This window comes from Lissotriton vulgaris, chromosome 8 (assembly GCF_964263255.1).
Source record: "Lissotriton vulgaris chromosome 8, aLisVul1.2, whole genome shotgun sequence".
NCBI classification, from domain to species: domain Eukaryota; kingdom Metazoa; phylum Chordata; class Amphibia; order Caudata; family Salamandridae; genus Lissotriton; species Lissotriton vulgaris.
Genome location: NC_141696.1, coordinates 1,102,729,331 through 1,102,801,419, shown reverse-complemented (window position 1 = coordinate 1,102,801,419; position 72,089 = coordinate 1,102,729,331).

The following is a 72,089-nucleotide window of genomic DNA, read 5'->3' as shown; positions in this document are numbered from 1 at the left end:
ATTCATTCCCTTTCGCATCTCCACCGGTATCAATAGTTGCTAGTAAATCTGAACGCAATTTACTCACAAATAGCAACTCATGTCCAGTTTATCATTTAACCCTAAGGACATCATGGTGTCAAGTTTTTCAATCCATTGCATTTCTTTTTGTAGAAGCGTTTTGCATGGGTCTATGCCCTACTTTGGTTTCAAGACTTCTAAAATCAAAAAACGTAATTGTGCAATATTGTGGCACTGCTCCAACCAGTGTTACACTAAACTGAAGTTTGTGTTCTTATTCCTTATCATGCTCTTGTGTTCTCCCATCCAGATTGTTACCTTCCTCTCAGTTTTCCCGATATATAGGAGTCCGCAGGAAAACTTAATACCATGAATCACATTCATGGCGTTGCAGTCCGATGAGGGCCTCAACATAATTCTTTCACCAGTACGGGGCTGAGTAATGTAATTGCTCTCCATTACAATATTAAAATCTACGCATATTATACATTCCTTCATTCCTGGATGATTCATTGTAGACTTCTCATTGTTTGCCGTCAACAGTTCTTTCAAGTTCCTCATTCTTGTGTAAGCAAACAATGGTATATGAAGGAATATTTAAAGTCAGGCTCTGTTTGTAATAGTTCCCAAAGTGTACAAATTATTTTTTTAATGCTTCTAGATTTGGTGGACAATTTAGATACCAATACCATCCGTTTCTCAGCCTTCTCAATTATGGTATGTGGGTAGCCTCTCCGTAAATATTTCTGTTTTGTTCTGAAGCTAGCTATAACGCATGTATCTTTCTGGGAGGAGATACGCTTCACTCTAATCATTTGTGAATAAGGTATATTCTCCAATAGATGCGGAGGATGGAAACTCTGGTAAATATATTTATTATCTTCTTCAACCTACAGTGTGTTCTTGGAAAGCCCTGGCGGGTTCGATTACAAATATCAGTTTTGGACACATAACTTGTCTCACTAACACCTCCATTTCTCAGATGTGGGATCAGAGTACCTCTAATACATAATGTTTGTGAGGGTTTACATACATGAGATATAGCCAAGGGACTAACATATTTTGATAGACCCAAAAGAGTTTGTTTAAAAAATGATCACCTTTTGTAATTTTAAGTTAGGAAGTAGTGGTGTATGCTTTGTTTGTAGTTCTGACTTCATCAACTCTCTTCAGGTTGTGACAAGTGGTTCTATCAGTCAGGAGGCAAGATTTCCCCCAGTTCCTTTTTATTTTAGGAGTTGAAATTATTTGCAGGAACATTTGTTTCATTGGACTTTTAAGGATCTTACGGCCACATGCATCATTGTTGGCGTTTGTGATTTCTTAATTGCGAAAATTAAGGAATCACAATTAGGAAATCGCAAACGGCTATGCACCAAGAAATCACAATTTGTTTTGCGATGTCTTAAATTTCCTTAATTGCGATTCACAATTTGCGAATCGCAATTAAGGAATCCCTTCCCATTGATTCCTATGGGCCTAGAGGCCCATAGGAATGAATAGGAAGTCATTTTCAATTTGCGATTCGCAATTTGCGAATCGCAAATTCAAAATGCAATTTCAAGGGTGCAGGGGGGGTCCAAAGGACCCCCCCGCACCCCTGAAATATAAGTTTAAGTGCATTTCACACACACACACATGCCCCAAGGGCATGTTTGTGTGTAAAATTAAACTTTCAAAAATGCACTTTTGTGCATTTTTGAAAGTTTTCGCAAATTACCATGAAGGTCAACTTCATGGTAATTTACCTCTCCCTATTTGCGAATTCGCAAATTTAATATGTTCATGCATTGCATTTAAGAAATCTCAAATTGCGATTTCTTAAATGCAATCGCAATTTTAGAAATCGCAACATAATTGCGATTTCTAAAATTGCGAAAAACATGATGCATCCCAATTTTGTCAATTGCATTCGCAAACGGCTGAAAATTGCGATTTGCACCGTTTTCAAATGCAATTGACAATGATGCATGTGCCCGTTAGTTTCTTTTTGGGATGGGGTAACCTTATCCAGCATGGCACTGGTGATTTGGCAACAGTGATCGAGGATGTCAGATGCATCTGTGGATGGATACCTCTGATGGAGTAAATCACTCACCGCACAAAATGTGATAGGAGGAATGTTTGCAATATTTCTAACCACTGGCAATCGCTCAGGGTATCATTCCAATCCAGTTTTATGTTATCCTACCTCAGTTTGGACCCAGCAATATGAAAATCAGTATTGACCCAGCTCTAATAGGAACAGTCCAGCCCAAACTGTCAGGCCAGGGCTTCTCTGAAAAGGACCACAAGTAACATAAGCCCAGGTTTTCCCTGATTTGTCATCTGGTCTATAAATGGTTGCCTAATTCAGATCTGCATTTGTTTCTAGGCAGAATATCAAGTGATTCCAGGGTGCTTCGTCTTAAAATGGCTGTTGTACTGTAGTGATTTTATAGCCCTAAAATAACGATTCCCATGAGATGAATATATTGCTGTAGTGCATTATTTGTTACTATCTGCATGTCGAGTCCTGTTCTGACCCTTCATTGGCCATCTGATAAAGAACTGGTGACAGTCTCTCTAAAGGAATGGAAAAGGCATATGCCCAATGTAAACACTGCTACTCTTTTGATACAACAGCTGGATGGTGGAATCACTGGTCTGAACCCACTTTTGTGATTGTCAAATTTGAGGCCACTGGACGCCCATTGTTGAGGCGCTAGGAAGGCTGTAGAAGCCTCTTACCTTTGAAACTGAGACCTGTTTTGGTATGGGGGAAGAGTCAGAATGAGCAGTGTTGGGTCTGCAATTGGTTGGATGACAGTAGGTTCGCCATCTGTGAGCTCTGTGATCAGGGGCCATTCTAACTAGAAGAGTATTGTCTCCAAGAAGAGAATGACTCTACAGGAATCTCAGTCACTGATGATGTCTAACCACTTAGCCCAATTGTATGTAGGTTAGTTCTCCGTGAAAGGGCTGAATTCATGATGAGGCATGGGGTGAACCCTATCAAAAGATGCCTATTTACTACTATGTATCCCTATACCTTTTCAATTCTTTACATTTAAACATCCATTTATTCACTCTCAAATGGGGCTGTCAGGCTTAGGTGCTAGAAACAGGGGTGCAATGGGTGCAGTAGCACCCCCAAAATAAACCAGCTGGACTTCAGAAGGTGAATGAGAAATGAACATGTCTTGAAATTTTGATTTTAATCTTGTCACATTTGCTGTGAGTTCACACACGGGATTCAAATTGCAGAAAAATTGCTGATTATTCTTTTAACATGGAGATTGGTGTTTACTTTCCTTTCACTCTAACTGCAAAATTAGAGGATTCAAAGGTAGACGATTGTGACAATCTTTCTTGTGTATATGGAGTGTGAAAGGAAAGCTTGTAGGATGCCAGTGTCATCTCACACACAAAATTTAAAAACCTGTAAATGAACTATACAAATATTTCCAAATATGTAAACAGTTATAAAAGTGCAAATGAAACAAATTTTTTGTAATTTAGAAATGTCATTGAAACAAAGAATGTAATAGTATTAAAACAAATCAGGCTACTTTTTTTGGTGATGTGCAAATGATAAATGTTTCCTGCAACCATATTTCCACAAATTGTGCGCTACATAGTTTTATCAGTATAGCTGCATGTCAATGCATGAGTTTGTGAACATTTCACTTCCACGCCCTACTTTAGTAATATATGTGCAAAAGTGTGCTCCAAAATGCACCACCGGCTACATAACACAGCTTATCACTCTTCTGCTGAATAGACTTATCTCATATGCTACTTGTTCTTTGGGTGCTGCTTAGATTTTTTACAATCCCTATGATGTCAGTGATGTAACATTGATGGCAGCATCCCCACTCTGAAAATTGTTCCAGCACCATTGCTGTCAGGTTCTTCCCCCTTCTCCCATCAATGAAATCTCAAGCCCCCTGTACTCTGGGAAAAGCTCCCCTGTGTCTTCGCCACAAAAATACAAAAGCACATTCACTAAAATGGTACGGTGAAATGTTTGTACAACGTTGTAGCCCCAGTAGTCTAACAGCTAGACATGAACAAAGTCAGGACCATGTGCCACAAACATCCTTGGAGGTGGCCCAATGGGTGACCTCGACTGCCCATATACCCAACCATTCTGACATGGCAAACTTACTATCTCAATGTCTCATCATTAGCTAAGTAAGTAAGTAAGCTTTCTTCGATTTTTCAGGTAAAATCATAAAAGCACTACAAAAACATTTATACATACAACGATTAAAAGTATCGTATACATAATCGATATGAAATAGACGCTTAGTTAATCATTGAAAATATTTCATGGAGAACAGAATAAAAAACCGTAAGATACAAACATTTCATTAGTGATAAGCGACGATGAACCACAAGAAGAAAATTTAACACAAAGATTTTCTATACATTATTACCATTTTTAAAAAACATGAGACGGCGTAAATTATATGATCTCCTTCTAGCTGTAACATTTTTTGGTATGCTGGTCTACATTTTCGTAACCCCCATTGTTTTAATAACGGCATCAAGAATTGTTTTCTGAGGTTCGTATATAGTTTGCAAAAAAACATGATATGAATGTTAGATTGCACCGAGATGTTATCACAAGAGCATATTAATTTGTTAGAGGACCAGTCATTAACATTAGGTAGGGTAACCATGCGGAAAAAAATGCCCAGACGCAAGCGGGTCAACAACATTCGAAGATATGGGCTCTGTACCAGAACGAGGTAAGTTTGCAAACCCTCAGTTGGTGTGATTTCCTGGTATTTTAATACTGTGCGCCTTGATTTTTCGCTGTTCCATCTAACAGTTTCTAGGTGGGTGGTTATAATTTTTTTCAAAGCTGTTCTTGATAGTCCATACAGAGTTCTAGGGTTGTCAAAGTACTCTGGGTGGCCCAGATCAGTAAGCGTGGATCTCCATTTAACATTAGCTGCCCCATCTAAGGCTAGACAGTCCTCGATAAGGTCTCTATTGAAACTGGCTTCGTGTGTAACCCACACTTTATGCCAAAGCAAAAAGGAGACATCTTAATGATGTCATTGAGATATGTAACTCCTACCTCGATATGTGACATGTACGTGGAGGTGCTTTTGGCCACTCCCAGAAGGTAGCAAATAAATTGATTTTCGAAGCTCTGTAGGGAGTGGTCTTTCTCAATACCCCATATGCCCGCGCCATAGGTAGCCGTAGAGACGCATTTAGCCCGATAAATCTGTATCAGCTCCTTAATAGGCTTGCCGCCAGTTCTATCGGAATAAACACGCAAGGCGCCTATTGTGCGGCTATAGGCCAGCTTCCTCGCGGCTATCGCTGCCTGCCAACGGGACCGTCTATCAAACAAAACGCCTAGATAACAGAATTTATCTGCAGTTGCAATTTTTTGGTTATCTAGGAATATGGTACAAGGAACTCTATTAATCTTCCGGGTACAGGGCATCGTGAATGTTTTCGAGATGTTAACTCTGAGGCCTCTATCCCTCATATAACAACCGAAATTAGTTACCGCCCTTTGTAAACCAACTTTGGTCTGAGACATTATAGCCGCATCGACGGCATATAATAAAATTGGAACCGGTGAGCCTTTAACAGTAGGATAATCATTAGGTAGGGTTGAAAGGTGCTGTCCGATTGAATTGATATAGTATGTGATAAGCAGCGGGGCCAGAATACAGCCTTGTCTCACCCCTCTAGTAATCGGGAATTTCTCTGTACATTCCCCCTGTTTACCATACCTAACTCTTGCCCCTGCATCTTTATAGAGCTCTTTAATAAAAGTAATGATGCGGATATCAATACCCAGTTCACCCAGTGTTGCCCACAGCAATACATGATCAACACAGTCAAACGCGAAGCTGAGATCGATAAAGGTTATAAAAAGAGCTCCGCGTTTGATGTGAGTATACTTGGAGACAAGGAGGGACAAATTTAGGCACTGTTCAATTGTCCCTATTCCTTTTCTGAACCCGTACTGTAAGTGAGAAACTACATTATGGTCTTCCTCCCAAAGTTGTATTCTCTTTAAGATAATTCTTCCAGCCACCTTCATTAGTCCATCCAAAAGGGATATCGGCCTATAGCAGGTGGGATCATCCCTGTTGCCTTTTTTAAATATAGGGACCACAATAGCATCAGTCCAGGTATCAATGAACCCACTCTGATTTCCCTTATTTAAAACATTTGAGAGCAAGGGGGCCCAGAAGTCCGGCACACATCCACCGGCATACAGTCTGGTCCTGCGGCTTTGCCTGATGCACTTTCCCTAATGGCATCATGAACTTCCTCAATGGTGAATAATAAATCTATAGGGAATGGATGGACTGGGGGATATTCTATGCCACTATTATGTACTCCCTTTTCTGAGGATTGGCATACCCCTGATGGTGTTGTACTGTATCCGTAGATTGTGTGGTTATACAATTGTCTAAAATGGCTTAACCACCTCTCACCCGTTATGGCTAAATCTATAGTGTTGACACTATCCCTTGGCTGATATAAAGATTTTACCGCCCTCCAGAAAAGAGAACTGTCCTTCTGCCTTGATGCCTCCATCAATGATTCCCATGCTTCCTTTTTCAAAGTCAGCTTTCTTTCTTTAATAGATGATTTGTATACTCTCCTGGTCTCATGTATTAGGGCTGGATTTTTCGGTTTTAAGGACAGGGCTCTTTTTAGATCTTTCAGTGCCTTAGTGCACTTTCCGTTAAACAACCCTTCGGGCCTTTTGGTGTTTCCTTTTGCACTCGCACCAGCAGATTTATAATGTGATGCTGTATTTTTGAGAAAGCAGTCATTACGTTCTTTGGGTCATTGTGTTCCTCCAGACAAGCAACAACATCAGCAGCACATGATGTGAGCACATTCTGGAGGAACTCTCGAATTCCCATTTAACAACATATCCGTTGGTTTTAGTTAGGTTGATCTTATATGGGTAGGTGCATACAGTCCCTTTCTTACGATGAAGCCCTGTGACATTTATACCAATAATCAGTGGGTAATGATCGCTTAATGGATCTTTCCCAACTTCCCAGGAGGTTATAAATCCTGAGTTGACGGGGGTGATTAAGGCGAAATCAATTGTCGAATTACAGCCTCTGCCATTAAAAGTTGGCTCAAATGGGACAGGTGGTGAACAAATCTGGTTGACAAATGAAAAATCAAAATTAAAAACAATGCCATTAAGAAGGGACCCCATCTTGGTGTGGGAAAAATGTATGGGACCATCCTCCCCATAATCTGTCAGGCCACACAAGTCTCTTTCGATAAGCGAACAGATGGTACAATTGAAATCCCCCACCCACACAATCCTTTTTTCCCCTGCAAGGTCTTCAGCAAGTCGGGTAATACAGCTCATCATTTTTGCCATAGTGGGTTCCACCTCACTGCTTGACATGTTATTATAAAAGTTCACTAATACAATATTCTGAGTAAGACCCCACTTAAATGATAATATTTGAAAGTGCTGGCTAGAGAAAAATTTGTATACTTTAACATCCACAGTAGTTGAGACATAAATACAGAGTCCTCCCTTGTTGTGTCTCTGTGCTGATGGGATAGCTGGTGAATGAAAGGTCTGATATCCTAACAGGTGTGCTTCCTCAAGAAGCCATGTCTCTTGGAGGCAGAGTATGCCATGATTTTGAATGAAGTCTAACCAGGGCTTGTGGGTAATTTTGCTTCCAAGACCCGCCACATTCCACGAAATCAACGAGTGAAAAACCTTGTTAGGGTCGACTTGGTTGCATCCGAGTTTCTCCTTTGAATTAAGGGCATGCGGGGAGGGTGCATGTGGTGTAGCCGCTGTTATCATGGAGGTAGCATAATTACAATCATTTAGGGATGACTGGGATTGGTAAGAAACAGGGTTAGGATCCAAGGTAGGGCTCTTTATATTTTCCCCAGCTAATAACAACGCTGAGCCTTCCTTCAAGATTAAGGCAGTTGGAAGTGGCCTTAGGCTATCCTTTACATTTTCTTTATCAGTTTCATGATATTTCTCGTTTGTCCATTGCTCCTCAAGTGTGCTGGCTGAGTCAGCTTGACCTGTAGCACATCCACGTGTCAGGTACCTATCAGGCGATTTTTCCCTTGTACGTGTTACATGAAGTCATTCATTCTCATACAGTCTGGAGAAAGGGTGGAATAAATTAGACAAAGGTATGTCCCAATTATCCCTAGGATTAAAGGTTTGGGAGTGATCCCTGTAATTATTGGCATAGGAGTTGTTATTGTTAGACAACGGTTGGTTTGGGTACATTTGTGGAAAACAGAGAGTATTATTCCTACTGTGAAAGTTATGAACAACCGGGTTCATAAATGAATCCGATCTATATGGTGCATGTGGTCTACACGTCTTAGGAGGATAGGGGGTAGGCATGGGTTGGAAAAAAGGAAAGTCATTTCCATTATAAAATCTTTGAGCTGGGTTCAAAGTTGGGTTTGGTCTATATGGACCTTCGAATCTCCATTTATTTAGGGGAAGATGATTTCTATTCATCGTTGGTGGGTTATTGGTATTTGGGGGCTTTATAAGAGCTTCCGGATAGAAGTAGCTCAAGTTATGCGTAGAGATTCCTCCCTCACATCTCCCTGGGAACCAGTCGCTGTTGTATGTGACCAGTCTATGGTCTTTAAAATTGACGATGATCACATCCCCTTCGATATCCTTTGGTCTAGATCCCACCCAATTGCATCGCCTAACTGAAACTATATCTCCATTTAGGTGCGTTGGGAGTGGTCTATTTTTTCGTAGCCAGTAAATAACTTTATTTTTAAGACTGGAATGGTGTTCTGGGTTACCATCTGGCGTGGTCGGGACTCCTGTAAGAACGATGACATAATTTAGGGATTCCGGGGGGAGATCAGCAACATTTCTAGTTCTTGTTCTGGTATTTTGGGTAGGCCTGCTTGGGGGTTCTTTTATGGTATGGCCTCTTTTTTGTGTACCTGTATGAGGATGGGGATTTTCCTTATTTGTATTATCAGTAACTGTGGAGGATTTAGTACCCGCCAGTGCTTTAGGTCTCACTACGGCAGGCTTTTTATTTAATGTAGGAGTAGCAGTTTGTTGCTTGGGTAAGTCATTAGGAGGTTGTTTGACTAGCGGGTACGTATTACTTTGGCCACCAGGTTTGTGACAAGGTACTGCCTTTTGCTCTTGGAGGATCTGGTCCATCTTCTCTCCTAGCCTTATGACCCTTTCAGTAAGTGGGAGTATCAAAGCCTTGATAAGGCAGTCAATATCATTTAATAGACCTTCATAACTTGGGGCAAATATCGATTTGGCAGTCAAATGCCCTGTTGAGTCCGCATTCCCTGCTTCTTTAGTAATCTTGGGCGAGGAGTACATATTACTAATATGAAGTCTATTCCCCTTTTTGATTCCACCCTTCCTTCTTCTCTTTCTCGGTGGTGAGCAAGAGGCACTATTAGATCCCTTAATGGGAGATTTTTTAGACTTTTTGTTAGGTGTGGCAATCGGATGACAATCAGACCCTAGGGGTGTAAATATAGGGGAAGGTACATTTATATCGTGGAGAGGTGCTACATCATTAGGTAAGGGGGTGCTTAAGTCAGTTAACTGATTTTGGGTTGACTCAGAAGAATTAAAGTCAGGAATGACTATAATGTCATTTTGGGCGGGGTAATTGTTCTGGAATATAAGCGGGATACCATCTGTACTAAGTAGCTCAGCTTCAGGTTCTTTGTAATTAGTTAGGTCTATTGCAGTACCTGTATCCACCTTCTGGGCGGAGAGTGGTCTTTGTTTTAACAACTCAATAGATAGACGACGCCCAGCTCGCTTCTCTGCGAGCGTAATCTCCCTATCGACTTCACTTTTCATTTTAGAAAAGAATTTGTCCAATGGGCCTAAGATGGGAACCCCTGCCGTGCCCGATAGGGGATTCATTTCAAGTAAAGACATTTTAGGCGTATACAAGGAGTTCAAAAAGAACGATATATAAGGGGCCTAAAGGTGAAGTCAATAACAAACCCGGCTAAGCAAAAAGAGTCATAAAGGACATAGCAATCATTGATACAAATGTAATACTAGCAGTATGCAGCTATATTCAATGTCAAAGAGTAGTGACTATACCGCGGGTCCACTTCGCAATGTAAGGGGGGTGGCCCAGCCCGGCCTCCTTTGGCCCCTGAAGGCCACAGACGGTCCCGCCCTTGTCCCCGGCTTCTCCCGGCGCTTTCCCGCGCAGCGGGGTCAGTCTGTTCAGTTTATAGGAAAGGGGAGGAGCCTGCAGGGAGAGCGTCTCAGGTGCTGGAAATCGAGACGGGCGGGCGCTCCTGGGACTTGTAGTCCTGCGCCAACCCTCGCTCGCAGCCCTGCTCCAACAAGCGCCCCAAGTTGGTGGTTAGGCGCTCGGTAGGTCCCTCTTGGTAGCGATGTTTAAATTAGGGCAGTGGCACAGTCCCAAACGAAGCGGGACCCGCGAAGCGGGTTCCGCGAGAGGTGGCGGGAAGAGCAATATGAATCCAGGCAGCTCGCAGTCCCAGCCTAAGCAGCCCAACGAAAAGAAATTCAGCGATGCCCCAGGTCCAGGCAGTTTTTGCAGCAGAGATGATGGGGAGGAGCCTGCAGGGAGAGCGTCTCAGGTGCTGGAAATCGAGACGGGCGGGCGCTCCTGGGACTTGTAGTCCCGCGCCCACCCTCGCTCGCAGCCCTGCTCCAACAAGCGCCCCAAGTTGGTGGTTGGGCGCTCGGTAGGTCCCTCTTGGCAGCGATGTTTAAATTAGGGCAGTGGCACAGTCCCAAACGAAGCGGGACCCGCGAAGCGGGTTCTGCGAGAGGTGGCGGGAAGAGCAATATGAATCCAGGCAGCTCGCAGTCCCAGCCTAACCAGCCCAACGAAAAGAAATTCAGCGATGCCCCAGGTCCAGGCAGTTTTTGCAGCAGAGATGATGGGGAGGAGCCTGCAGAGAGAGCGTCTCAGGTGCTGGAAATCGAGACGGGCGGGCGCTCCTGGGACTTGTAGTCCTGCGCCCACCCCCGCTTGCAGCCCTGCTCCAACAAGCGCCCCAAGTTGGTGGTTGGGCGCTCGGTAGGTCCCTCTTGGCAGCGATGTTTAAATTAGGGCAGTGTGCACAGTCCCAAACGAAGCGGGACCCGCGAAGCGGGTTCCGCGAGAGGTGGCGGGAAGAGCAATACGAATCCAGGCAGCTCGCAGTCCCAGCCTAAGCAGCCCAACGAAAAGAAATTCAGCGATGCCCCAGGTCCAGGCAGTTTTTGCAGCAGAGATGATGGGGAGGAGCCTGCAGGGAGAGCGTCTCAGGTGCTGGAAATCGAGACGGGCGGGCGCTCCTGGGACTTGTAGTCCTGCGCCCACCCTCGCTCGCAGCCCTGCTCCAACAAGCGCCCCAAGTTGGTCGTTGGGCGCTCGGTAGGTCCCTCTTGGCAGCGATGTTTAAATTAGGGCAGTGGCACAGTCCCAAGCGAAGCGGGACCCGTGAAGCGGGACCCGCGAAGCGGGTTCCGCGAGAGGTGGCGGGAAGAGCAATACGAATCCAGGCAGCTCGCAGTTCCAGCCTAAGCAGCCCAACGAAAAGAAATTCATCATTAGCTATTTCCCTAAACATTATACTTTACTTTGTTTTCTGTCAAACTCCTGTCAAGCCCCTCTTCATGTGCCATGTGCCACCCAGTTTAACCTAGGAACCGCACATTTCGGTGGCTTTGTATTAAAAAAATGAGTACATGTTCTCTGTGTCTGCCATAGTGTGCAGATCCAGTCCTGTAAAACCTTCTCCTTCATACTTCCTCAGGATGTTGCATGACCCATGAATGAAATGGAACTGGCTATACAACCAACAATCTATACAGCCAACCATGGTGAAAGGTCAGTTTGGTGCTGTCACTTGACAGCACTCATACTCCCTCCCTGTTTCATTTCCTCCTTTCACACTCACTCCCCTTACATCTATCTCTGTCCATGGGTCTGTCAACCCCAATTCCCCTGGTGCTCTCTGCAACCACATGGAACCTTTGTACTTTGCATGCTAGCCTCTCACCACCACTGATGTCAGTAGATGGAATTATTGCATATCTTTCTTTGCAACTCCAGTCTCGCAACACCTTGTGCTACTTGTCTCTAGTAATTACACAGGAGCCACAGAGTCACTGAGACTGGCCATAGAACTGACTGGCCAGCCTGACCTGTTATTCCTCACGGAAACATGGTTCAGGGACGACTCGCTTCCCAGCCTGCTGTCCATTTTGCCCCCTACTTACGCGGCCATTAGGAAGGATCGCCCAGGAGGGAAGATTGGGGGGGGTGTGGCCCTGATCACCCGCGCGGACTTCCTCTTCCAAACCCTACCGTCTCCCGTGATCCCTGCGGTAGACTGCTTAGTAGTCCGTTCCACTTCTTTTGGGATCCCATTAACCTGTGTTCTTATATATCGCCCGCCCCAGTCTACCCCCAGTTTTCTACCCGCTCTAGAGGACCTTCTGGCCACCCTTGTGGTAAACAACTCCGCCATTCTTCTACTGGGAGATTTAAACTACTGGCCGAATGACCCAGCTGAAGATACGAGATCTAAGGAGTTCACGGCTCTGCTCACCAGCCTAAACTTCCTCCCTCAGCTGAGTTCGGCCACCCACACCAAAGGTCATCAACTTGACCAAATTTGGTCCCTTAACATCCCTATGGGTCCTCCAATCATTTCCCCTTGTTCTTGGTCAGACCATTCCCTCATTTCCTTCACAGCTAACCTCGGACGGCCACCTAAACCCCCTCTGCCCAAAAACATCTGGGCCAGAAAGTGGGATAAGGCGGTCCTCCCGGCGGTCTGCTCCTCCCTGGAGGCAACTAGCCCGGAGCTTAATGATTTACCCCCTCCCTCCCAGCTCTCAGCCATTAACAACTGGCTGCTAAAGGCGTGTAATCCCATCGTTCCCCTTAAGAGAGTGACTATTAAACGCACCCACGCGGCCCACCGATGGTTTACTCCCGCCCTCAGGGGAAAAAACTTGCGACCAGCAGAGCCGAACGCGCCTGGCGGCGTACCTACTGCCCTCTCCTAAAGGCTAGTTTCTGCTTGTCTCTAAAAGATTACAAACGTGACATATTAAAAGCCAAAACGGAGTATTTCTCTGGCAGAATCTTGGCACAGAAAACCAACCGAAGGAGATATTCAACACTATTCATGAGTTGGCGGCCTCCGACAGGGCGGTCTCTAAAATTCCCCCGTCCCAAACACTTTGTAATTCCCTTAACTCTTTTTTCTTTGAGAAGATTGCCCTCATTAGGGCCAACATTCCTCCCCCACCCACGGTACCTTCCGCTGTTCCCCCACCGCCCCCTGCCCCCTCCTTCACTCAGTTTCCTCCCCTCACCCGAGACTCTTTGCTTCCTCTTTTAGCTCGGATCAAATCAGGCTCCCCTCGGGATATTGGTCCTGCTTTTGTTCTAAAAGAGCTCTTTTCTAACTGCTATTCTCCACCACTTACCTTCATCAATCACTCCCTTAACTCTGGCATTGTCCCCCTCGCCCATAAATCAGCAGTCATCATCCCTATCTTGAAAAAGCCTGGCATCGATCCTTCTGTGCCCGCCAATTACCGCCCTATCTCCCTCCTCCCATACCTTGCAAAGGTCTCAGAGGCTCATATCACCAGGTCCCTGAGTTCCTTTGTGGAATCCACAGGCTGCCTTGCCGCCCGCCAGGCGGGCTTTCGCCCGCTGCACTCTACCGAGAAGGTAGTCGTGTCGGTGATGGATCAATTAAGAGAGGGTATTGATATTGGCCGGCCACAGGCTCTGGTCCTGTTAGACCTGTCCGCCGCGTTCGACACGGTGGACCATGACATCTTGTTGACCCGTGTCGAAGCGGCAGGCATTGGGGGCACGGCCTATGCTTGGCTCCGTTCTTTTTTGACGGACAGGGAACAGGCTGTCCATCTTGCCAACTTCACTGCTCCTCTTAGGAGGGTGACTTGCGGAGTCCCCCAAGGATCTTCCCTGTCCCCCTTGCTTTTTAATTTATACATTTCACCCCTCATTTTTACTTTACAGCAGATGGAGGTCTCAGTGTTTAATTACGCCGACGACCTCCAACTTGTTTTCAACCTTTCCTCTTCTCCTTCCTCGGCTTCTAACTTCCAGAAGGTTATGCTTTTTATCCAAGGGTGGATGAACTGCAACCACCTCAAACAAGACCGAATTGGTCCTGACGGGGGGTGGTTGCAGTCCCTGGTCCCCTTCCTTCTGGCCCTCTGCCCTTGGCCCTTCCCCTCTTCCTGTTTCCAAGGTTAAAACCTTGGGTATTTTCATCAATCCCATGCTTACCCTTCATACGCAGACCAATGCAGTTGTATCTGCCTGTTTTTTCTCCCTTCGGATCATCCGAAGGGTCGCCCGCTTCTTCTCAACTGCTGCACTCAAGCTCATCCTCATGGCCATGGTGCTTTCGCGTCTTGACTATGGGAACGTCATTTACAACGGTGCGCCGGCTTACCTGCTCCGCCGGCTCCAACAGATTCAAAATCAGGCGGCTCGCCTGATCTACGGACTCCCCAGGTTCAATCATACGACCCCCCTGTTGCAGTCCCTCCATTGGCTCCCAGTGAGGGAGAGGGCCCTTTTTAAGCTTGGATGTATCACCTACCAGGCCAGATCAGGGACCGCTCCCGTTTTCTTGTGCGAAGCCATTTCCCCTTACCTTCCTTCCCGAGAACTCCGTTCCACTCATTTGGCCCTTCTGTCAGTCCCTCGTTTTAGAAAACAGAAGTCCGGTGGGGCCAGATTTGCAGTGCTGGCTCCTTCCTTCTGGAACTCACTCCCATTTACTCTTAGGTCGTCATCTTCCTACCTGGAATTTCGCAAGCATCTTAAGACCTTCTTGTTTTCCAGATCTGTAGCTGTATAGCCCTCTCCCCCGCATCCACTGGTCTTCTGCTATCTAGCGCCATAAAACCGATTCTGGTATAAGAGCGCTCTATAAATATTTTAAAAATTCAAAAAAAAAAAAAAAATTCAAACAGACCGCATTGGCAAAGCAAGGTAGGTGTCTCAATGTCATGGTATCACTCACATTTATTTCTCTCGACAACTCTTCCACTCAGATATGCCTGTGCTCCACTGCCTGTCAACCCAGCCTGGTACCACCCTGTGTAACTTGTGTTTCTTGCATTTTCCTCAGCTGCCCAACAGTGTTGTCACTAGAAATTACCTGTGTCTCTCTGAGCATTCCCTTGCAGCATCCAGAAACCGAACTTCACTCTTTCACCAATAAAACGGGGCAACATGAATATATGGCGCAGTTGAGAGTGCAAAACACAATATTCTCCTTCAGCTGTTTTTTTTTTTTGCAGAGTTTTATATAGCGCTAACTTGACCCGAATCGGGTATCCGAGCGCTTTACATAGCACCGGTTATGTTAAATGAGGACACACATTCATTTTGGTTAGGAACAGGGAAATTAACAGCCAGATTCATAAAGCGAAATGTGCTCGCAATTTTTGCATTTGGGATTCATCATCCCAAATGCAAAAATCGCTAATGAAGAATTCGCAAATTTGCGAGGATTAGCATTTAAGGAATCTCTATTAGAGATTCCTTAAATGCTATTCATGAAACATTTAAAAATTGCGAATTCGCACTTTAGGACCGCTATTTACCACGAAGTCAAACCTCGTGGTAAATAGCGAAAACTTAGAAAAATGCATTTAAATGCTTTTTTCTAAGTTGCATGTTACACACACACATGTCCTTTTGACATGTGTGTGCGCAACATCAGTCTACATTTTCATTTCAGGGGTGCTACAGGGTGTCCTTTGGACACCCCTGGCACCCTTGAAATCGCATCCTTATTTGCGATTAGAAAATTGCTAATCGCAAATAAGGAATAACTCCCCATTCATTCCTATGGGCCTTTAGGCCTTTAGGCCCAGAGGAATGAATGGGGAGTTATTCCTTATATGCGATTAGCAATTTGCTAATCGCAAATAAGGAAGCTGTAGGAATCGCAATTTATTTTGCGATTCCTACATGAATCCCGTTTTGCAAGTCCTTAATAGCGATTCCTTAATAATCGTTATTAAGGATTCACAAAACGGGACAATGATGAATCTGGCTGTAAGTGATTTGCCCAGAATCACATGATGTTCAGCGACCCCAGATTTCACACTGCCCAGTGGATTGTGGGACAATTTGGTTTGAGCTTATCCTGAGTGAGTTATTTAAGACAGAGGGAACTGCTAATTTCACAGTGCTGCAAACATGCTAGTCATTTCAATAGCATGAAATGACTCACCCTTAACACTTGATCAACGTCGTGCATCGTCTGTGTGCTCAGAGGAGCTTGGGCAACCCCAAAACGGATAATTACGGCAAATAAAGCTAAAAAGCAAATTCCCAAAATGGGGTATGGGTAAGATGTGGGTGGTTAAGATCTGAGTGGGAATAAATATCGGAGTGTGCCAAAACAAATCAGAGCTCTGTCTTAGCTCGGGTGCATGCATGTGGTAATTAAAAATTACGCAAAAAGGAATTCAAATAAAAAAGTCTATCACAATTATTTATGGATAGGGGGTTGGACTGAAGTGGCCTAATATTTAAAGAAGTGAGGAAGCATTGGATTTTTCAGGGAAGGATACGGGAGCAGCTCAGGGCCTGTGTCAGCTAAGCGTTTCATCACAGCTGTGCCCAGCTCTACTTGGGACTTTAGGAAAGCTTGCTTCCCAGACAGTATCCAGCTTTTGACATCCTGGAATGCTTCAAAAGGAGGATAACAAGATGGTGACAGGAGCGAAAGAGAGAACTGGCTGGTTTCATAAGCCCTTGGGCTAGATATATGCCTCTAGTTAAGAACGTAGGTGCATCCAAGAGTAGGTGTTATGGCGTCAACAGATGGAACAAAAGGGGCTGATGATGGACGGAGCATCTGAACCAATCAAACACTCACACCCAGTCAACAGATCTTGGTTTAATCCATCACTGTTCTTTAGCCCACTCTGCCGCCCCAGTTCAGACATGGCCATATGCAAATCAGTCTGACCCTGTGCCTCATGGGAACAGTCCAGCCCGCACTGCCAAGCCATACCTTCCCTGGACCGGAAACAAGCTTCCGAGGACCGGTTTCTGGCATTCCAGCCGACTTCAGCCCGGCTTGCTTGAATCCAGTGGAAAAGTGAGCAAGGGACTCACGTCTGAGCATACCCTGCTAACTTATGGCGAACAAAAGGGGTGGTGATGGATGGATCATCTGAACCAATCAAACACTCACACCCAGTCAACAGATCTGGGTTTAATCCATCACCGTTCTTTAGCCCACTCTGCCACCACAGTTCAGACATGGCCATATGCAAATCAGTCTTACCCTGTGCCTCATGGGAACAGTCCAGTCCGAACTACCAAGCCATGCCTTCCCTGGACCGGAAACAAGCTTCCGAAGACCGGTTTCTGGCATTCCAGCCTTCTTCAGCCCGGCTTGCTTGAATCCAGTGGCAAAGTGAGCAAGGGACTCACGTCTGAGCATACCCTGCCAACTTATGGCGAACAAAGCGGTACAAAAGGGGGTTATGATGGATGGAGCATCTGAACCAATCAAACACTCACACCCAGTCAACAGATCTGGGTTTAATCCATCACCGTTTCTTAGCCCACTCTGCCACCCCAGTTCAGACATGGCCATATGCAAATCAGTCTGACCCTGTGCCTCATGGGAACAGTCCAGCCCGAACTGCCAAGCCATGCCTTCCCTGGACCGGAAACAAGCTTCCGAAGACCGGTTTCTGGCATTCCAGCCGTCTTCAGCCCGGCTTGCTTGAATCCAGTGGCAAAGTGAGCAAGTTACTCACGTCTGAGCATACCCTGCTAACTTATGGCGAACAAAAGGGGGTGGTGATGGACGGAGCATCTGAGCCAATCAAACACTCACACCCAGTCAACAGATCTGGGTTTAATCCATCACTGTTCTTTATCCCACTCTGCTACCCCAGTTCAGACATGGCCATATGCAAATCAGTCTGACCCTGTGCCTCATGGGAACAGTCCAGTCCGAACTACCAAGGCATGCCTTCCCTGGACCGGAAACAAGCTTCCAAAGACCGGTTTCTGGCATTCCAGCCGTCTTCAGCCCGGCTTGCTTGAATCCAGTGGCAAAGTGAGCAAGGGACTCATGTCTGAGCACACCCTGCCAACTTATGGAGAACAAAGCAGTACAAAAGGGGGTGATGATGGACGGAGCATCTGAACCAATCAAACACTCACACCCAGTCAACAGATCTGGGTTTAATCCATCACCGTTTCTTAGCCCACTCTGCCACCCCAGTTCAGACATGGCCATATGCAAATCAGTCTGACCCTGTGCCTCATGGGAACAGTCCAGTCCGAACTACCAAGGCATGCCTTCCCTGGACCGGAAACAAGCTTCCAAAGACCGGTTTCTGGCATTTCAGCCGTCTTCAGCCCGGCTTGCTTGAATCCAGTGGCAAAGTGAGCAAGGGACTCACGTCTGAGCATACCCTGCCAACTTATGGCGAACAAAGCGGTACAAAGGGGGGTGGTGATGGACGGAGCATCTGAACCAATCAAACACCACACCCAGTCAACAGATTTGGGCTTAATCCATCACCGTTCTTTAGCCCACTCTGCCACCCCATTTGGCCATGTCTGAACTGGGGTGGTGTGGAGTGCAAAAAAACGATGGATTAAGGCCCAGATCTCTGTATTGGGGTGAATGTATGACATTGTTCTGCATTCTGTCCATCTCTTGTTGTTTTAATAAAAAATAGGTCATAGACATAAAAGGCACAGAAAGAGGCACGTTGTCTCAACTCGCGACACAGATAGTCTGTGTACATATGTGCCTGCCTGGGTTTGCATGCATTAGAATATTAAAGGTGGAGCTATTGGATTTATGAATGTCAATAGGGAGCTGTACAGATATTTTTTATCAAATGCTGTGTTAAGAGAAATTACATATGTTGAACGTATTCTTACAACGCCTTTGGATTTGTTTTTTTGGGGGTAAGGCTGATGACACAATACTCTATAGCATGAACCTGTGTTCTGCGCAAATATGGGTAGTACTAAAATTAATCACTGATTACCTTCTGGTGTTCTAAACATTATAAATGTAAAGTTTGTGTAACGCTAATAAAGGGACAATAGGTCTATATAATATAGGTTTGTGCAAGTTAATTATCTAAAACACATATTGTGGATTTTTACTTTAATAAAAATCAGAAAACAGACTAATAAATGACTTTTATAGCTGAGGAAATATTTGTGAAATTGCATTCATGTGTTTGACTACAATAAGCGTTAAGTACCATGAACGCCGAGTTTCCCATGTTCTCAAAAACATGAAATTAACTTGGATTTTTAATTGCAATATTCATGAAAAGAATCAAAAAGAAAGAAGCTGATTAGCAGAAATATATCATTATAAATGACAAAATGTATCTCCAGTGAAATCTGAATTTTAATTCTAACCAGGAAAAGAACATTTTGAAATGAGATAAGTATCTTGATTTGCCAAAAAAAGGTATGATTACAGAGAGAGAAAACTATTTAAATTGCAGCCATTTATCATGAACAATGCAAATCATGAAAATGAAAAGGCTCATGCTGATATTCATAAACGTCTCACGCAGAACGGAAAAATACACCTGCAACTGAAAATCTCGAAAGCAGACTAAGATGATATAAACTGCTTGGAACAGTTCATGCTGCGCGATCTGGGGCCATGTGATGCAGTAGTACAGAAAACATGCGCCGGCCTAGTATAATATGTACTTACACAATTCTGTGAGATCGTGTCAATAGGATAGCTATTTTTTGTTCAACCACTGCCGATTGACAATTGAAAAAAATTAGGTGAATTAAGTTGTAGGTAATTTTCAATTCTTCTTTAAGTCACAGCTGGCTCAGGAAGGTTGAGGGGGACGACCAAGATGGCCACTCCCTGCTAAAGTTCCCCTGCAGCGCTGCTCACCTCCATCTTATGCAGTGCACCCAGGCAGGGCTGGACTGACTACCTGGCTGATTTCACTGCGGTGGGGGCTGATTTCGTTCATGGAGACCTTGCGTGTGCTTTGAAATAATTCATGTTTATTATAAAGAAAAGGCCAGCAAGGGATTTTGTTTAATTGCTTATTGGTCAGCAATATTAGGACTTGTTATGAAAATCAAGGATCCTGAATCTGTTATTAATCAGTTGCTGTAATCAATTGTTGATTTGGAATAAAGACGCAAATGAGATCAGTATCTACAATGTTACCACACTAACATAGTAAATAACTTCAAAAACCAGGATTTTGTTTTGTCTGAAAATTATTATTTGTTTTCAAGGCAAAAAGTATATACAAAACAGAGATATTTTTATAAAATAGGGTGCATACACAGATATTGTTTAGATATTCAAGGTACAGGTTATTATCACCTTTGGTCTATCTAAACAGAAAATCCAAACTGCTAATACAACATAACATAATGATTTCAACTAAAAAAGAAGAAAATCAAAGAATGGTACATTGAATCATGTGCAGAATTGGACTAGAATGTCGACGTTTCGGTCTTTCTAGAGTTTTCATAAGACCATCATCAGGACGATATAATTCAACATACAGTAGATGACCCTCTGTGAAAGAAACAACAATGTATTACAATTTATTTAAACCTGGTTAAAAGCTGTATAAAAAAAGTTCATTAGTCATTAAATCAGTTCATACTAGTGAAGTCGGTGTGGCGACTGCAAGAGATTGTTTATAATGATACATATTTGATCAAGAGAACAATTCACTTGAACTACTTGCTTTTTTTTAAAAAAAAAAAGGGGTTTACTACCGCTAGAGCTTACTTGCGGTCATGAGAGCTGCATTAATTGTAGTAATTTGAACTCACTTTTAATCAGAATATAAAGGTCTTCCTTCTGTTTAAAGGAACGTTAGTGGTTCCAATGATTTTGGATAGCAGGAAGGGTAAATCTTTTTATACCCGGAGTACTGCAAAGAAAAAGGGGGAATCAATGAATCAAAATTCTCCTTTTGATTTTGCAATGCGTGGCCATTATCCAAAAGGACTAGGCCATGGTTTTTTAGTTACCTTGTGCTCTTGAGTTGGTAGAAATCCAAGTAGTAGCTAGGGATCCAATGTTTGTAGATCACTGGGAAGACCACAATTCGAATCTGTTCCAATAGAGAATAATTTAAAGGAACATTTAAGTTTAGACTAATATTTAGTGCAGAAAGCATCCTAAATGTAATCTAGTTGTACATTGCTAAAATATCTGCCCATTTTTTAATTATTGGGAGGAACAAAAAGTTTGTCTCCACAGGCTGGCATTTATAAAGTACATATGCCAAAGCGTTAAGGACTAATATCATGTATTAGTCATTAAACCTAAGTCATTTGGTGAAACGATTATCTGTATAGCATTTTAAAGTACTTTGAACTTAGTGCACTTGCGAGTATTTAAAAAAACGCTACAATTACTGATAAAGTTGAGCGCCATCTTAGTCTCGTCAAACTAAATACATGATCGTATACAATGTCAAATATAGTTTACTTTGAGTACGCAAAATGCTACTGTTTTGTGCATAAAATATTCTAGCTTTTTACACGAAAAGAGGCTTTCGTGTTGAAAAAATGCCTCTGTTTATAAACTAAATGAATACTAAGATACAGACGAATCTGCGCAGTTTAAAGCACAGAAGGAGAAGATTTTAAGTGCCTACGAGTACTTACTTCCAAAATTAGCAAGGCGAGGCAGGAAAATCTCAGTCAATGAAGAAAAAGCCGGACCGCAACCTGTTCGAGTTAAGGTTAGCAACATTGTTGTCAAAGTGAGATTCTGTATTTAAGCGTTACGTAATCTCGCGAGATTACGTCTTTGGAGCTGCCATCATTGATTTCCTAGAAAAAGGGGCGGCCATCTTGTCATGTATAGCGTGTATTGGAAAATATATGTATTTTCACCTTCTTTTAATTCCAGATGGCTGATAAGGACTGCCAAAAACAACCTTATAATTACGTTGGCCTAATTACGCATTTGACTGTATGGTTGACAAAGTTAAGTTGTATTTATGATATAATGCAATAAAATTCTGACAACATGTATAGAATATTCTGTCGCCCGAAAACGCTCACAGTCTATAAGAAAAACCTCGTTTTTGTACATGGAAAACGAGAGTCTCATTATACATTCATTTATACTTTGTCTTCGTATATGACCAACTTTGCATTGTGAAGGGAGACAGTGAGAGCGTCTCCTCAACCCGCTGACGCCAGGTATAGCAAGACTGATCTGACAGCGAATGTTTTTAACATTTCAGCATGTGACCTTTACCTGTTGTGAACTTTAAATTTTAATCGCGCTGTTATACTAATCTTTAGCCCAGAAAAGCGCCACTCGCTTAGCAGGAGGAAATAATTCTATTACCATCAATCACCTTGACTCGATTCCTTGTCCTGCCCGCCCCGGTCCGACTCGGCAACCAGTGCCGTTGAGCGGAGGGCGGGTCAGGCAGAGCAAGGTTACTTCCGCCCTCGTAGAGCGGTCAGCGCTCTAGCTGCTGCACCTGAGGGTATTTAGCCCTCTCGTCACAGCAAGCGCGCAGCGGTCGCGCGCAGCGAAGCGCCTGAGACGCGCCAGAGAGAAGCCCGTCTGCGCCCGTCCGCGACAGGACGGGACCAGGGGCCCCTCTCCCTACCCTGTTACCACCATGGCCCCAACCAATGACACTCGCATCAGGTACACCTTGCAGTCCCTGATAGCACTCCAACCACCGAGATCACTGAGATGTGCCAACGACAATTGGCCTTTCCCCGAGGGCCCGTTCTCTTGTCCCCTTTGCAGATTCCAAGCCACCTCCAATGGCATTATCACAGGTTCTGCTAGGGACAATGAGACCACTCTAAGAATAAAAGGTTGGAAAAGCTTTCTCCTGAATGTTCGGTCATTGCCCCGACATCATGTAGAGATTTGGGATACTATCCAAAGTCACAAACCTGAATTATGCTTCCTTACGGAAACTTGGCTGAAGCCTCACACTCTTCCTTCCATAACCTTGGGTATCCCTCAAGGATACAAAATTCTAAGACAAGACCGCCCTATAAAAACTGGCGGAGGTATTGCCATCATTTTTAAAGAAAGTATCCATATTACGGTAATGGAACAAACTATTCTACCGACTATGGAAATCATGATTTTTAAAATTCACACTAAAACTAAAGAACACTGGAAAGGTGCCCTAGTATATAGACCTCCGGGCCCCAATGCTGGCTTTTCTCTCGCCTTAACTGAAATATTAGCCCCATACTTAAAAGCTAAAGAAAATGTTATTGTTCTCGGCGATTTTAATTTCCATGCAGATATTGTGAATGATCCTAATACCAAGCTTCTCCTCGAGGATCTGGCTCTTTTGGGTCTTCACCTAAGAAACTGTGGCCCTACTCACAGGAAAGGCCATACACTGGACTTGATTTTTACTAACCACCCTTCCATACATTGTCATCCCCCTACATCCATCTGCTGGTCTGACCACAGCATGTTGGAATTCTCCTTTCTGAGACTTGACAAACCCTCTGCTCCCCCGACCACTATGAGCATTACTAAAAGAGCATGGCACAAAATTACTTCATCTACTTTTGAACAAACCTGGAAAGAACCTACCATTTCCGATACTGATGACATTGATTTGGCTTTATCCAAATTAAACAGCTCTCTTTTAGAGACCATAAACTCTCTAGCCCCGCAAAAAACTATCAAAAGACCCCGGGCCACCAAAAAAGAAATATGGTATTCCGACTCACTGAAACTAGAGAAACAAAAATGCAGGAACTTGGAAAAGCAATGGAGAAAGGATCACTCTCCCGAGAGTAAAGCACTCTACCAGCAGGCCATATCCACCTACTATTATAACATCAAAAAAGCAAGAAAAACTAGCCTACGCTCCCAGCTAGATGAAGCCGCTCACTCCACCAGAGAACTATACAAAATACTTAAAACTTTTACTAACCCCCTGGCTTGCGAAAGTCCGGATACTTTCTCTCAAGAACTATGCAACAATATTTCCCAGTTCTTTGAGGACAAAATCGACACCATTTACAATAAAATATTGGCCAAGCACCCGAAAAACCCGGAAGACACTACTACCTCATGTCAGGGAACCCTTTCAGAGACCTTTAATATCATTCCAGAAGTCACAGAAAATGATGTTCATACACTCCTGGGAAACATGAAATCTGGTTCTCCTTGTGATCTTCTTCCGGCTAGGTTAACCAATAATCTGAGCAGATCATTGTGTCCCATTATTACCAAAATTCTTAACCTTTCTTTTAAAGAGGGCAAGCTTCCACAACAATGGAAAGAGGCAACTGTGAACCCGATACGGAAAAATACCACCTCTCCCTGGACTGAGCTTTCCAACCTCCGCCCTATCTCTCTCCTGCCCCTCCTGACGAAATTGGCTGAGAAACATGTTAACACTCAGATCTCTAGCTTTATCGAAGCGACAGGGGGCCTGGACCAATCCCAATCTGGGTTCAGGCCCAACTACAGCACCAAATCTGCACTCCTCTCCGTGACCGATAACATCAAGATGTCACAGGATAGAGGAGGCTCGATGATTCTGGTGCTGTTAGACCTGTCAGCAGCTTTCGATACTGTTTCTCATAAGATCTTGCTGAACCGGGTACAAGGAGTGGGCATCAGAGGTCAGGCACTTGCATGGCTGGAGAGTTTCCTTTCCGGGCGCTCACAATCTGTCAGCCTGGGCCCCTACCATTCCATCTCTAGGGCGCTCACCAAGGGGGTGCCACAGGGCTCATGCCTAAGCCCCACATTATTTAATATATATGTGGCCCCCCTTGCTGAGATTGTGAGGAAGTACGGATTCACTCCTGTGTCGTATGCCGACGACACACAACTCCTCTACCCTTTCCATGCCCCCGACCCTAATGTTAGGGGAAATTTTGCGGAAGGTATGAGGGCCATCTCCAACTGGATGGCTGCCAACTACCTCCAGTGCAACGTCGGGAAGACCGAAGTAATGTGTTTTGGGAAAGCCAGCATGCTTTGGTCTCCTGACTGGTGGCCCCAAGACATGGGACCTGTACCCTCCCCTAAACCTACCATTAAAAATCTGGGTGTGAAACTAGATCAAAGCCTAACTCTCAAAGAACATGCTAATGTAATTGCTGGTGCTTGTTTTCGCACTATTGGATTACTCAGGCGAGTCTTTCCCCTGCTGCCTGACACCTACAGAAAGACCTTGGTGCAAGCCCTTGTAATAAGTCGCCTTGACTATTGCAACGGGCTTTTGATACAAGCCAATGAGGATGCCATCAATCGTCTGCAGGTGGTCCAGAACACGGCGGCAAGGCTGATTTTGAATGCCCCCCCCAGAACATCTTCTGGACCCCTGTTAAAAAAACTACATTGGCTTCCAATACGCCAACGGGTTAAATTTAAAATCTGCTGCACTGTACATAAGTGCTTATTTGGAAACGGCCCCAAATACCTAGCCAAACTATTCCAACCCTACAAACCAGAACGAGATTTACGGTCAAGTAATCTTTTCATGCTCAAAACACCTTTCGTTAAAAAAACCAGACAAGGCGGCAGAGCCCTCTCAACAGTGGGGCCGGCCCTGTGGAACAACCTGCCCCTCAACTTAAGACAGGTCCCCAAACATCTCACCTTTAGAAAAATGCTGAAGACGAATCTGTTTGAGGAGATATAACTTTAGGATTGCTGCCCCTCAGTTTCTTGCGACCTGCTGATGTCAAAGCGCGGAGATAACCCTTTCGGGCTGGATTCTTGCGCTATACAAGCATATAAATAAATAAATAAATAGTTAGATAACTAAGCGATCTGGCAATGTTGCATATCAAGAATAAGGTCTCTTAGTTGTTAAACATAGTTAATCCAGAAGCAGAACATTCGGAGCTGTCACCAGAGGGGCTCACAATCTAAAGTGATTTATACTATGATGGAGTGTGTATATATGTACGTTGTCTTGACATATACCCTATATTTTCAGTATTAGGGACAGTTTAACGTATTAGTTTTATTACAGTTGGGGGAGAATTACAGAAATGGAATAAATAATTCCAGGTACACAAAGGTGCATATTACTGATTTATCAAGTTAGACTAGCTAGAGTGTGCCACTCTGTGCAGGAGTTCATACCATTTTTGACACTGCTAGCGATTTCAATCCAGCGATTTTCTTTAATGGTAAGGATTTTGTCACAGTTTTTTTGTCTGATGGTGGGTTTCACTACATCAATGACCCACCAAATCATTTCTCTTTCAGAGTGTTTGGCACGGGAGTAGTGTTCTACTAGCGGGGCATTTTCAACTGTTCGCCTAAAGCGGGACTGATGCTGGAGAATTCTTTGCTTTATCATTTGGGTAGTTTTACCAATGTAAAGCTGTCCGCATGGGCACTGGATGCAGTAAATTACATTGCTAGTACGGCAATTGGAGAAGTGCTTGATAGTAGTTTTTCGACCATTGATTTCAAAGCTTTTTATATTTTTAGTGGTGTTACAAGCTAGACAGGTATTACATTTGTAATGACCCTGTATTGGGGACAGTTGTTTCATATTGTCCACAATGTTGGTTTCATGGTGGTCATAGGCATGTACCAGATGGTCTCTCAAGTTGGGACCCCGTTTGAACGTAAACATTGGTTTTTCTCTTAGTTCAGGTAATTCATTGAGTAATGGCCAACTCTTAGTTATAATTCTTTTTAGTTGTTGGCTGTATGTGCCAAATGTCGTTATACAAACCAATGGTACTTGATTAATTAAAGCAAAACAAATTTTGTTCAGTACACACAGGGTACCTGCAGGGACCAAAGCAGTGGGCGGGACTGGCAGAGCACGGAATGCCCTTAACATTTGAATTCAATAGAATCAATTCCCCAACTTTTTTATTTTAAAAGTGGGTCCCATGATGGCAGAAATAGCCAAGTCCTATAGCTAAGGCTCGGCCATTCATGGCCGTTCGGGGATGGGTGAAATGGGCAGACAAGGAAAAGGACTCTGGGCCTGGTTACGAGTTTGGCGGTCCTGAAGGAGGCCGACATGCCAGTGTCTCACTTCAGACCACCAAACACGAGTAATCTCGTGGTCTGGCGGGTGGTTCTTTGGCATTCCTACAGTGGTGCCTATTAAAAGGGCACTGCAATTTGATCAGCAAAGCCTGTTCCTGCATGGCAGGGACTGCAAAGTCCATGGCATGCAGGAAAGGGGATGACTGCACACAGAGGGGGGGGCACAACATGTTCCCCCTTCAGGCATTACATGGCCCTGAAGCAACAGGGGACCCCGTAGGGCCTCCTTTGTTTCCTCACCGCCACAGTTTTCATGGCAGCCTCACCGACATGAAAACTGTGGGGGTGAGGAAACTCCTAATATGCTTGGTAGTTCCAAAGCAGCACCACCAACATATTAGAGCCTCACACCGCTATGCCACCGCCGCGGTATCTATGTTCTCGGCAGTTGTGGCGGGCCTGTGTTGGTCCCACTGCTGTATTCATAATACAGCGGGTCGACCGACAGTCTGGGCCTCCAGCACAGGTTCGGCAGTCTGATGTATCAGGCTCTCTGTATTTTCGTTCTTGCCCAGAGAAGACAGGGACAATGTCCACTTCTCCTGCTCTGCCACTGGCAGCTGGCACCCCTCTCTCTTCCTTCCTCTTCCTCCTAGTCCCTCTCTTTCTGACTTGCTCTTCCTTATTTGCTGAAAACCATGACTTCAAGAAACAGCTCTTACCCTCTCTTTCCTCTCCTTTCATTCACTCGTTCCCCCTGTGAAATTGATGCAAAAAAGAAAAAACACTTTTGCTGCAAATGTCAGCTTTTACTGACATTTTTCTATTCCAAAGTGCAGCCTCAGGATGGAGTGTTGAAAAATGAATAAATAACTAAATAAACCATGACAGTGTGGTCGCAAATTGGCCAGATTGGTTTAATTCACATCCAAACAAATTAGGACCACTTTACAAAGTTTGCCAGTGAAGGGCTACTTTAATCTTCTCGTTTTTTTTTGAACAGCATTGTTTTTCCTGGGATGGGAAGTGCACTATTCCTTGAAGTATTTCAATACCTGGTAGGTGTGTGGAGTGGAAAATGTTTACTGTGATCCTTATCAGCTGTTTTCTTTATTTTTGTTTATAAAATTTGTATTGTGTCTCTGTATTCAGGGATGTTGTCTTTTTAAACAATACTGCTTATGTTTCGTAAGGGACATTGAAACGAGTCCCTTTTGGACACTGTAGTCATGTCCTTAACTTTTTAGGCAAATACACTGATTGATTTCTAAATTATGATTGTAAAAGTGTTAAGGTAATCATGTTGTTCCTGCTTACAATTCACACTCTTTACTCAATCTTGCATTCCCTACGAGTGTTTGCTTTTTTCAGGATGTTGTTACTTTTTTTCAGGCAGCATATTTAGTCTTGTCTAGTGCAGAATTTGTATTGGGTTGCATCCAGGTGTTTTTAGCAGGTCACAATTAGGTTGCAGCTGAAGGCAGCACAAGTTTCTCTCATTGGGGCAGTGTAGTGTTCAGTGGAGGAGAGGATGTGGCACGTTCGCCAATTTGGAACTGGGGAACCAGGTTCAGCCTTCATGATCAGTCCACCAGACCACTCTCCTGAAGGTACACTTTCCCCTGCTAGACCATAGAAGTCCCCTTTAGACCTTAGAAGCACTGGTGTCTTAGCACTAGCAGGTGAAACCTATCGGTGACAATTTTGGGTTAACCTTGAAGGCCTGTCCACCACAATCTATATTGAAGTTCACCTCCAATCTTGCAGGTAGGCCTACGAAGCAGAACACCCTACAGCAACAGTGATTCTGTCACTGAGGTCACAGGACCTTGAGGCCAGTCAATCTCATAAATTGGTCCCTCCATTGGCTTAGTTACAGCAGTACTAATGCAACTCACCAGGGACCTACAATTAAGGATTTACATGAACACCAAACTAAGTTTGCAAATTTCACGTTCTCTCTGCTCCATGCACAAGCTCTTTTAACATTTGTTGCCTTCTTCTTGGAATACTGGGATTATGCAACAATGGAGGACAAAATTATGTTGCAGTGTTGACTTACTTATGCAGTAAAAAAAGGCTACAGCGTAATGCGGTATATTTTCTGATACTTTATTATTTTGACATTTTTGCACATACTGACAGTCTCTTCAAAGATTTTGCCTCATTAGTATCAGTTTAACATACAAATGCAGCAGTGAGAAGGGTGACCAGCCAACCTTTGCAAAGTGCCCTCTACTTCGCAGCTACACAAGTCAATTTTTTTTTTAATTTCTGATCCGTTTGAGCAACAGGAATTTGTTTTATCTTAAGACCAAAACTTAAGACAACATCCTACTTTAGGACAAAATCCTAACTTAAGACAAAATCCTAACTTAGGATAAAATCCTAACTTAAGACAAAATACTAACTTAAGACTAAATGCTAACTTTACTACTACTGAATGGCTCTGTGAATACCAAAAGTAGTAAGTTTAGGATTTTGTCTCAGATTAGTTCTGTGAATTGGCCCCTAGCTTTTTTGCTGACTACTGAAAACTTAAGAGTGGCCCAAGATCAAGAAGTTTCAGCTGTGCTCATCCTTTTGGATTTGAGCACAGAATGTGATACTGTTTCCCACCCAGTTTTGAGAGAGAGGATGAAGTCATTGGGGATCAATATATCTGCATTAAAGTGGCTAACAGAGTTTTTAGACAGTAGAAATGTTCAAATTAGTCAAGGTCCTTTTATGTCAGAAACATACAAATGGAAGTGTGGAGTGCCGCAGGGCTCTGCGTTGAGTCCCACGCTTTTTAACATCCATGTCAAGCCACTCTCAGACATCATATGTTCCCATGGCTTTGGCATTGTATCTTACTCGGATGACACTCAAATCATCATATCTATGTCTCCAGACATCAAAACCACACCAGTTGTATGGTGGCAATCTTCCTCAAGTTGAATGAAGACAAATCAGAGGTGATGGTGATAATCAATAACCCATTGCTCTGGGACCAACCTACTTGGCACTCATGCTTGGGAGAACCCCCTTCTCCAAAAGCAGAAGTGAGGAACATCTGTGTCATCCTGGATAGAGATTTGGCCATGAATTCTCAAGCAAAGAAACTATAGAGTACATGTTTTAGTTTGCTCAGATCATTAGGGAAGATGCTTGGATGGCTCCCAATACAGTGTCGTAGGACAGTGGTACAAGGTCTGATACTTTATCGCTTTGACTACGGCAACTCCTTAACGACATATCAAATAGGCTAAAGTATATCACTGACATTAATAAACAATGCACACAGTAGGAACGCAGAGTTTAACAGTATTCACTCAGTTTGACAAATGCACATTGAAAAAAAATTCTGCATCCAGTCTTATTACAATAATTCAATTTGTGAACTGCTACTGAAACTGGGAGAGTTGGGCAAAAGCAGGAAGGTTAAGTGGCAATGTGAACAATCATCCTTTCCTCCGCAGTTAATTACTATTAATGTGGTGAAATCCCTTTGTGTCTTTAACGATTGCACAAATAGCCAACCCAAGATTGAAGAGTGATTGCTATACATTAATTTAATTACAGTACACACACCCCCACTGTTCATGAACAAGAGCTCACCATCCATGCAGTCAGGGATATTGGACAATCATGGATCCAACAATGACTCCCTTGTTCCAGTCCTGCCTGATGCCTGAATGGCAGTAGCTATGGGAATGACAAACCATTAAAAACTGCAAACGCTATTCACTTCTGATGCAGAGAATATGCTACAGTCAATTGATGATTCGCACCCGATTTCATCACGTAATGCCCCCTTTTGTTCAAGAGTTGAAGGTCCTCACTTCATATAATTTATTTCTCTGCAATGGACTTTGAACAAATTAGTTTGCAAATATACACGTATAATTGCTCAAGGTCGCTAGCTGCAACATATTACATTTTCTGTCTGCACAAACACTGTAAAGCACAGAGGGGATATTAGGACCTCTCTCAATGCACCTTATTGGAATGTTTTATCTTTACGTGACAAACATGACAAATAACATGACTCTCCTGTTCAAAGTTAATCTTTTGTAGGAGTGGATTCATTCTTGCATTAATACATTAACATTTTGGGATATAAGAGCAAGTGAGTGGTGTGTGCTCTGTGGAACTGTCAGCTTTGTGGTACATTAAGTGAGAGAGGAATGAAGGTATCATGATTCTGTTAACATATATTGAACGACACCACAACAATGTTGCTGCTCTGGCGTTTCAAAAAGAAAAGGGGAATCCAGAGAGAAAATGATTCTCTTTAAAGGATTGTCCTTTTCCTACATCGCTCACCTTGTATGACTTCATGCCGTAACTTCTTCACTAGTGAGAAGTGAGCAAAATGAGCATGTGCACACCGATGTCTGTGCTGTCACTGCAGTCTGGAAAAAAATAGACCGTCTGTGCCAGGGAAGACTTGGCTTGGCAGTTCGGGCTGGACCATTCCCATGAGGCACAGGGTCAGACTGATTTGCATATGGCCAGGTATGAACTTGGCTGGCGGAGTGAGCTAAAGAATGATGATGGATCAAACCCAGATCATTTGACTGGGGGTGAGTGCTTGCAATGTTCAACACTCCGTCCATCATCCCCATTGGTTTTGCTTTGTTCGCCCTAAGTTGGCAGGGAATGCCCAGACGTGGGTCCCTTGCTCACTTTGCCACTGGATTCAAGATAGCCTGGCTGATGAGGGTTATAAACCCGAAACGGGTCCCAGGATGCTTGTTTCTGGTCCAGAGAAGAATTTGCTTGGCAGTTTGGGCTGGACTGTTCCCAAGAGGCACAGGGTCAGACTGATTTGCATAGGAATATGTCTGAACTGGGGTGGCGGAGTGAGCTGAAGAATGATGATATATTAAACCCAGATCAGTTTGTGCTTGCAATGTTCAACACTCCGTCCATCATCCCCTTTGGTTTTGCTTTGTTTCCCCTAAGTTGGCAGGGTATGCCCAGACGTGGGTCCCTTGCTCACTTTGCCACTGGATTCAGGATAGCCTGGCTGATGAGGGTTATGAACCCAAAACTGGTCCCAAGATGCTTGTTTCCAGTCCAGAAAAGACTTGGCTTGGCAGTTTGGGCTGGACTGTTCCCATGAGGCACAGGGTAAGACTGATTTGCATATGGCCATGTCTGAACTGGGGTGGCAGAGTGAGCTAAAGAATGATGATGGATTAAACCCAGATCCGTTGACTGGGGGTGAGTGCTTGCAATGTTCAACACTCCGTCCATCATCCCCTTTGGTTTTGCCCAGGGCACAAAACAGACCCTGATATGGACCCGTTTCGAGGCCCTCTTTTAAAAGGTGCTGGTGCTGAGGACCGGCCCACCTAAAGCCCTGCTTCTATCTATCCCCCAACCCTGTCTATCCCCCCCACCTTGCTATTAATGCAGCAACTGATTCATCCCGTTAGGTCCTTGGTAAAACCTAGAAAATCTAGACTATTATAAGACTACTAGGACAGAGTGAATGTATACATGTTGTTGACATAACCGGCATTGAAGAAATGTTGCAAAACAAAATCACAGCTAACAAAGGCCACAGGAATTATGAACATATGAAAAAGAATTAAAAAAGTATAGTGAGCTAATTGGGGAGATGACACCGCTCACTTCAGTCTGAGCAAGAGATGCGAGGGAATAGAGCTTGATTTAGAAGTCTCTTTGGGACAGGAATAGAGCAGTGCAAGTTAGCCCTTTAAAAATGGCTCTCTGGAAGTGGAGTAAGCAGTGATGCAATAATGATTTGCAAAAGTTGCTTAAACTGTGGGCGAAGAGTATATTTCCTTAAATGATAGCTGGGAGAAATCTAAGTCACAAGCTAGGCAAAACTAATATGTCTAGCTTTTTGGTAAGGGAAGATTTGATACTAATTGGAAGATTCTCCATGAGTTGTTCTCAATATCCTGGGAAGAAATCCCAGCAACATCTGAATTACAGCAACATAAAAGTTGGGAGTAGGGCCCTTTTGCTGAACAGACTCTTTTAGAGGAGTAAAACTATAATTCCGTACAAGAAAAGAGTGTTATAAAAGGAGTCAGAAGAGGAAATCGGCGTTTTAAGAGATGAAATTAAAAGAAATACACAACAAAATGTTGAGTAGCAGCAGATTATTTTGACAAAGTGCCAGCATTTATGACGGTATGTTCAATAAAGGCTAAACGCACTCACTTTACGTTGTCAGTCAAAAACATCTGTAAATCAAACAAAATATTATCGTGACAGCACTGTAATTCCGTAAGTACTTGTAAGTTATATTTTGCTGTATTATTGCTCAACCATGTTATATTTGTTTTTCCATTTTCATGTTCAGAGTTCCATTTGCATTGCAGACTTTTTTTACTTTAGAAATACATAAAATAAAATAAATAAATAAAACTAAATATGTGGCAGGGCAATTTGTGAATAGCTCGATGTCTCTAAGTGATGCTTAGGCAAACAAACAGATATTAAAATGTTGTATTTTTAGCAAAGTAAGTACATCAAAGAGCACACACGAAGCTTTAATTTCACGAACCATGTCGCACCTGCTGCCTAAGACAAGAACTAATTGAAGCCCCATTCTTGGTGTCACATGATTATGTTCATAATGGAGTAAGTACGTCATTGATTAAGTTGTGTTAATTTTCTTTCTAGTTCTTATGATGGCGATCAGCAGCAAACAGTCTTTAGCAAAGTCAGTTCTGCTCTCAGCTTAATGACTTCAAATTTGAAACACATTAAGGTGAGGATTCAAGTTGATGTACTCAACAGTGTTTGCTAAATATGGTTATATGGAATCAAGTAATAAAGAAAACTGCAAAAAGCATTGTAATTTCAGACTTTTTAATTATTAGAGTATGAAGAAAATTAGCACTATAATATTCTGAAAACATGATCATATCATGACGTGCAATAAATATCTATGGGTCTGGCTTAGAGTGGATCTTTTGGAGCTTTGAATGACCAGACATTGAGTAGCAGCCAGTGATTGAGAGGACAGTGAATGCAGCGTAGGGCCTGAATCGCCATTCATTGAGCAAGGACGACTTGGCAGCAGCACTACTTTGACCCTACTCTGGTAATTCAAGGATAGGCACAACACCATATGGCTCAGTCTCGACAACTTAAAAAGTGAACTATTAGCCTAGAGAATTTTGAATTTGGCCTGAAGGGATGAAGGCCATCGCCGAATGGATGATGAACAGCGGCCTGAAACTGAACTCAGACAAGATGGAGGTCCTCATCATCGGATCCACCCCTCCACCGGGGACGACTCATGGTGGACCACCACACTGTAGTAGTAGTAGTAAAATCAAAGTTTATTTAGACAATAGTCTATAAACCATACACAAGACCATACACAAGACCATTGATCCACTTAGCAATATAAATTTTACATCATAGTTCATTTTAACACTCTATACACATTTAGCCACACTGGTTGCTGCACCGATGCCCACTGACCACAAACGCAACCTGGGAGTCATCCTGGACTTTGCGTTGTCAATGACCAAGCAAGTAGACAGAGTCTCCTCCTCCTGCTTCAACACCCTCTGCATGCTCCGCAAGATCTACAGATGGATCCTCACCGGAACCAGAAGGACGGTCACCCAGGCCCTCGTCGGCAGCAGACTGGACGGACTACGGCAATGCTCTCTATGCAGGAACCTCAACTAAACTCCAGAAACGACTACAATGCATACAGAACGCCTCTGCACACCTCATCCTCGACATCCCCCGCCACAGCCCACCTGAAAGACCTGCACTGGCTCCCCGTCAACAGGAGGATCACCTTCAAGCACCTCACCCATGCTCACAAAGCACTCCACAACACCGGACCAGTGTACCTCAGCAAACGACTCACCTTCTACACCTCTAACCACCAGCTTCGCTCCGCTGACCTCGCCCTCACCTCCGTCCCCTGCATCCATTGAGCGACCGCCGGTGGCAGATCATTCTCCCACCTTGCCGCAAAAACCTGGAACACTCTCCCCATCTGCCTACGACAGACCCAGGACCTGCTGGCCTTCAGGAGACTCCTCAAGACTTGGCTGTTCGAGCAGTACATGAACTGATTGATTGATTGATTGATTGATTGATTGATTGATTGATTGATTGAAGTTTACTGATGGTAGTTGCAGGTGACATGAACCAGTGCTTATCAGTGGTTATCAGTATCTATTTGAACTTTGGCTAACATTGTAGGGCTGCATGATTATTTTTTAATATAGATAATCCAGCTCCTTCTGTGTCAGCCTATTATCCTCTTACCCTTCCATTATGATTAATCTTTTACTCTTCTCATGTAAGTCTTTAGCAGTGGTGTTTTGAGGTTTCTTGTAGAGCTACTGATTGTGTATCTATCTCCAATCCTTTTTGTAATTCTCATAATTGCGGACTGCAATAGCACCACCCTTATCTGCCATCTCTCAACATATTGTAGGCTTGAAATTCCGGTTTTTTGAAGTTGGAGTTCAAGTGCTTTGTCTTCTCTTCCAATTTACCAATATGTCTTAATGTTGAAAAAAGTAGGATTTTTACTTGAATGCTTTAAAGTGTTGGGGCCAAGAACAAAGATTTTTTGCTAACTGCACATTTTCCTTCTTTTAACTTTGGATCGTACCCTTCAAAGTAGGCCTTAAATGGAGCTACAGAAGAATTGGATTCATTCTGTCTTCAATTGTCCAAACGCAGACCTCATTGTTGCTGTGTAAGACAGATATATTTCTCTTTGGGACAGATTGTAGCAAGACAGGTTATGGAAGATACTGTATTTCTCTCTGCCAATTGTAAACCTATTTCCACTTATACTTGATTGTGTCTTTTTTTCATCTGCCTCTTCTGGGTCTCTTGCTAAAAAGAGGAACACCTCTCACAGTTAGTTGAAAAAAAAATCGCACTTGTGCCTTATTCATTTCCTGAATCAGAAATTGTGGAAGATTCTGAAAACTTGATTAGCCAATTTCTACTTCATCTTCGAGTTTCCTGTAGGGTTGTTGAATTTTTCAGTTTGCTGTAATATTCCTTCTAAAGTTATAGTTGAGCTAGTTCCAATTTAAAATGTGTCTTACATTTCTGGAGCTTCTTTGACTTCTGTGTTTGTATGTTAATGTTTTTACTTCTGCAGCCGCTTGTCGATCTATTTAGTTAATGATTGGCTAGGTATATTTGCTGACTTCATCTTTAATTCATCTTTCTGCTGCCTCTACTGAGGCCATATCCAGTTTTTGGAATACTTAACCCCTACACTGCTACAATCTGTTTATGTACGTTTCGTCATATATACAGCGGTGGAAGTGATTACAAAAATTAAGGGAACTGTGCTGCTGTGCACAATGGGAGCGGGCGAGTAAGCGTGGGGCAGGGTCAAATGTGTGACTAAAAAAACAAAATATGCTGTTACTTTTTTCTGTGTTTCATCTTTATGGCTGCACATCGAAAATAACACACAGTTTAAATGTAAAATAAATGTAATTTAAGTTAGTCAGCGGGAAATGCACTATTGCACTTCATGAAATCAGTTGATGCACTACAGAGGTCTGTACTTGCAACTAGACAGTCAGGGAGTAGAATCCTGGTTGAACAGGTAGAGAATAGTTAGGAGCTACAGTAATAATAAATTAGCACACACTTCACCGCTCAGCATGTAACTTCTTTCGAATACCACTCAAAAAGCATAAACTCTGTGTAATGAGTGTCAAGTGATTCCATTAATCAGACCGAGTACCAGCTGCTGAGCTCCCTTTACATTTGCAGATTGACCTATTGTGCACATTTACATTTCTTTCAGGTACACATGCATCCTGACAAGAAGGCTTGTTTACATGTCTGCCACATTCTTTTTCACAGCACAGGAGACTTACACTGCAGCTGAAGCTTTCTAGCCCTCAGAATGAACCGTCCTGGGACATCTTTGTTGCACAGAAACTGGGGGAACTGTTGTACTTAAAGTTAAAAAGTATGGCCACGTCGTGCCCCTCCGATTGCGCCTTCTTCGACCACTGAATACATGCATTTATATGGAACATTCCTTGCCTGTAACATTTGCGGGATTCTGTTGTCTCCCAAACGTTCAGCAGATGTCCTCGTATAATACTGTTGGTGTGTTTTTTTAATCTTAGTAGTTTTTCAAGTGAAGTTGTTTAACTAATGTTGGTGGCAAATTTTCTCCTGTTAGAAGCTGACAGTCTGACTAGCACTTAGCGTATTTGATCTCCAGTATCACTCGGGATTTTGAGCAGTGTCACCCTTTATTTCAGTTTTGTTTTTATAATCGTTTCTGTCCTTATAATAATTTATGTACATACAGAACTAGGAGGCTATATTGAACCGAGGACGTTTGAGATTCGTGTTGTCTTCAATCTGTTCTCTATGCCAGTCATTTAAGGTTAGATTTATGTGATCCTTGTGGGTGTCTATCCGTGCAAGTAGTAATGCTAACAAGGGGTGTCTCCTATCAAATATTGTTGAGCATGGGGCAAAAGTATGCTCTACCAATTTATCATTTATTATTTCTTCAGAAATCGGACCCCAGGTGTTAATTCTAGCATTACTACCTATTATTTGCATATTTGTACACTAATGTCACTATCAACCAATCAGGACATTTATAAAGCGCGCTACCTACCCATGAGGTTCTCAAAACGCTGGAGGGGGGGGGGGGGGGGGGGGGGACGACTGCTACTGATCGAAGAGCCAGGTCTTGAGAAGTTTTCTGAAGGCCAGTAGGTGTTGGGTCTTCCATAGGTTGGTGCGGATGGCTCTTCGATCAGTAGCAGCACCCCCCCCTCCAGCACTTTGAGACCCTCACGGGTATGTAGCGTTCTTAACAAATGCCCTGATTGATTGATTGATTGATTCCAGGTCTTGGCGACGAGGTGGGAGAAGGATCTGCCGCCGGCGGTTGTTCTTCGGATGCGGGGGACTGTGGCGCGGGCGAGGCCGGCGGAGCGGAGCTTGCGGTTAGGGATGTAGAAGCTGGATCTTTTGTTGAGGTATGCTGGGCCGGTGTTGTGGAGGGCCTTGTGTGCATGGATGAGAAGCTTGAAGGTTATCCTCTTGTTGAGGGGAAGCCAATGAATGTCTCTCAGGTGGGCGGTGATGTGGCTGAGGCGGGGGATGTCAAGGATCAGTCGTGCCGATCCGTTCTGGATGCATTGTAGCCGTCTCAGGAGCTTGGTTGACGTTCCTGCGTAGAGGGCATTTCAGTTGTCGCTGGAGACGAGAGCCTGGGTGACTGTTCTTGTTTCGGTTGGGATCCACTTGAAGATCCTGCGGAGCATTCGTAGGGTGTTGAAGCAGGATGAGGAGACAGCGTTGACCTGCTTAGTCATGGAGAGGGTGAAGTCGAGGATGATCAACAGGTTGCGTGCATGGTCGGTGAGTGTAGGGGCTGTTCCCAGGGATGTCGGCCACCAGGAATCGTCCCAGGCTGAAAGGGTGGAGCCGAGGATAAGGACCTCCGTCTTGTCCGATTTCAGCTTCAGTCGGCTGTTCTTCATCCATTCGGCGACGACCTTCATTCTTTCGTGGAAGTTGGTTTTGGCGGTGTGAGGGTCTTTGGTGAGGGAGATGATCAGCTGGGTGTCGTCGGCGTAGGATATGATGTTGAGGTTGTGCTGTCGGGCGACGTGGGTGAGGGTGCCATGTCGATGTTGAACAGCATTGGGCTGAGGGGTGAGCCCTGGGGTACGCCAAAGATGATCTCAGTGGCAGTGGAGCAGAAGGGTGGGAGGCGAACGCTCTGACTTATGCCGGAGAGGAAGGATGTAGTCCAGTCCAGGGCCTTCTCTTGGATCCCAGCGTTGTGCAGGCATGTTCGTGGTGTGCGGTGGCAGACCGCGTCAAAGGTGGCCGACAGGTCCAGGAGGATAAGGGCTGCTGTTTCTCCGTTGTCGAGCAGGGTCCTTATGTCATCGGTGGCGGCGATGAGGGCAGTTTCGGTGCTGTGATTGCTGCGGAAACCGGACTGGGATGGGTCCAGGATGTTGCCCTCTAGGTGGCGGGTCAGAAACAAACCTACGGGCCTACCACTGGCCACCAGGGATGAGGCGCAGGTGGCAGCCTGCGGGTGGTGGAGGTTCTCGAACTCAGCAGCCGCTGGGTCAAGGGGAGGCGCATTCTTGTGGAGTTGCGTGGCGTGGGGAGCGACCTCCCTTCAACAGGTTCAAGGGTTGCTCTCACTGCCGCACAGCGGCCGCTTTAAGAAGGGGAGGTGGGAGGGAGGAGCAGCTGGGTGGGGATGAATGGACGAATGGGGATGGGACAGGGCTGCAGGGGACGCAGCGGCAGGGAACGGGACCGACGAAAACAAGCACAGGCAGAGGCAAGGGAGCAGCAAGGCAACAAGGCAAGAGACAAGGCAAGAAACAATGCAGCAAGCAACAGGCACAATCAGGACCAAAAAAAGCACAGTGCAGAATTAAAACAGTGGGGCACAAAAACACAAAAGCAACAGCGCGGGCAGAAACAAACCTATGGCCTACCACTGGCCACCAGGCATGAGACGCAGGTGTCAACCTGAGGGTGGTGGAGGGCCTTGAACTCAGCAGCCGCTGGGTCAAGGGCAGGCGCAGTCCGGTGGAGCTGCGTGGCGTGGGGAGCGACCTCCCTACACCAGGGTCAAGGGTCGACTATCTTTAGCAAATATGTCCCATTTTGCAATGCAATTAATTCAATTCAACATGATTTTTAACAAGGTATGCTCACTAGCATTTCTCATTGTTATTTCATATACTATACTTCAACATCATTTCCATTATTTACACTGAGTGGTGGGGTGGGAAAACACTACAACACTTTCACTCTAGAAAACATTTGATGCACATATATCTGTGCTGAGGTTGCCTCTTTCCTTTTCATCTTCATTGCCTTACATTCTGGGGCTACTTAAGAGGCAAATCACATCAGTATGTCTCTTACAGGGGCTCGCCTTTGAGAGTAAATCATCATATGTGTCTAAAACAAATCGTCCTGCACATTCAACATTTTTATTTCTTTGATTTAATGAAACAACACAACAGAGAAAATTGGTGCAGCTACTCCTTTCTGATCAGGAATTACATCTTAAAAGGGTATTAAGGAACTCCTAATGCTAGCCTATGAGAGCAGCAACCACACAGTAGTGAAAAATGAATTTAGCTGTTTGTCACTACTAGGACACGTAAAACTTAAAAGTACATGTCCTACCTTTTAGTTACACAGCACCCTTTTGTTAGTGCTACCTAGGGACTACCTTCAGAGTGACATGTGTAATAAAAGGGGAGTATACGGCTTGGCAAGTAGTTTTTATTGCCAAGTCGAAGTGACAGTAAATCACACACACAAGCCCCGGCGACTGCTCTGGTAACAAAAAACCCGCCAACCAAGGACAGCTCTGCACTTGTCATCCCAAGGCTGTGGCGAAGAGGACCAAAGGTGTCCCTATGCCCGAAGCATCCTGAGCCCTGAGCTTTCCTATTGATTCAGCCCAACTGGCCTCCTAGCCAGACCCTGCAGCCTCTTTTCTTAGAGACCGATCTCCATAGAATTACATTTGTCACCCAATGCTGTTTTACACCCTGCACCCGCCCACCCATTTGCCACTAGTGATGTACTGTTGGTGCTGCCTTGAACCTTACCCAGCACTCACCTTAAGTCCTGGAGATTGGTCCTGTAAGTCACTATATTATACCTATTTGCAGAACTTGTTCTTCTATCCTTCCATAGGATAACATTGCAGAACTCAAATATCACACTGTGTCCATTCTTTGAACTGCTAAAAATTCATATTTAAAAACCTACTTACCTGAACGATTTTTCTCTGATGCCTAAACATATATAAAGATACTTGCTATTTTTATAAATTGGCGTGGATCTCCTTCTTGAGTCATGTGTGTCATTATTGGTCATTGTGTGTATTTTCAGATGTCTTGCACTCCACTTGGTTAAGCCTGGGACTGCTCAACCACACTACCCCTAATAGAGCACCATAGGATTGCTAGAACAAGCCCTGTTTACTTATAAGGTAACCTCTGGATACTATATCAGGGTATTGATACATCACATATAGAGTCAGCTTTATACATTTTCTTTAAACAGTCTCCTTTTCTTTAAGCAATTAGTTTGGTTCAGCTTTTCTTTTCAACAATATTTTTATAGTCATCCCTAACCCTACTCCGTCTTGTATGTTATCCTTATTCTTCTTCTGCAGCCTAGGGAATCTCCTTTAAAATGAAAAAATAAAATAACAGCCTTTTGCACATTCTAAGTTTACATAATCTTTCAGAAAAACACCTCTTTCCCAAATATGTTCTCAAATTGATTAAATGGGGGTTGAAACTGTTCTGATCTCAAATAAAGCAAGTTTTCCACTGGTTCATTTAATACTTGATTAGTGAAGTGTGTCCATCCAGGTGCAGAATACCTCTGACAAAGTACTCTAGCTCTTTTTGACCTGCTTGGTTTTTGCTGATCTTTTTCTGTGTCAATTATACAGCTTTACTCTGTGTCTTCTGCGATTGTTGGAGGTATGCAATCAACCAACATACTAGATCTTAATTTCCTTTCACCATAATGCTGAAGCCATTCAGTAGTGCGGGTGACTCTTCTAGTTCCAGCACTTGTTCCTTCACCCATATCCTCTGTTTGTATTGTTGTTGTCCCAAATGTTCGCTCAGGCTGAGATTGTGTCTCTTCTTCATCTCAAAGACCTCAAAGACACTTTACGAAATCACAGGAACCTGGACTGATGCGACCGATTGTTGTACTTGCTGTAGAATCTCTTGCTATATTGGTCAATGCAATTGTCCACCTTGTGATGGTTCTGCCACTAGTGCTCTCTGTACTGGCTCATAGAACACTATTTCTTCAAATGGAATTCTTACTTACTACCCAGTTTGGTATTTTGGCCCACTCAACAGCAGAATTCGTGATGAGGATCACCTGGTGGGACCTTTCCACCTTGGCTCTAGGCAAGACTACCAAAATGCTTCTTGAACAGGACCAAATCATCAGGACTAATATTGTGGCACTATTCTCGATGCAGATTTAAAGGGATGGCTTCAACCAGATGAGAAACAGAATGCACCATACAAGCCAATCCATTGCAGTAGTCGAGCATCATATCTTATGTGATATTCAAAAGTCCATTTGCAGGAACAGCAGGCAGTCTCTTTGCAGGCCTCATCAAGATATCATAAAGGGAAAACCCAGTCTTCCCATCAGGAATGTTGAAGAGACTCATCAACACCCAAAATAAAAATCTGGCACTTCATTGATGTGGAAGCACACATTTTTGCCAATCAGAACTTAACAGTTAAGTTGAGCTGCTCAACGATTCCAGATGCTTCAGGTCGATAACTACATTGTAATCTTTGCTCAGGCTGTAATGCAGCAAAAATCATTCTCATGGCCACATTCTTAAAATGTGGACCATAGTCTGACTCCAGAGAAACCAGAAGTCCGTACCTCCAGATTAACTCCCTCAACAACTGCTGAGCTGCAGTAAGACTGTCATTCCTCCTTACTGAGCAGGCTTCCACCCATCAAGAGTAAATGCACACTATAACCAGGACGCATCTCAACCCATTACAAACAGGCATCTCGATAAAGTCCATTTGCATTCTGGTAAAGGGTCCACCTGATATTCCTATGTGACTTAGTGTTACTGGTATCCTTTTCCCTATGTTCATCTGTTGACATGTCGCTCTCCAATGGCATAATTCTTCTGCAAGCATAATAAATCTGGGATTAAACCAATTCGGTCTCTATATTCTCACCATTGCATCCCTTCTTAAATATGTGGAGCCATGGAAGTATTCTGTCATTGGAAACAACAAACTGTCTGGCAAAACTGGTCTCCCATCTGCTGACATACAAATGTCAGTTGCATTTTTCTCATATGCTGATCCAGCCTTGCTGTTCTGCTTCCGTAACATTTTTCTGTAATATGTTTAAGTTCTTTCCATGTATCATTCACTGACAACAATATTGAGAAAACAGTGTCCTCTTCAGATGTATGGGAATAAGCCCTGTTAAATGTGCAAGCCAAAAGTGCACGAAACGGGCACCTTTGTCAAATCTCTTTCCAGCAGTGACATATCCATTGTCACCCCTGTGAGCTACACATTTAACAACTGCAATTTCTACTGGCTTGAGCAGTGCCACAAGCAACTTTCTTACATGTTCCCCAGGTCAAATGAAGGTTCCATATGAGGGCTTGAAACATCTTTGTGACCATAACTGTCCAAAATCATGGACAACACCAAAGTAATACTGACTATCTGTAATTATAGCCAATCTCATTTGGGCTGTTAAACTGCAAGGTCTTGTAAGGGCAATTAAGTTTGAAACTTGTTTTGAAGTCACACCTCAAAGCCATGAAGCTTCTATAATTTTTCGAATTGCATATACAGCGTAAGCTGCTTTCTGGATACCTTCATTGTTTCTCCGACATGAGCCATCAGCATACATTACATAATCAGGCTCAATCAAAGGTTAATATTTTGTCAGGCCTTTGCACATAAGTCAATGACATATAGAGATTCATGCTCAACTTCATCTCCATTTTGTTCTTCATTTATAGATAGCTGTGTGGATGGATTTAGAATCTAGCAGTGCTTCAAAGTTATATTGATAACTGGTAAAATATGTTGCTCATATTTAGTCAGCCTACTATTGGTCATGTACTGGGTTTTTGTTCTCATGAGCAAAATTTGCACAGGGTGAGGAACCATAACAAATAAAGGGTATCCCATCACCATGTTCTCACTCCTTTTGATACTAACTCAACAGCTGCCACTGACTTGAGACAGCCAGCCAGCCCTGCAGCTACAGGGTCAATGTAGTTACACACTGGTCTTCTCACATCTTCATACATTTAAGTAAGCACTGTGTGACTGTAGCCTTTCTTCTCACTGCAAAGCAATGTAAACATCTTACTATGATCAGGCATTCCCAGTGCCAGAGCATGACAGAGACTTTCTCTCAGCTCTAGGAAAGCGTTTAAGCATTTGTTGTGCCATGGACGCGGAGCAGGCAGATTTTTGTGATTCAGCCTCAGAAATACCTTAGCCGGATCACTGACATAATATTGAATACAAAAATATAGAATTACCAAAATATCGATGAAAAAATATTGAATGCAAAAATATCGAACTCCTATCTACAAACAGGTAAGTACAAAAATATTGAATCAAAAATATGGTTTTAAAAAATATAGTTAGTCAAAATATCGATTTTTTTTTAAATGTCTTAAAAGTAATTTAAAATAAAGGAAATAATAAATATAATGAACTAAAACATACTTAAAAATACTTAAATAACCTTAAAATTATTACATAATTATTTAAGTTATAAAAAAAACATACAATTTTTTTTTTTTAACATATATATATATATTAACGTAATATTAATAAAAAATATACTATATTTTTACCGTAGGATAGTGGGAGGTTAACATTTACTATTACTACTCCAGTGAGATCAACAGTAGGGAAAACGTTGGATAGCGTAGGGGTAAAAAGTACTATTCCCACTCCAGTGAGTGCAACAGTAGGGAAAGCGTTGGATAGCGTAGGGGTAAAAATTACTATTCCCACTCCAGTGAGTGCAACAGTAGGGAAAGCGTTGGATAGTGGGAGGGTGAAAATTACTATTCCCACTCCAGTGAGTGCAACAGTAGGGAAAGCTGTATAGCGGAAGGGTAAAAATTACTATTGCCACTCCAGTGAGTGCAACAATAGGAAAAGCGTTGGATAGCGGGAGGGTAAAAATTACTATTCCCACTCCAGAGAGTGCAACAGTAGGGAAAGCGTTGGATAGCGTAGGGGTAAAAATTACTATTCCCACTCCAGAGAGTGCAACAGTAGGGAAAGCGTTGGATAGCGTAGGGTTAAAAATTACTATTCCCACTCCAGAGAGTGCAACAGTAGGGAAAGTGTTGGATAGCGCAGGGGTGAAAATTACTATTCCCACTCCAGAGAGTGCAACAGTAGGGAAAGCGTGGATAGAGTAGGGGTAAAAATTACTATTCCCACTCCAGAGAGTGCAACAGTAGGGAAAGCGTTGGATAGCGTAGGGGTAAACATTACTATTCCCACTCCAGAGAGTGCAACAGTAGGGAAAGCGTTGGATAGCGTAGGGTTAAAAATTACTATTCCCACTCCAGAGAGTGCAACAGTAGGGAAAGTGTTGGATAGCGTAGGGGTAAAAATTACTATTCCCACTTCATACATTTAAGTAAGCACTGTACTGTAGCCTTTCCTCTCACTGCAAAGCAATGTAAACATCTTAATATGATCAGGAATTCCCAGTGCCAGAGCATGACAGAGGCTTTCTCTCAGCTCTAGGAAAGCGTTTAAGGATTTGTTGTGTCATGGACGCGGAGCAGGCAGATTCTTGTGATTCAGCCTCAGAAATACCTTAGCCGGATCACTGACATAATATCGAATACAAAAATATAGAATTATCAAAATATTGATGAAAAAATATAGAATGCAAAAATATCGACTTCCTATCTACAAACAAGTAAGTATAAAAATATTGAATAAAAAATATGGTTTTAAAAAATATAGTTAGTCAAAATATCGATTTTTTTTAAATGTCTTAAAAGTAATTTAAAATGAAGGATATAATAAATATAACGAACTAAAACATACTTAAAAATACTTAAATAACCTTAAAATTATTACATAATTAATTTAAGTTATAAAAACATATACAATTTTATTTTTTTAAACATATATATATATATATATTAACGTACTATTAATAAAAAATATACTATATTTTTACGGTAGGATAGCAGGAGGGTAAAATGTACTATTACTACTCCAGTGAGTGCAACAGTAGGGAAAACGTTGGATAGCGTAGGGGTAAAAATTACTATTCTCACTCCAGTGAGTGCAACAGTAGGGAAAGCGTTGGATAGCGTAGGGGTAAAAATTACTATTCCCACTCCAGTGAGTGCAACAGTAGGGAAAGCGTTGGATAGTGGGGGGGTAAAAATTACTATTCCCTCTCCAGTGAGTGCAACAGTAGGGAAAGCTGGATAGCGGAAGGGTAAAAATTACTATTGCCACTCCAGTGAGTGCAACAATAGGGAAAGCGTTGGATAGCGGGAGGGTAAAAATTACTATTCCCACTCTAGACAGAGCAACAGTAGTGAAAGAGTTGGATAGCGCAGGGGTAAAAATTACTATTCCCACTCCAGAGAGTGCAACAGTAGGGAAAGCGTTGGATAGCGTAGGGGTAAAAATTACTATTCCCACTCCAGACAGTGCAACAGTAGGGAAAGTGTTGGATAGCGTAGGGGTAAAAATTACTATTCCCACTCCAGAGAGTGCAACAGTAGGGAAAGCGTTGGATAACGTAGGGGTAAAAATTACTATTCCCACTCCAGAGAGTGCAACAGTAAGGAAAGCGTTGGATAGCGTAGGGTTAAAAACTACTATTCCCACTCCAGAGAGTGCAACAGTAGGGAAAGTGTTGGATAGCGTAGCGGTAAAAACTACAATTCTCACTTCAGAGTGTGCAGCAGTAGGGAAAGCGTTGGATAGCCTAGGGGTAAAAGTTACAATTCCCACTCTAGTGAGTTTAACAAAGTAAAGATTTAATATATTAATAAAATTAAATTAAAAATCAATACCAATAAAAAATTTACTAAAATTAATTACCAGTTTAATAGTATGTAATAATTAATCAATTAAAAATACAAATACATATTAGTTATCAAAATTAATTACCTATTCATAATTAATTCACTACAAATTAATTTTCAATAACAAAAAACTAATTAATGACAATAATTAATACCAATTAATTATTAATTAACAGTAAATTAATTATCAATACACAAAAAGTATTTTTAATATGTAATAATTACAATTAAATTACTTCCCACCCTATTCCCCTATAAACCCACATTCTGCTGCAGAAAATAAACTATAACAATTATCATAATTATCAATTAATGAATTAATACAAACTAATTTCCAATTCATAAAAAATAATTAAAAATTAACAATTAATTAACAATAAATTAAAAATCAATACCAATAAATAAATACACATTATTTACTTAATTACAATTAAATTACTTCCCACCCTATTCCCCTATAAACCACAACCTGCTATGGAAAATAAATTAATAAAATAACATAATTATCAATTAATCCATTAATAAAAATTAATTACCAATTAAAAATGAATTAACAATTAATTCAAAATGAATACCTATAATTTTTTTTTATTAATTACAAATAAATTACTTCCCACCCTATTCCCCTATAAACGCACAACCCGCTACAGAACTAAAACGCCAAATTGAATTAAAAATATTTATGAATTTCTAAATTGAATATAAATAAATTACTTCCCACCCTATTCTCCTATAAACCCACAACCTCCTACATAATTAAATTACGCAAAAATTAAATAACATAAAATTCATTACTTAAAATAAATTAAATAAATAATATACACTTTTTACACATATACTAGCATACAAAACACTTTAAAATATTCGATATTATTACAAATTCGATATATTTTAATACCTATATTATATACGTCGATATTTTGACTTTTTATATTTTGAAAATCGATATTATATTACTTACCTTCAATTCGATATTTTTCACCACTATATTCTGTCCATTCGATGTTTTGTCCATTCTATACTTTGAATTCGATATTATGTCTAGTTACCACCTTAGCCCCTAGTTTGGTATGCACTATCTACAGTAACCAACCATTCCCAAAAATGTTTTGACTTCTCACTGTGTTCTGGGCGGGTCATCTGTAAGATGATCTTGATTCTTCTGGGTGACACTATCCATGCTCGTTTTTCAATGATATGTCCCAAATGTTTGACCTCTTTCTGTCAGTATTGCAGTTTACCTGGAGACACGTTGTGTTCATTCTCAGCCAGGTGATTTAAAAGTGCAACTTTATCGTGTTTACAAGCTTCTTGTGTATCTGATGCCACAGATCATCAATCAGTTGCACGAGAACTGAACTGCAGGACATCTGCAGGTACTCCAGATTATTTTTCAAGAGCTGGTTGAAAATGCACAGGCTCTCTGTATACCTCTGTGGAACTCAGCCCATTGCCAAAGCTCTCTCTTTCTGAACATGAATGAGAACAAGAACTGACTGTACTTATGCAATGGAACAGACAAGAAAGCCTGACACAAGTCCAAGACACTGAATCATTCTGCTGTGCATGGAGTTTAGAAATTTATAGTGGCTGGATTCAGTATCGCTGGATAACATGGTACAACCATTGGGCTTCTGTAAATAAACTCATGATCAGAGAGTTGCAAGGGCTCGTTCAGGCACTTTAAATGTCATTTTCTTATCTTGTCCCAATGGGAAGTTATATTTATAAGATCTTATAAATGATCTCCTATTCTATCCTATGGGACAGATAGCCTTCAATAGTAAACAACAAACTTGTCAGTATTTCACTATCAGTCCTACAATTCACATACACTGCACCCTGCCCACAGGTACCTTGGGCCTACATTAGGGGTGACTCACATGTAAGGAAATGTAAGGTTAGTGCCTGACAAGTGGGTGCCCTTGCCAGGTTGGCATGGCAGTACCACACTGCGCACAGACACTGCAGTGGCAGGTCTGAGTTACATTTACAGGCTGCTTATGTGGGTGGCACAATCAGTGCTGCAAGCCTACTTTCAGCATTTGATTTACAGGCCCTGAGCATATACAGTGCACTGTAGTAGGGACTGACTTGTACATCAAATATGCCAATCATAGAATCACCAATCCATAAACACAATTTACATGGAGCTTTGCACTTTGGCACTGAATAGCAGTGGCAAAGTGCCCAAAGCTTCTAGACCAGCAAAAACAAAGTCTAACACACAGCAAAATACCAGGAGGCAGGGTTTCAAGTTGATTTTTATTTGTTCGATTAATTAAAATCTTACAAAAAAGTACACATTAAAATATCTTCAACAATAAAAAGTTTAAGAACATCATACAAATAATAATGCTAATCTTTTTAAAAGAGGAAATCTACATAAAAATTTCCTTAAGGCCTTTCGCAATCACAGTTAAAAATTTAACAAAAGCAGCATTCATTAGTAGATCGTTCGGGCTTAGACATGCCAATATTGCTTGTCTACAAGTTCTTATACCTCGAGCATTAAATAACCGCCTGAGGATTACTTTCCTTTCTGATTCTATTGCAGGACACAGACATACCAAGTGCAAAATATCTTCTTGTCCCCCTTTACATAGCCTACATATCATATTGCCTTCAGTTGACTTCCATGGTGGGAGATGGCACAAACCTGGCCATAGACCAAAGCGTACTCTTATAAATGTTCGCTTACTTTGGACGGACCAGGGAGTTTGAAGGTAATTTTGGACTTGCTTTTTTTTATAGTTGTTTATAATTGGCCATCAGTGCTTTCTTTTTACCAATAGTTCTTTGTCTTTTAGGAGCGATAGATGAATAACCAGTTTGTTAATTGTTTTTTTAAAGCTTTCCTGGGTGATTGTGTTTTCCCAAATTGCCGTTATTCCAAATTCTTCTTTTGCTTTATTTAGGTATGTCCATGCTTGAAGTTTCTGGTTGACTCTTACTTCTTGCCATAATGCTCGAGACAGTTGATTGTCCTGATCGTTTTTTACACGGTTCCAAACTTTTAAGATTTGGCCTTGCCGGGCATATTGCTGATTATTTATCCTAAACTCCAGCCTTATTTGTGCCTGTGAGGCATTACATGGTAGGTTGAATAGTATTTTGCAGGTTTTTGCCACTGCATTGTTAATTAACTCCGCATCCTTACCGTTTAGGACTTCGTCACCGTATGTTAAAGCTGGTAATAGTTTAGCAGATAAGATTTTTAATAAAGGACCGTATGTCAGTGCAGTTAGATTCTTTTGTATGGTTCTAAATGCTGCAACCAAGCTGTTTGCTTTCCTGGTGATATCTTTCCTTTGGGGGAGAAAACTTCCACTCTTATTAAATAGAACACCAAGATACCAATAGCTATCAACTTGCTCTAGGTGAGTTTGTCCCAGCATCCTTTTATTTTTTTGTCTTCTATTCCTTGTGATAACCATTATTTTTGTTTTTGCCTCATTTATTATCATTTGGTTATCCTTTGCATACCTAGGTGTACGATAAATTAGTCTTTGTAGACCCACTTTTGTGTGACTCAGCAACACCACGTCATCTGCATATAGCAAATTCGACATTTGTTTTCCGGCTAGCCTAGGCGGGTGTGAGTTAACTTCGTTTAGTGCTTTGGTGAGGTTGGCTACAAATAAGTTAAAAAGTAATAGTGCAAGCACGCAACCCTGCTTAAGGCTGCGTGTCACCGGTATTTTATTGGATAATGCTCGGCCGTCTCCGATCCGCACCTTGACCCAGTTTTCAGAATACAGTAGTTTGATAAGGTTCAGTAGTGAGCCAGGGATTCCGTAATCTTCAATTTTTTTCCATAGAAGGGTCCTATTTACAAGATCGAAGGCCGATCTGAAATCAACAAAACAAAGAGGGACTGTTTAGCTAAAAGTGATTTATCCGTTAAAACTGATAAGATTAAAATATTAGTTGTGGTTCCTAAGCCTTTAATATACCCTGTTTGGTTTGGGGGTAATATTAGCCTTTCTTTGACCCAATCTGACAGAATTAATAATAAAAGACCCGCAAATAGCTTTGCATCCTTGTCTTGAGGAGTGATCAAACAATAGTTTTTGGGTAGTTGCCAATTACCCTTTTTGTAGACAGGAGATATTAATGATCCTCTCCAGGATTCCGGTATTTGCCCTGTTTGGATAACTATGTTAAAGACCTTTGTCAAATTAGTAGCCCATAGAGCGGGGTCCTCTTTATAAAGTGCAAACGGAATTCCGTTGGGTCCCGGTGCCCCATCCTTTTGTCTCTTTATTAAATTGGCTACCTCGCTGTCTGAGAAGTCTTTCACCAGATCAATTTCTTGTTCTCTTTCAGTGATCTCTGTCTCAATGTCATCCTGAGAGCGAAACTCTGCTTCAACATATAAGGTCTATTTGAGGAATCTTATCCAGTCCTCTTCCATTATTGGCGAGGCTATCACGTGTTTATTAGGTCTGTTTATGTCATTAATTATTTTCCAAAATTCTCTGGAATTTGGTTGGTTACTTGCATGGAAGATTTTTGTCCACAAGTCTTGCTGGGCTTTGTTTTTTTCAGACCACAATAATTTCCTCAAATTATTATTCACACTTCTAAATTGATTTCTAATTTCCTCGTTATCCGGCATCCTAGTAAGCTGTTTTCTCAGTTTGTTAAGAATCCCCCTTGCTTTTTTAATTGTGTATGGGAGATTAATACTAATATCTCTTTTTATTTTCGTCCTAAGTTGGGATTTCCTGCCAGTTGGAGTACCTTCATCCAATTCAACTACCTTCTGGGTGAACTGTTCCCAATGTGTTAATGTAGACTGGATAGGCTGTTCATTAAAACATTCTAGGACCAGTTTTTGGGCCTTTTTTTCCACAACATATTTTTTATCCGGTATCCAAATGAGTTTCCTATGGTTAATCGTACTGATCTGACCTCGTGTAGTTAAATAATTTTGGTATTTTGGAAGTTCAAAATACATTTCCAATATTTTCTGGCTGTGGTCACTCTCAATGACCTTTTTAAGTCTATAGGAACCAATTTTATCAAACATATCTACTGATAATAATGTAAAGTCTATTCTTGATTTTGATTCATGAATGTAAAATGAAATGACCAGCCACCGGGTCGATCGTTTCGGAACCTGCCATTTAATGCTCGTAGACCCATTGCTTCCAAGTCCATCAGTAGATTTTTTCCAATTGGATTTTGTTTGGTAATTATGCTAAGGTCGACAGCTTGTTCCGGGATGGACCATTCGTAATTTTGAGAGTGGATGAAATCGTCCCGTGTCATTTGAATCAGCAAGTTTATATTAAAATCTCCTGTAGCTAGAATATTAATGGTTGGGTCAAGTATTTCTTGTTCCAGCAGAAATGTTACTAGTTCGACACTTATGTTCTTGCGAGATGACTGGTTTGGTGGAATTTATATGTTAAATATTATTAAAGTATTCCTGTTTTTTTGCTCACCGGATGCAAATGTTATCTTAACTGCTTGTATATTTGCGTTATTGGTGACCAGCTGTTCATGGTCGATTTGCAAGTCGGTCCCAATGAGTATTGCCAGTCCCCCACATGGGCGTCCAAATTTACAAATGGATAAGGTATTTTTAATGCCACACTAATGCTATGCTATGCATTCTGCATCCTGCGCATTGAGACATTGTATATGTTGACTGCAATAGTATTTTTAATCATTCCTCGTTTTGTCCACTTTTATTTGCGTGATTATTTTCTTAGCCTCTGTTTTAAAAAAAATTAGGAATAGCGCATACCTTTACTTTAATAGGCATTTCCACTGCTGTTTGAGCGGGTCTTTAGCCGGTTTTCCTCGTTTGGGCAGCCATCTTGGGGGTGGATAGGGAAGCATGGTGGCGCCATCCTGTGAGTGCTCTCGTGCTCGGGCGTGATCGACAGCTCCATAGAAAAACCTGCCATGTATACGCGCAGCGGTAACGCGCAGCGAGCGCGCCGTACTCGCGCCGGAGTTGACCCTGAGTCTTGCGCGTCTGCGCCCGTCCGCGCCTGGATGGGCCCAGGGGCCAAAACTCTTTCACCAACTCCGGATGCACCCACCTATCAAGCTACCGCACTTATACTGGTGAGGTTTTACACTCTCTGAGACCCCCTTCACTTACACACTGTGCATCTTGTGTTCTGCCAGTTCATTATTTCAACTGCTCTGGCTGTGGTTTTTCCACCGGAAAAATGACGAGATCCAAGGCCATGAAACGCACCCATAGGCGGGGTAGACCGAAGGGCACTAAAGCATCCTTTACTTGCCCCCCACTCCAGTTTTGGAGTATTAACTGTCGGTCCATTCCTAAACATAAATTTAACATCTATGATTTTATAGTTGACGAGAGGCCGGATGCCTTGTTTCTTACTGAAACCTGGCTTCACGAGAGTTCTGGGCCAGATATTGCCATGGCTGTTCCTAATGACTGTGTCATGGTAAGGAAGGACAGAGACACCGGCAAAGGGGGGGTATTGCGATAATCTTGAAATCCAGCTACAGCTGTAAGTTTGAAGCCTTCCCTTTGCCTGGATGCGAAGCTGCTCTCTTTAAATTAGCGATCAGTCCTCAGTTTACGTTATCTGGTCTCCTGGTCTATCATCCTCCTGGTTATTCCCACACCTGGGCGACCTCTTTTGCTGAAGCAATAGCTCCACTATCTTTGAGGGCCGCAAATTTTACCATTCTTGGTGACCTAAATATTCACCTAGAAGACCCTCTTTGTACTACTAGAAAACACTTTATATCTGATCTGGAAGCCCTTAACATCTCACTGTGTAATTCAGGACCTACTCACTCTGCTGGGCACCTGTTAGATCCACTTCTTTCTAATCTGCAATTTCATTGTTCCTTGAGTGCCCGTCCGCTGGAATGGTCGGACCATTATGCAGTCCATTTTTCCCTGCCTTATGCAAAGACTATGGCCAAGCACTGTAAGGGGAAGGACGAGCTGGTACGTCGGTGGGGTAAACTTAATATTACAAAGTTTAACCAGCACCTCCTTAATACTCTTCCGGAATCAGATAAGTCTGTATCTGAGTCTAACACTGTGGTATCACATTGGCTAAGAAATGCCGCAGATACTCTTCTTCCCCTGACGCCTAAGCACTCTCTGTCCCATCGCCCTCCTGCGCCATGGTTCTCAAATGACCTGAAGCTTTTGCAGGCTAATTGTAAGGTCCTTGAAAGGAAATGGAGATGTTCTTATTCCATCTCCTGTAAAGCAGCCTATAAAGAAGCCATTAAAGTGTACCACAAAAAGTGTAACATAGCGCGAGCAGCCCATACCGCCAATACGGTGACGAAAGCACAGAATTGTCCCCGGATACTGTTTTCTGTGGTACAGAAATTAACAGGAGATGACACGACTCCGGTTCCCCTTCCTTGGATGAAGCTCAATGTAATTCCTTATCAGAATTTTTCATTGCCAAGGTGGAGCGTATTCATGATTCCCTGAGCTCCTTGACTACGGCGAACAAACCCCAGTCAGGATCAATATCATGCTTGGAGGAAACATCTTTTTTGTCGGTGAAGCTTATAGATTGGCATCTGTTTGATGATGTTTTTTTTCTTTCTTGCTTGAACAGTGTCAGATCAGGCTCACCCGAGACCCTTTGCCGGCCAAAGTTCTGAAGCTATTGGATCTGAGCTCTCGTCATGTAATCATAAACCTTCTTAATGCATCGTTAGCTGAGTCTTGTGTCCCACATGAATGGAAACACGCGATGGTTGTTCCCCTCCTAAAAAAGGCTGGGGCGGACGTTTCCAACTTGTCCAATTTTAGACCTATTTCCCTGGTGCCCATGTTTTCTAAAATCCTGGAAAGGCACGTTAATATCCAGTTAAGTCATTTTGTTGATAGTTTAGGGTTTCTCCATCCATCCCATTCAGGCTTTCGAGCACACTATTCAACCGAGACCACGCTCCTTGGAGTTTACGGCACGGTATCGATCGCGGCAAAACATCTGCACTCATCCTTTTGGATCTGAGTGCTGCGTTCGATACGGTGTCCCGTTCTATTCTTTTGGCAACTCTCCGCTCCCTGGGTGTGGATGGTCAGGTGCTGGCCTGGATCGCCTCCTTTTTAAGCGGGCGTACCTTCCAGGTCTTTTTTGCGAAAGCTGCATCTGCAGTCTGTTCATCGGCGTACGGCGTCCCCCAGGGGTCTATACTTAGTCCTCTTTTATTCAACATCTATGTTAGACCCCTTGCCACTATTGTGGAGGACGCTGGGCTGATGCTATTTTCTTACGCTGATGATACCCAAATTGTTTTCTCCCTTTCTAATAGTGACTGCAACAAGACTTCTACCTTGAAGCTTGGCCTGTCTCGTATGACTGAGTGGATGCAGAGCAATCTCCTTAAACTCAATGGGGACAAGACTGAGGTGGTGATACTGGGAAAGAATAAAGATCTTTGGGGTCCCCAGCATTGGCCCAGTGACATGGGGCCTACCCCCCAGCCTGTCGCCGTAGTTCGTAACCTCGCCTTTCTCATTGATGACAAGCTCTCAATGAGGCAGCAGGCAACTAAGGTGGCCTCCATCTGTTTTGCCATTCTGAGATGGCTCCAAAAAATGTTGTGGATGCTGCCCCCTTCTACTCAAAGAATTGTAGTCCAGGCATTGGTGGTATCCCGCCTGGACTATGGAAATTTTCTCTATCTCGGAGCTGACTCTTCAACTATTAACAAATTGCAAGTTGTACAAAACGCGGCTGCTCGACTTCTCCACAACGTTCCGAGGAGAACATCGGCCTCACATGCACTACGTGACTTGCATTGGCTCAGGATCCAAAGCTGTGTCAAGTTTAAAGCCATATGTCATCTTTGTAAAATTAGACAAGGCTCGGCCCCAAAATATCTACAGAGCCTAGTACAACCGTAAAAGCCAAGTCGCACTTTGAGATCTTCAATGAATGGTGACTTTACTATTCCAAGATTTAAACTTGTAAAGATGGGCGGTCGGTCCTTTTCCCATCTAGGTCCAAAATTTTGGAATGCCTTACCCAAGGTTTTAAAATCTGAAAAAAATGTGTTTCGTTTCCGCAAAGGACTCAAAACTCTGTTTTTCAATCAATGAGATGTCGCTATCAGCTAGCTTCAGTATGCCTATCCTTTTTCCTTCTTGAGTCTGTCCCTGGCGCCGGGAAACCCACTGCGGGTAGCTGTTGCGCGTTACAAATTTGAATAAATAAATAAAAAATTAAAATTTCTGATGGCTGGTACGTAGTACCCTTTATAACCTTGTAAAAAGAAAGCTTCCGTTTCCCATGTCTCTTGTAAGCATATGATTTGGTAAAGATTTGACAAGAAATCTACTCCAGCGTTTATAGTTTTTTTACCCATTCCGTTTATGTTCCAAGAACATATGCAAACCGGGTGTCGAGGATACCTCCTTTCCTTGAATTGTTTTGATCATTTTTCTGTCAGTGGTCATGTAGTGCATTCCGTATCCAACTTTCGTTTATTTGCTTAGATTCTACAACTTTTTTTTCTTCCATACTCTCTTCTTTAGCCTGATGTGTACTACCCTGGGTTTTTTTTAGTATTGAGTATACCGGATTGTTCTTTGATTCTTTAGGAGCTTTTCTTGGGAATTCTTCCTTTTTAAACGGGTCGGATAAGGTTTGGGCAGAAGTTGATTAATTTTTATCCCCCAACTTTGGAAAACTTCTTGCTCCTGCATGATTTGATCCACAAAACAGGCTGTATTTAACGTTAAGACTGTGAGTGGTTGAGTACCACCCGGGTTTTGTATAAAGCCCACAGATTCAATGTCTTTTGTAGTTACTTTTTCTAATAAAGGTATTGATTTCATTAGTTGTAAGATATTACCTCTATTCAGAATGTCACTGTTGCCTCTTGAGTCGTATAATGGTGTCAATATTATTTGTGACAACATCTTTGAGAGTAATGAGTCTGTTTTGTTTTCAGTTACTTTTTGATGGGTTTTACAGATGACTAGTTTGTCTTGGCCAGTCTTTGTAATAGTTAGTTCTTCATTATTACATTTGTAGTCTCCAATACCCATCTTTTTATTTGCTGCTTCTGAATTAGTCGCAGTCTCACCTGACTGCGATTCTAACGAGACTGGGTATTTTTTTGGTTGCAAAGGATTTGTGGGTTCATTCAGTGAGTTGTTTTTAACTTGACAAATTGTTCTCTGTACCCTTAAATCTAAGTGATTTTTTTCACCATTTAACAGTGTGTTAGACTCTACTTCAGAAAATACCATCTTTGTTTCATTCGGGTTACTTTGTATATCACGTAAATGGCACCAGGAAATACATCCATTTCCTTTTTGAGAGCGTGTTACTTTACAATTCTGAGTTTTGTTTTGCTCGGCTTGATACTGTTTTTTTATTTCCTTGGTTTGCCTTTGCGTCAGTTGTTTTTGTTCCATGATATCTTCTACTTTAATTTCATTGAGTACATGTGGCTTGTTATCCATCTGGTCTTTAGACGATTTGTTAAAGATGTCGTAGTATTTTTTTTCTTTTTCGTTCTTTTCCACCGTTTCGGACTGGATCATCTCACCCTCGCTTTTTTCTAGATCTATTTCTTCTTGTATTGAGTCTTTCTGGTTCATTTCTAGAGATTTCTCCGAGGGGGATATATTTTTACTGTGTTTTCATTTTTTACCTTATTTCTTGCTTTACGAATTTTTTTCCTTTATCTCTTTGAAATTTTATGTCCTTGACCATTTTCCTTATCATTTTCTATAATTATTTTTTCGTAAGCTTTTTGCATGATGATGGGTAACGAATCAGTTTCCCCATTCTGACCTATTATGTTTTCTGTTTGCTTTAGTTTGTTGACTTCCACCAGCTCCCATTGCTTTCTTACTGGAGTATTAATATGATCGTAAATGGGCTGTGGGGCTTGACCTGTTTCCTCTTTTTTGTTGTTATATTTTTGGTGAACAAGGTCTTTCACATCCTCTAGTATGGTGTTAACTACTTCAGGGATAGTTGAAAGTTTATTTATGATTGGTTCACAAGTGCATTCAAAGTTGTTAATTGCTGAATGTTTTTGAGCTTTAGTTATTAGGCAGTTTAGTTCTGACAATTTTCGGTCTATTCCAGTGACTGCATTAGCCATTACTCCCAGTATTTCAATTTGAGTGTCCATTTTATTTGACTGATATGTCAGTGCTTCTAATGTTAAAGTAGAAGTTTGGTAGAGTATATCCCATATAGCTTCTGGATCTTGACTTATTATGTTTTTTGGTTTTTGGTCCAAATCTATTTTGGTATACTGGATTTTGTTGACTGCTTCATCTATATGATGTTCTCCTTCCAATTTTTTCTTTTTTACTGCGTGATCCTCGTTACCTATATCATTCGCATTCGGTGTCTGTGATCCTTGGCTTCCACTTTCTACACTTATCTCCCTTAAGAAGCTATATTCTGAGTTTGTATGACTCACATCTTCATTCATTGGGATAACGCAGACTTGTTTTTTTCGTGTAAGATGTGTGGTATTATTCGCATGTTTTTTTATTGGTGTAGATTCTGCTACATGTGATTTCGATGTGTCCATGTTGATGTTAGTTGATTCTTGCATTTTCCGCTTTTTTGTTATGGCCACTTCGACCTCTAATGGTAATGGTAGCGGCGTTTCCCGCTCGATATTTGTGGTATTATTCGCAAACTTTTTTAATGATGTAGATTCTGCTACATGTGATTTCCTAGTGTCAATGTCATTATTACTTGTTTCTTGCAATTTCCTCTTATTTGTTATGTCCACTTTGATCTCTAATGGTATTGGCATTTTCAGTACTATAGATTGTTGCTGCAAAAGTGTAGTTTGTATTGACTCTTCAATCTCTCTTTTGTCCTTATTTGTTACCTCAGCGTCTTTTAGCTGCAGTGGAATGTGATGTATTAGATCCCTTCTTAGGTCCAAGATTTCACATAATGAATCCTTTTGTTTCATTTCGTTTATTGGATTTTTTTCCTCGGCTGAATCTACTGTATCACCATTTTTTTCCTTAAAGATGTTTAACGGTTCAATTGGGGTTTGTAATTGGTTTTTGGATGTGTCTGATTCCATTGACATTAGTACCCCGTCGGGTCAGCCAAGAAGTCGAATTTCTGCGGTATTTTAGTTGACTTTTCGAACATCCGAGCAATTGGTGAGATTAGGGTCTGATTTAATCCTTTTACCTGCGCTTTTATCTTTTTTTGTACCTTAGGTGCTTGGTTCTTCCACACCTTCTTTGTCAAGGGACCTGTTGATCTTTCCCTCCCAGAACGCATCCCCATTTGCATTGTTATTAGAATACTTGTTGGATTGCAGCGGCGTTGTTATCACAGCACGGACCTCCGCGCTCACACCTGCTTGCAACCATCGTGGAACCTGCCACCTCAGGACTTCTTTGGATTCGTACTCACGCACGAGCGAATCAGTCAAAGGCTGTGCTCCAAATTTCGAGATAATGTGTAGGAAAAGTGTAGTGGCTGAAAGTGTAATAATCACTCCTTCAGCCTTCTGCCTTCTACCTGTAGCCCTAACCCTCACCCTCACGCTCACCCTCACCCTCCCAAGCCCCTCTGCCCCTTGAGTAAGGGCAGCTGCTGTCAGGGAGAGAGCGGGGGAGGGAGGAGCTGAGCAATAACTGTTGTAATTGAGGGTCTCTCTCTTGAATTGTAGCAGTATTTGGGGCAATTTAGCCCGAATCGGAATGGTGGTTGGATCCTGTTGCGTAGAGATAGTCCTTGGTGCCCCTAGGCTAGACTGCACTGAGCTGGGTTAATCAGTTTAATCCAAAATTGTTTCCCTCCTCTTGGGTTGTTCTTAAGATGACGGCCTGCGATTGCTGTTTTTCACTGTGGCTCTGTTGCACTGTTTCAGTGTTGCTGTTGCTGCCCCCCGATCTCACCCCGTCCTGTCCCTCTCACAGCTCTGGGGAATGTAGAAGGGGCCTTGCCTTTCCCGGTGGATATTTGCGAGCTATGGCAGGGCAGGGCAGGGTGGGGCAGGTCAGTTTTTGTAATTGTTATCTTCTTTTTTTGGGGGAGGTGTGTGGTGGGAGGCAGTACGGGGGATGCTGCCTTGTAATCGGCCTGTAATCGGCATTATTTTAGCACAAGAACCAAGCAGTGCAGCTCAGTGCCTGTCAGACAGGACAGTACCCCCCGTGGCACCAAGCAGCTCTCTCATCATTAACGCTGCCGCGGGCCGTGGGTCATGGGTCGTGGGACTGCTGGGCCGGGTCGGGCTGGGCAGCAGGGCAGATTGGAGGGATTGGGGCCGGGAGCGTCCGCTGTTACAGGCTTCAGGCTGCGGGCTCTCCTCACCGCTCTCCTCACCTCTCCTCACCGCTTCCCCTCACAGTCCGCCCCTGTTTGGTACCGTTTGGCACCGTGCGCCATGCACTGTGTTCTGCCTCCTCGATTGCCTCCTCCGCTGCACCGCTGCTCCGCTGCTCTGCTGCTCTCTACGAGACCAATACAAATGTCTCTGCTTCATTTCTTGTTCATCACTGCAATACTTTGCATACCTCACAATCTCACCCAACAATTTTTTTCTGCCAGAAAATCACACTCTGTTATGTATGCAGATTGATCCTAATCCGATAACAAACTGAGACACAAAATATCCAATATCACTTGATTTGAATGCATTGATGAAAGACCTGAAGCAACCACTCATTGTACTCACACACTGTTTCTTTTGGCACTTGTGAAGTTCTTTTAATCATCACCGAGTCATTATATTTTGGAGGAACATTACCCTTTAGGAATGTAATCACTGCTTCATATTTTTCCATGGCTACATGATATGGTGCTTCAGTGTTAGCATCTTTTGTTGGTTCTGCATGCAGCCATGTACAGCAACTTTACATTCAGCCTGCAAAATCATTTGGCACTACATTGTCAAAGAATGTACTCAAATCAATCCACAGTCATTTTCAATTTTAACAAATCTGTCAACTTGTGTGTACCACTGTACAGGCTTGTCTCTCAATTTTGGGAAATTATTTGTAAATGCTACAAGATCTCCCCTGCTCCATGGCACATGAATGTATGCTCCTTCTGGTACTTCTCTCAGTGGACAAGCCAAAGCTTCTTTTTCACCTGGGGATCTGTCTGTGATTTATTATTTAGTTCATCTGCCTCTCACTGTTTCTTTTTCTTTTCATTTTTCTTTGCCCATTTAATTTCTCATTTCTCAAAATCACTCCATCTATGAACACATTTTATACAATTAGTAATGTGTAATCACATCCCTGAAGAAAACTATGGCTCAATAGCTTTATCATCCAATTGTACCCTGAAACATTTCTGAATGGAACACTTTGAAATATCAACATCAAATTTTCTGGCTAATTTTGTGAATTTAACAAGAGGTACTGCTGCACATCTGATAATTTCTTTACACAAATATTTCTGATCATTCTCTTTGTGCTGATCCAGATTGTCAAGATTGAAACATTCTCTCAATATTTCTTCTAATTCTATTTTTTATCTTGAATATTCTTTGGTCACTCCCTCTCTGTCTGCTATTTAGTAGGAACCTGATTTTCTAACTTTTATTCTCAGCTATATCTTCAAACAATAAAAAAAATCTCCTACCCTCAAATAGTTTAGTCTCATCTTTGGCCATTGGTGTCATAAAGACAGTACCTCTCCCTTCTCTCAGCGAGTGAACTGTTTGCGGTGGTATCCAAGCAACAATGGGGCATATTCTCAAAGACTTATTTCCGAGTTATCAGTACTTTATCTCGACCAAAGCAGCGATAAATGTATCGCCCCATTCAGAAGCTGGTGCTAAGAGCCGATATCACCAGTTTACCTGTGATAGCAGCCACAAAAAACATCGTCACAGATGACCCCGGCAACTAACGCTAATGATATGCATGGTAGGCGTTCCTGTGCAAAAAGCTGCAACAACACCACTCCAAAGCATTCTCAATGACCAGCCAGATCGGCAATAAGATCCCAAAACAGGTGATGAGGTGTTTTAGTGTTAGATCTGGGGGTCTATAGCTGGCAGGGGTAGGTACCAATGTCCTTCTCATCAGTGTAAGGGGGCTACAATCTTTAGATAACCCCTTGGTAGCTTGGCACAAGCAGACAGGCTTATCAAAGGCAATGTGTAAAGTATTTGTACTAACACTCACAGTACCACAGTGAAAACACCAAAAATGGACTCCACACCATTTTAGAAAAATAAACGTATTTAATCTAAACTTAACAAGACCAAAACGACAAAAATCCAACATACACTTCAAGAATATGGTTTCAAAAGAGTTCTTAAGGTTGTGTTAAAATAATCCACAGTTGCGTCACGTTTTAGCCAAAAGTACCTTTAGATGCAACAAAAGTTCAGAATGAAAGCTGCAGTGTTGAAAAACAAGCGATGCGTCACTGCTGAGACCCTGGGGAGGCTATGCGACAACACAGCTGGACACAGCGGGCGTGTTGCGATGACTCCGGTTTGTATGGAGAGGGATGCGATACCTTGTGTGGATTCCAGTGCGCAAGATTCGTAGGAAGCGTCTCGCAAAGGTACGATGCGACGATCTTCGGGACAGCGATGATCTCAGGTGCGGCGGCGATGCGCAGCGTTGATCTCCTCCTCTTGTGGCTCCTCGATGCGATGGCTCTGTGACGACTTTCTCAGCGACATGATGTGGTCCGCAAGTAAGCGGTGCGATGATTTCACCCAGCGATGACAGGCTCTGCGACGATACTCACAGTGATGGTGATGTTCCTGCACCAGGACGATGCATTCCTCAAGCGAAGGAAGCATCGGTTCTAGCAGAGGCAATAGGCGCTGCGACGATCACGATCTTCGCGGCGATGGGAATTTCCTCGCACTGTCGGGGATGCAGAATGACCTGCTCTTCAGACACCCATTGACATCTCATGGATATCACGCTGGCTCCTGTGTCTCTCAGAGCCTCTATCTCCCTCCCATTGGTGGTCACCTTCTGCCCGTATTTCTTAGTGTTAAGGGGGAGGTAGGTATCCTGCACCATCTCTTGGTCTCCTAAAGAGACAAGGGTCATGACTGCTAGTCCCTCCTCCCCACTGGAAATTAACCTCCCTCCCAAAGCTACACTTGCTAACCCCGGGGCTGGAGCACCAGTGGGTGCTGGGGGTTTCTTAGGGTACCTATTGACAACTTGTCCCACCTCATTGCAGTGATAGTAGGTAGGGGGACCCCTGTTGTCCCTTCTGCCACTAGGTGGCCATGGTTGTTTAGGTTTGGGGGATTGAGATTCCTTTCCCTGGGAACTATTTTGGGTCCCTTGTCCCCCCACTCTTCTGCTGGGGACCCTGCCCACCTTTGGCTGTGGTACCCACAATTCCTCTGTGGACCCTGGTAGTGGTCCAATGGTCCGCCTCCTTAGCAAGCTCAATGGGGTCTTTCAGCTTGCTGTCTAAAAGATGCTGGCGCAGCTCTGGAACACAAAGACTACTCAAGTGCTCCCGACTAATTAAATGCAACAACCCCTTATAAATAGTTACTTTGCTGCCCTTCATCCAACCTTCCAGTGCACGCGAGTACAAATTCACACACTCCATCCAAGTCCCAGACTCTTTCTTCTTGGAGTTCCTAAACTGCAGTATGTACTGCTCTGGAGTAAGTCCATACCTGAGACATAGTGCCTCCTTCATATTGGGGTAGGTCATGGTACCTGCTAATTCTAAGGGCTCTAGAGCACTCCTCCCAGAAGCCTCAAAATGTTTCCACAGGCCCACCCCCAATGCTGTTCAGGCACACCATTCATCCTCAATGCCATCTCATACGAGGTAAACCAGGCATAGATATCCTCACTCCTATTATAATTCTGTACCAAATCCTTGGGAATATGTACTTTACCCCCTGGCACTGGCTGTGCGCTGCCACCACTTGAACTGGAATTCACTGCTTGGCCTTGATATCCAGTACTCTCATGCTCAACTCATGAGCCAAAAGCAATTTCTTTTCCTCGAGGGCACGAGCATTCTTACTCTCCTCTGCCGCCTTTTCTTTCTCTATTACCAATTGCTTTATTTTCATTCTCATAATTTCCATTTCATGTTCTCTCACTCTTTGGTTCTCCTCTACTTCTTCTGGGGTAAGACCCATGCTGGAATGGTTGCTGCCAGACCTTGAGCCTGGATTGCCCAATGGCACATCCTGGGGTTTGGAACCCCTCTCTTCCACTTGCATCATTTCCCTCTTGGGCCTCCCACCAGGCCTTCAAGATTCTTTGCAGCTCATCCTTTCTCGAGCTGCTTTTCACAGAATTGTTTGAGGTGCTACACTTTGTAAGAATATAAATCCTCAATGCAAAACTCCAATTCTGCCTCCACACTTGCTACCTTTCCATTCTGAGACATGATGCTTTGAAGAGTTACTCCAAAATAGAACCAAAAAAAAAACACAGTATGTGGCTGCGTAGTGGTCTGCACTAAATTAGTGATGTACACCAATCACTGTGGGTCAAGTACAAATACAAGTTCAAATCCTCACCGCTGACCACCAAAGTTAGATCTGGGGGTCTCTAGTTGGCAGAGGTAGATACCAATGTCCAAATAGGGATCCTTGCTTTTAGTCAGGGTAAGAGGGATACACTCTTTAGATAACCCCAGCTCACCCCCTTGGTAGCTTGGCATGAGCAGACAGGCTTATCAAAGGCAATATGTAAAGTATTTGTACCAACACTCTCAGTAACACAGTGAAAACCCCACAAATGGACTCCAAGCCAGTTTAGAAAAATAAACGTATTTAATCTAAACTAAACAAGACCAAAACAACAAAAATTCAACATACACAGTTCAAGAATATGGTTTCAAAAGAGTTCTTAAGGTTGCGTTAAAATAATCCACAGTTGCGTCACGATTTAACCAAAAGTACCTTTAGATGCGACAAAAGTTCAAATTAAAAGCTGCAGCGTTGAAAAACAAGAGATGCGTCTCTCTTGAGGCCCTGGGGAGGTGATGCGACAACCCCGCTGGAGTCAGCGGGCGTGTTGTGATGACTCCAGTCTGTATGGGGAGGGATGCGGTACCTTGTGTGGATTCCGGTGCGCAGGTTTTGTAGGAAGCGTCTCGCGAAGGTACAATGTGACGATCTTCGGGAAGGCGACAATCTCAGGTGCGGCGGCGATGCACAGAGCAGAGTCGATCTTCTCCTTTTGCGGCGCCTCGATGCGATGGCTCTGTGACGACTCTCGCAGCGCCATGATGCGTTCCGCAAGCAAGAGGTGCGATGATCCCACCCAGCAAAGACAGGCTCTGAGACAATACTCGCAGCGATGGTAATCTTCCCGCACCGGGATGATGCGTTCCGCAAGTGAAGGGAGTGTCGGTTCTTGCAGCGGCAACAGGCGTTGCGACGATCTCCATCTTCTCGGCTGCGGGAATTTCCTCGCACTGTTGGGGATGCGCTCCGCAAGCAAGCGTTGCGTGAAACTTTGCAGAATGTCTTTAGTTTCTTCTTGTTCAGCTTCCCAACAACAGGTACAACTTCCAGTCCTTCCTCTTCAGTCTTCCAGCTTTCTCCTTGGCAGAGGTTCCTTCTTGATTCCAGGATGATCTAATTTTCTGTAGTCTTGGTTTCTATACTTATACCCCTAAAAGCCTTTGTTCCGTTTGTGCAGAAGAGCTCGGAGCCCGATCTGAACCAGTTCTGGGTGTTCCCTGAGCACTTTGTTTCCCTGGCTTCTCCTTTCCTTTCAGAGAGAGGGGCAGGGTGGTCAGCCGCCCAGCAGGAGGTGGAGCCAGCATTGTGGAAGGCAGGCACAGCCCTATTCAGCCCCAGGTGCTACCCCCTCCCACCACTCTAGATGCAGATGGAGCTATTCAGCCCAGGGATGGCCTACCCAGCCTCTGGGAGCCACCCTGAGCTCACAAACCACTCACAAACCAGAGAGTCAATTCACAAACAGGCCAAGGCACACAGAAAGGTCCGACAAGAGCACAGCAACTTTCTAAAAGTGCTGTTCTCAAGCACAGGATTTAAAAAACACCTTTCCTAAAAGATGTGTTATTAAATTCTGAGCTCAGGGATACCAGACTTTTTATGTCCTATCTTGCTCCTATGCGAAGATATGCAGGTAACCACTGTAGCCAGCATTCCCCATGATATCCTATTGGCAAGATAGCCTTACAATAGTGAAAAACGAAAATCGCTGTAATTCACTACCAGAGCATGTCACCTGCACTAGTACATGCTCTACCTTTCACATACACTGCACCCTGCCCAAGGGGGTACCTTGAACCGTTCATAGGTTTGTCCAATGTGCACAGAATGGGAAGGGTTAGGCCTGGTCAGTGGGGACACTGGCCAGGTTGACATGGCAGTTCACAGACTGCACACAGGCACTTTGGTGGCAGGCCTGAGACACCATTTTAGGGCTACTCATGTGGGTGGCACAATCAGTGCTCCAGGCCCACTAGTAGCATTTGAATCACCAGCCCTGACACACTCAGTGCACTCTACTAGGGACTTCTTGGTAATAAAAATATGCCAATCCTGGATAACCAATTACAATAACAATGTACTCAGGGAGCACTTCCACTTTGACACTGATCAGCAGTGGCAAAGTGCCCAAAGCATCTAAACCAGCAAAAACGAAATCCAGCACAGTGTCAAAAATACAGGAGGTAGATGCAAAAAGTCAGGAGAAGCCATGCCAAACATGCCAGGTCTAACAGTTAGCAGCAGGTATTTGACACCTGGTGTAAAGTCGGATGACAACCTGCACCCTAAAAGAGAGCCAGACCAGAGCCACACTAGAGGAGCAACAGATGCCATGGAGCTACTGCTCATGCAGCTCGGAGCCCCAAGAGGGCCACAACACCCACCACCACCACGCCCAGGCCCGGTAACCCCCCGGCCTTCCACAGAGGCAGCACATACAAAGACAGCGGACCTTCAGAAAACACACCAGCCTCACAGACCTAACATCAGAGGATGTCATTGCCCACTACAGGCTCAAAAGGACAACCATCCTCTGCATCCTGACCATCATTGCCCACAGGCTGACGATACCAACACAGCGGAAAATCAACATCCCTCCACAGACAAAGCTGCAGACTGTGCTGCACCTGTTGGCCTCTGGTACTTTCCAACCAACAACCGCCAGAGTCAGAGTAGTCTCACAGCCAGCCCTATCAAAGTTCCTCACGACTGTCTTGGATGCCATCATCAGCTTGGTACACCAGCACCTCCACTTCCCTCACACTGGGCAGGAACAGCTGGAGACCAAGCAAGTCTTCTATGCCATAGTTGGCTTCCCGCAAGTGTTGGGTGCAATTGACTACACACATGTCCTACTTATGCCCACTGCCGACACAGCATACAAATACCGCAACAGAAAGCACAGACATTCCATCAATGTGCAGGCGGGTACACTTCACCAATGTCGTTGCCAACTACCCAGGCAGTGTGCATGATTACTACATCTTCCAACAGTCCATCATCAACCAGCGCTTCCAGGATGGCACCTACGGAAAGGCACTGCTCATTGTTAAGTACCAAATGAATACACCACACATCCCAACTCCACAATCATGCAACTCACAACTCTGGGAATGCACACTTTACAAACTCACATACAACATGCCAAACAACATGCCCACCTACCAGATACAACATCACAACTTACTGTGGTAACCTGGGCTAGCCAAGTACATGAGACATCAACAGCATGGCACCTCAGCCAAACAAGAGCAGATTGTAGGGAAAGATGGGAACCAGGCATGTGTGAAGGAGACAAGTGGCCCATGAATGACAATGTACACAATGCCAAGCGTGGTGTGGATGTGCTGGCCAGACTGCAGTATGCAGACCACAGACATATTCATGTCAACATACACAGCTGGTATTTGGTGTCTAGTGGACAATGGACGCAACCATGTCACCTCAGGCTGGGGGATAGATGTGGGCCATGTAACTGTGTCGTACCCCCTGTGAGCATAAGTAGAGTGGATTGGTGTACGCCAGTCCAGCGTAGGGGTGTGGTTCATCAACCCGGGGCTCTGGGAGTGGTTAAGTTTTGGCCTTGCTAAGGAAGTAACTAATGCATGTGTCTCTGTGGTAGTGTCAGCGCCACCCGTCTCACAATGGACAACTTTGCAAATTTAGCATGCCTCCGGGGTGCGGAGCCCGCTCGGGGTCAGGGATCATACATGTCAAATGTTGTGTGTGTCGCTAATACCGCAACATAAGCCAAAGGTCTACCCTCAGCTGCATTGCCAGTTCAGCCAGCCATGAACTCTACATCTGTGTCCGCCCTATCCTTTCCATGGGCCTACACACACGTGGCCACCCACCTTCAGCACACAACATCACAGTGTCATTGTCAGGCTTGTGGACATGCACAGACAATCGTGACAATGGTGTGCCGTAGGAATTCAAGTGATGCAACCTTCGCTACGCACACTAGTAAACAGGCCCGGGGGGATGGAGGAGCAGCAATGAGGCTACGTAATACACATTGATGCCGCTCATTTGCTACAAGCAGTACATGTCAAACAGGAATCACTAATAAGTATGGGCAGAACGCGAATTAGTGCGAATGCGTACTCGCGGTCCGCAAAATCCGCGAACTTTTGCGAGATTGCGGATTCTTTTATTTTTGCGGGATTTTTTTCAGTGCAGCTATGGCGAAGTTACCGTAGCGGTTGTACATGGGTGCGGCCATCTTGTTTTCAGTGTTCGCGTTGCGTATTTCCGTTTCCGGGAGCTAGTTGCATGCTCGCGTTGTGCATTTCCTACTTGCGGGGCGCGATTGCGTGTTCGTGTCCGTTTTTGCGTACTCGCGGGAGAAATATTGCACAAACTTACCCACGTGGTTGTAATGGGCGTGGCCATCTTGTTTTTCATTCATTGCTATGGTTTTGGGCGTGCTTTTTCTATCCAGCTTTAATCTTTGTAATACTTTGTTTGTTTGAACTTTTTTAAAATCTTTTTTACTCATTATCTATCTCTCTATTTTACTACATCTATATTTTGTGTTTTTTTTAACTTTTTGTTACTTTAATAACAACTTTTTTTTAAGCTCTCTCTTTTCTTTTATTCACTTTTTTTCCCTATTCTTTCATATTTTTCCTTTCTTTGCCCCAGGACCATGGCAAAGGGAGCTGGCAAGTCGAAGGGGAAGAGTGTTGCACCCCGTAGCCGGTTTCCTGGCAGGCGGTTAAGGGGGAAGTCAGTAAGTCCTAGGGAGATCTTTAGCGCGGTGGAGGTGGCCGCACTTGTCTTCTTTGTACAGCGCCACATCCCCAAGACCGTCGCGGCAGGCGACAGGCCCGGTACAGGGTATGGCCTCCGGTAGCGTCGTCAGCTATGAGGTAAGGTGTGCCGGGCCATGTATCGGGACTCGGAGTCTGGGGTCCGGCGCACCTACAGCCAGGTGACGCACCAGTAGTCCGACATCCTGGACCGGAACAAGACCTGCTCGACCTGCTTGGCATTGAGATCCCTGGGCTTGGTGAGTACTAGTAGCTAAAAACTACTTTGTTTTCTTCTGCTCTGTGTTATATTGCAAATATAAGTTTTTTCCGAAAAGCAAGAATGCTGCCGATTACATTGCGGGTAAATTATGTTTCAAAAGCTTCTGTGATTGCAGGTGCTCGCCTGCTCAGTCAGTGGCGGTGCTACTATGCTTACTTGTTTTCTATTTTGTGCTCATTTGGCTTGAGTGAATATGTATGAGTGTACTTTACAGAACTGCGTAATGCTAGAGAGACTAGAGACTCAAGTCCAGTCCTTCCTTTGTACCCCTGCCACTAAGAAGAGATAGTGGTGGTGAATTGATAGGTTAAATGAGTATATTAATACTTGTTATTTAGTAGGAAATTCTTTAGTGGTCTGCAATCATGACGGACTGTGTCTGTCACTTCGCGTGCTGCTGAGTGCTGCCAGTCCTAGTAGAACCTTTTTGTAGTTGATTTAGTGAGTTACATACCTTTCCAAGTAGACGGTTTGCAAATCCAGGAATACTAATATCCTAGTAGACCACATTTATTGCAATTGTTGTTTATTTCCCCGAAATAATTTGTTATTGTTTTTTTGAAATGTTTGATTTCGTTGACAACAATCATTCATGTTGATGTCTTTCTTTCATGTACATCAGCTCCTCCCAGGGACAAGAGGACAGAGGTGGCAGTGGCAGCGCCGGCGGAGCAGGAAGGCCAGGATCGGTCCGCTGAGGGCTCTTCTGCTGGCCCCAGTACGTTTTCCTGTTAATATTAATAATTATGCTTCCTTAACTTTTACAGCACCTATTTAATCCAAAAGTTCATCATGATTCTATTTTTTCCTAAATCGTCTTTGATCTTCTTGTAGACTGTTTCTAAATTCTTATCCTGCCTCTACTATGACTCTCTGTGCTACTACTATTTTATTAGTTTGCCTGTGTAGCTAGCTAAGCTTGCACAGTTGGCAAAAGGTGTTCAACACAACTCCAATTCAGCAATAGCTCTAGGCACTGAGTGCAGTCCTCTGGGTTGTCCATAATGTCTACTGAAGTCTTCTTAATGTTTATGCTTTGACAATTCCCAACAATAAAATGTCAATGGCTACCAAGAATAGGATACTAGTTTACTTTTTGATTGGGTAGGAGGACATACTACTACTGTTGCAGGGACTATTCTGCACATACAGAACTATGGACAAGAAATAGGGCATTGGTGATAATAGGCGCAGTTACACTTTCCACATACCTCAGTCATAACAGAAGTTGAACCCCCAATCTCCCTACTGACTAGCTGGTGTGTCAGAGTTTTTATTTAGCTCCCGAATGCAGCGATGATCCCGAATGATTATACAACCCAGAACATAAGACTACGGAGTCAGAGTTCAAACCTCTCAGAGTTACATTCTCATGCTTGCAAATTGCAAACCCTTTCGCTCACTCACTCATGATCAAAAACCACAGAGTCTATGTAAGTTTTAAAGCTTTATTAAAAGTAAAACAACTAGCTCTGTGTGTACTCTGTATATTAAATTTCAATTGTGCATTATATAAAAACATTTATTAAAATCAACTTCATATAAGATAAACGTGAACTGTTGAAATTGAAAACTGAGCAGTGGCTGATTTTACACATTAATTGTGGGAGAGCCCTCAACTGGTTGGAACTTAAAGTCTTGGTGGTGATGATGACGACTCCGAGTAACATATTGCTCTTGTTCGTAGAAGGGTAGCTTCTGTCTGTTATGAGAAAAATGGTGCGTGTTAAAAAACAAGCATTCATCAATTGTGCCAAAAAGTGTAGCATGTTATGGCTTAGCATAAATAAAAAACACCCTCCCCTTACGAAAGGGGAATTTTTAGTTTAGAAGACTAGAGAGTCACAAATAATTAAATTTGTTTATGTAGTAACATATTTTTTCATTCCTAGATAAAATAGGGAATGGTGTATATGGCATCTAAAAATATTAAATGTATTTTCTAGGCGTAACACCATCGGTACAGCCCACCACCAGTGCCGGGACCAGCGCGGAGGTGGTCACTCCGGGGGCGTATGCGGTGCCAGCAGGAACTGCTGTGGGGGATGCCATGGTAGTGGCGGGCAGTGGTAAGCTAATATATTCCTTACTTATTCAGATTGCAGAGTAGGCTTGCTGCAGGGATGTATATGTTGTACAGTACAAGTACATCTTACTGTTAAGAAGACTTACAAATTTAGAACTACGTTTTTGTCAACCAGGTGGAAGACAGTCACCCTTGACTTCGCATTAGCAATAGCATTAGCGGCAGGAGTTGACGAGTAACCAATGGCCTCCACTAAATTTGACTTCAACTCAGCTGTGAAAGTTTTATCGAGAAGCCAAGTCAGATCAGAGATGAACTTGATGGATGGGATGAATGAAAAGGGAAAGAAGGGTGTAAGGAAGGACAAGCGAGTTAAATTAATGACTGGCAAAGAATGAAACGTGTTTTTGAATGCAGGCACAGGTGGCTGGGAATCTGATGCATGGTCGGTTGAAGGCTGAAGCAAGGATGGGTGGAAGGAGAAAGAAAAGAGGACTGCCTGGGTGGGTGAAACAGAAACTGTATGTGTGCGCAATATATCCTTTGATTCAAATTCAAATGCAAGTCAAGCACGGATGCATGGATGATGGCTTACAAAATAAAATAAAAAGGGGAGGCTCCGGTATCTGCTCCGTGGGGCCAAAGTGCTGTCCCTCACCTTCTGACTTGCGCCTCAGACCCTAGCGCCTCTCTATCCCCGCCATCGCCGTCGCTGCCAGGACACCGCAGCGTGGCAGCCGGGACAGGGAACCACATCCCCCAGGAACCTCAGCGGCTGGACGCCGCCTCCACCAACCAGGGCGCGCCCGAAGGCGCTTTAAAGGAAGGACTGCCCTTGGGGGAGCGGGAGGCTCCGGTATCTGCTCCGTGGGGCCAAAGTGCTGTCCCTCACCGCATCACGGCAGCCGGGACAGGGAACTACATCCCCCAGAAACCTCA